The sequence below is a fragment of the Mugil cephalus genome, chromosome 11, assembly GCF_022458985.1.
Source record: "Mugil cephalus isolate CIBA_MC_2020 chromosome 11, CIBA_Mcephalus_1.1, whole genome shotgun sequence".
Lineage (NCBI taxonomy): Eukaryota > Metazoa > Chordata > Actinopteri > Mugiliformes > Mugilidae > Mugil > Mugil cephalus.
In genome coordinates, this window is record NC_061780.1 from 7441916 (window position 1) to 7510260 (window position 68345).

At 40.7% G+C, this 68345-nt stretch overlaps 9 protein-coding genes across 10 annotated transcripts in view; 6 read left to right on the top strand and 3 right to left on the bottom strand.

The window, feature by feature from the left end:
- Positions 1–353: 353 nt before the first annotated feature.
- ptpn6 (protein tyrosine phosphatase non-receptor type 6) lies at positions 354–15222 on the top strand. The gene is made up of 16 exons (XM_047599687.1): positions 354–903; positions 1174–1245; positions 2345–2467; positions 3880–4074; positions 7467–7650; positions 8614–8730; positions 8865–8993; positions 10588–10684; positions 10781–10860; positions 10949–11092; positions 11627–11758; positions 11840–11994; positions 12930–12997; positions 13096–13247; positions 13570–13634; positions 14928–15222. The coding sequence occupies exons 2-16, from the start codon at positions 1238–1240 to the stop codon at positions 15019–15021; spliced, it is 1743 nt and encodes a 580-aa protein (XP_047455643.1). The 5' UTR covers positions 354–903; positions 1174–1237; the 3' UTR covers positions 15022–15222.
- Positions 15223–18042: 2820 nt separating this feature from the next.
- On the top strand, positions 18043–20872 carry rbp5 (retinol binding protein 1a, cellular). 2 transcript variants are annotated; one of them, XM_047598303.1, is made up of 4 exons: positions 18043–18464; positions 18724–18989; positions 19383–19484; positions 20309–20872. In XM_047598303.1, the coding sequence occupies exons 1-4, from the start codon at positions 18389–18391 to the stop codon at positions 20360–20362; spliced, it is 498 nt and encodes a 165-aa protein (XP_047454259.1). In that variant the 5' UTR covers positions 18043–18388; the 3' UTR covers positions 20363–20872. The 2 variants fall into 2 exon arrangements, with proteins under 2 accessions (XP_047454259.1, XP_047454260.1); XM_047598304.1 differs by having other exon boundaries at positions 18054–18464; positions 18805–18989.
- Positions 20646–31182, bottom strand: LOC125016114 (tumor necrosis factor receptor superfamily member 5). Its single transcript, XM_047598302.1, has 8 exons — positions 30882–31182; positions 30625–30750; positions 30001–30147; positions 29833–29926; positions 29355–29431; positions 26669–26779; positions 23879–24007; positions 20646–22252 (listed from the first exon to the last, which is right to left on the bottom strand). Exons 1-8 carry the CDS (start codon positions 30949–30951, stop codon positions 22065–22067), a joined length of 942 nt encoding a protein of 313 aa, XP_047454258.1. The 5' UTR covers positions 30952–31182; the 3' UTR covers positions 20646–22064.
- A 367-nt stretch (positions 31183–31549) lies between these two features.
- LOC125016113 (complement C1s subcomponent-like) lies at positions 31550–37363 on the top strand. Its single transcript, XM_047598301.1, has 11 exons — positions 31550–31711; positions 31937–32135; positions 32219–32399; positions 33243–33368; positions 33617–33810; positions 35369–35519; positions 35619–35734; positions 35828–35909; positions 36012–36137; positions 36234–36308; positions 36388–37363. The coding sequence occupies exons 1-11, from the start codon at positions 31698–31700 to the stop codon at positions 37170–37172; spliced, it is 2049 nt and encodes a 682-aa protein (XP_047454257.1). The 5' UTR covers positions 31550–31697; the 3' UTR covers positions 37173–37363.
- A 3941-nt stretch (positions 37364–41304) lies between these two features.
- Positions 41305–46286, top strand: LOC125015866 (complement C1r-A subcomponent-like). Its single transcript, XM_047597886.1, has 13 exons — positions 41305–41447; positions 41801–42014; positions 42708–42891; positions 42983–43123; positions 43306–43511; positions 43630–43777; positions 43929–44047; positions 44160–44238; positions 44347–44481; positions 44588–44662; positions 44770–44975; positions 45051–45262; positions 45407–46286. The coding sequence occupies exons 1-13, from the start codon at positions 41401–41403 to the stop codon at positions 45771–45773; spliced, it is 2133 nt and encodes a 710-aa protein (XP_047453842.1). The 5' UTR covers positions 41305–41400; the 3' UTR covers positions 45774–46286.
- Positions 46287–48361: 2075 nt separating this feature from the next.
- tapbpl (TAP binding protein like) lies at positions 48362–54602 on the top strand. Its single transcript, XM_047598379.1, has 8 exons — positions 48362–48700; positions 49234–49446; positions 49529–49798; positions 49906–50106; positions 50465–50632; positions 50713–50813; positions 51954–52179; positions 52577–54602. Exons 1-8 carry the CDS (start codon positions 48649–48651, stop codon positions 52639–52641), a joined length of 1296 nt encoding a protein of 431 aa, XP_047454335.1. The 5' UTR covers positions 48362–48648; the 3' UTR covers positions 52642–54602.
- Positions 53857–58703, bottom strand: vamp1b (vesicle associated membrane protein 1b). Its single transcript, XM_047598380.1, has 6 exons — positions 58274–58703; positions 57963–58038; positions 56846–56993; positions 56409–56567; positions 55999–56050; positions 53857–55829 (listed from the first exon to the last, which is right to left on the bottom strand). Coding segments are annotated over exons 2-6 (378 nt in total). The 5' UTR covers positions 57965–58038; positions 58274–58703; the 3' UTR covers positions 53857–55812.
- A 1849-nt stretch (positions 58704–60552) lies between these two features.
- On the bottom strand, positions 60553–62620 carry mrpl51 (mitochondrial ribosomal protein L51). The gene is made up of 4 exons (XM_047598848.1): positions 62444–62620; positions 62141–62243; positions 61165–61272; positions 60553–60908 (listed from the first exon to the last, which is right to left on the bottom strand). The coding sequence occupies exons 2-4, from the start codon at positions 62229–62231 to the stop codon at positions 60712–60714; spliced, it is 396 nt and encodes a 131-aa protein (XP_047454804.1). The 5' UTR covers positions 62232–62243; positions 62444–62620; the 3' UTR covers positions 60553–60711.
- A 3776-nt stretch (positions 62621–66396) lies between these two features.
- Positions 66397–68345, top strand: part of LOC125016179 (lymphocyte activation gene 3 protein-like) — a 2692-nt gene continuing 743 nt past the window's right edge. Inside the window, exons 1-6 of the mRNA XM_047598439.1 lie at positions 66397–66566; positions 66650–66770; positions 66912–67132; positions 67313–67567; positions 67666–67977; positions 68075–68320. Of these exons, the coding sequence (XP_047454395.1) occupies positions 66527–66566; positions 66650–66770; positions 66912–67132; positions 67313–67567; positions 67666–67977; positions 68075–68320 (1195 nt within the window). The 5' untranslated portion in view covers positions 66397–66526. The remainder of the gene's footprint in view (positions 66567–66649; positions 66771–66911; positions 67133–67312; positions 67568–67665; positions 67978–68074; positions 68321–68345) is intronic.

Consider the following 68345-nt stretch of genomic DNA (forward strand, 5'->3'; position numbering starts at 1 on the left):
TATTTAAATACACCCTTTCAAGCTGTTTGTAATAACATTTGCAAGTTAAATGCAGATTGTACATATTTGTTTCGGAGGTTGTAAAAAAAAAAAAAAAAAATTCTTCTCGTGTTTGTGACATTTATGGGACATGCGGTGTGCGTTGCATAGCTCGGCGCTTGTCATGGTTCGGATATTTGCAGTAATGTCGCTGTGCAGCCTAATTATGTGTACTCACGGTTGCAAGTGGTTTGTCGGGTGGCAGCGGCTCACACTCAGACGCGCGCACACACAGATATGCGCGGGGGGGGTCGAACTGCAAAAGAGGAAGTGTTCTTTGACTCTGACCTTTGTGTGGGACATAAACACTCGCACACACCTGGAAGTAAGGAACAGCCAGACAGCAGTGCCGGCAGACAGGTGGGCAGACGGAGAATTAAAGCTTCACAAATACTCGCCGAGAGACAAAGTGTAGCTTTGTTCTCAGAGGCACAGGAAGCCCAAACCAGGCATGTGTTGTGGATGTTTTACTCTGTTATCTAAGGTAGATAGGTGATTCGCTGGGGATTGGAAGCAGTTGTCTTTTTTTTTTTTTTTTTTTGAGTAGTATATAGCACCAGACAGCAGAGAGTTTGAATTGACTGGCCAGCTCTGGAACAGGATGACCTTTTGTTGTGGACATTGTTAAAAAAAACAATATATAAAAAGAAGAAGACAAGAAGAAGAAGAAATAGCACCTATCTCTGGTGGAGGAATTCCGGCCTGTCAGCTATTTTTGTTCCTGCCTTGCTTTCACTGTTTTGTGAAAGGAGACGTAAAAAGGAAGGAAGGGGCAAGCCAGAGAGAGAACGAGGAGGGGAGACAGACATATGCAGTCTGAACATCTCGGCGAGTTTCAGTTGTTTTCGGAGGCTGCTGAGACGAGTAAGTGTTGCACCTGCTTTCATGCCAGGACGGAGAGGGGTTTGGATAGAAGGAGGGAAGTGTGGAAGGAGTGTGGCTGGATTCTAGTTTTGTGAATGCTGTTTTTCGAATGTGTTTGAGAGAAGCGTTATAGAAGTGGCAAGAGAATGAGAGTTACTTGTGCTCAGTTTAAGCGAGTGTAAAGTAAGGAAGTAGCGAGGACGTCTAATTTTTCACAGGCGTAGCGGCACAAAAGAATATACTTATACTTGTGAGTGTGCACATGTGTAGGTACAAGTGACTCCTCAGCGATCGCTCTTCTTCTCCTTGGTCCCAGAAGAAGTGAAGAGGCAACATGGTTCGGTGAGTCAAGCCCCAGCCAGACACCATAACGCTCCGTTAGGCAATTCTGGCCGTGTTCTTTCTGTTCTGTGAGAGGCGTGATGTCAACTTCTCTGTTTCCATTCCTCCTTCTCTGTCTTTCCCCAGCTGTGTTCCTCTAACATGAGCGTTGTGATGTCTTGTTTGCAGCTCAGTGTCTGTGTGCACAAAGAAAATGTGTCATAAATGATGCGTAAGGCCGGGGGCTTTGAGCAAACACCTGTTTATCTCTGCTCGGTTCTTTCCAAGGCTGCTCTCTCTCAACACAACCATTGTATTAAAGCTCATTTGTGGCGTCCCACAGTTAAACATGCACGCTAAGTTTAATCCCTGCGACACATGCAACACGTCTCAGAGTTTATTTCACTTAACCTCATAGTGCAGCTTGTGATGCAACGGTATCTGATTCAGCAACATCAACATATGTCTATTGTGGGCAATACGTTGAAGAAATTAACTTTCTTTCTTTAAGTGAATGGAAAAGTAGCTCACTGCGTGGTTGTAAACTCTTTTAATTAGGGTTTTAAAGTTGCCTTGAACGCGGCATGAATTTGGTCTGTGCTGATAAATTACTGAACTGAGTAACTGAAGTCCACATTGTGTCTGAACAGCCTGTTGAACCAGATCATTCTGCGTTACAGTTGTGTGGATGTGCAGTGTAATGTCAGCGGCGGCATTCTGCGTTAAAATGAGCAAATCTGCGTTCGCTGCTGAACGAGAAAAACTAACACTACAGACTACGCGATCGTATTGTTGAATAACAAACTCCGTGAAACTAAATGATATGATTTGTTCATCCATCACTGATGATGGCAGTTAATTAATGCTCATCACATAACCGGATGCCACAGCTAAGTGTTAAAACTGCTACTCGAAGGTTTTCTGTTGAGACCTAGAAAGAGAAAAAATAGAGCATGCAGCAAAAACCCGGCACGATTATAAAAGCATGTCTTTTCAGCACATAGTCTGGTGCGATCAGCCTCTGAAGGAACAAGCAGTCAGATATCCATTTTTATTATTATTACATCTTCTATTTGTTAACCGCTTATACAATATTTCTAATGAGCGTATTTTACTGCAGGTGGTTCCACAGAGACATCACAGGCCTGCAGGCCGAGGAACTGCTGAAGTCTCGGGGCATGCACGGCAGCTTTTTGGCTCGACCCAGCAAGAAAAACGTGGGAGATTTCTCCCTGTCCGTCAGGTAATGACATCTTCAGAAGCACCCAGACCCTCTTACTTCTCTTTTACTCTGCAGCTCTTGTGAACCTATTTGAGGCTCCCTGCTGAACCTCGAATAGGTCCACGCACGTGTGGAGAGTTCAGCTCAATGAAACCCTGATGTTAAAATGTGCACATTTACAGCAACACTTCTCAGTTCACTTCCTAAATTCCTCTGCAGAATTGAAATGTGTCTTGCAAAGCAGTACGAATAAGTTGAGATGTGCTGCACATGTGAAGGCTTTCAGCGGACAGAAGTAACGTTTTCCACTGCGCTTTGTGGGCAGGACAAACTTAAACGTAGTAGTGCAGAAAAACGTTGACGGGTCTTTTTTTAGTTGCCTCAGTTGCTAGTCACGATATTCACGATGGAAATTAAACCGCCTTTTCAAAGCGATCAAAGGATCCCCGTAAAGTCAGCAGGTGCGACACCGATGAGTGAATTAAACGCAGACAATTGTCACCTATGCGTGACATTATGTCATGTGGCGCGCAATGACGAGAAACATCAGTCAGTCAGGTTGATGGATGAGATGCTTTAACGTTTGTGGCTTCACTTTAAATTGATTTTATGATCGACACACACACACACTGATTGACGTTTTGCTGTCTGGTTCTCTGGCGTGAAAGTAGAAAAATGTCCAAACGTGCGACATCTGCACTGATGCAGTAGCGACTCATGATGTTGCTGAAAGCCGTGGTTTAGTTTCTGCATTTATGTATTGGAAGTCATTTCTGAAGGGAACCGTGTACGCTGGTCTCATGATACTTTTAATATATAATAAGTTGTTGTACGAGGCGAATATTATCTTGCATCTCCTTCTACCACTTTGTTTTTTTAAATTAAAATCAGTCCTGCGGCTCACTCAGAGGGTAAAGTGGGTCAGTCACTATGTGCAAGGTTGATGGTCGACTCCTTGCCTCCTCCTTTTTGCCTGCCAAACTGCCTCTGTGTGTTATATGAAATGAGAGCCATCTAGAGCCATCTAGCCGTGTTTCTTCTCGACTTTGATTTCACTAGAGCTGCATATGAAAAACAGAGAGATTTATAGTTTTCACCATCAGAGAAACTATTAACTGTGCACGTCGTATCACGGATAAGATCAGCAGAGAAGCTCTATGTTCACAAATCAGTGTCACAAACAACATAACATAGGTTACTATGTGAACACTATACAAATAGCGCTGCAAAATCCGCAAAAATCACATGAAGCTCTGGGAAGGTGAAATCTGTGAATGGACAGTTAAGAAGATATCTTTTTCATCTTCTACTCGGTCGATAAATCATCACCTCTTTGAGTTTTTTATATCTCAGATCTGTTCTCAGGAAGGGTTACAGCGAGGCGAAACTTTCGACGGTTGGTTGGTGTGGCCTGATTGTTTTTTCCACCCTAGGGTGGGTGAGCTGGTGACCCACATCCGCATCCAGAACACGGGGGACTACTACGACCTGTACGGCGGGGAGAAGTTTGCCACCCTGTCAGAGCTGGTGGAATATTACACGGCTGAGAATGGCATCCTCCAGGACAAGGATGGCACCATCATCGAGCTCAAACATCCCGTCAACAGCTCCGACCCCACCACAGAGAGGTCTGTGCACTCTTACATCTCCACGCACCAACCCCTCGTAGGTTAACAGTTTCACACTCTCTGGCATCTCAGTGTCATCCCCATCTCCACTTCAGGTTAAGTGTAATAGTGTTTGGTTAGGTGGTTAAGTCAAGAACACTGTTTTGTGACCAGCCTCACTTCCTCTAACGACTATTGATGCAGTGATCTAAGGGTAACAGGGCGTCATTGGTAGGTTTGTTAAATCATATTGTTTTCAGCTTTTCCTCTGGGGGGCTGCTTTTCGGCAGAAGCCTCCTCTAAATAGTTTGGAAGTAATTCAAATCTTTGTTTGTCACGGAGCGAGTTAGCCCACTCTGCTGAGCCGTCATTCCCACACCTGCAGAGCAAACGTCGTAAGAAGTGGGATGCACCAAAGCATTTACTCAAGAACTTTTCTGTGAACGCAGCAGTATTTAATTCACATATTTCCATTCGTGAAATATTTTCCGACATAGCTCTCATCCTCCGACAAATGTGGAAACATCTTTTTTAGTAACGTCATCCTCCTAGACACATCTTAAGACGAAGAAGTAGAATGACCCTTTTAGAATTTACAAATCCACTCTATCTTGCTTATTGAAAAATATGAACAATTTATATTCTCACTGTATGCAAAGGATGTTTCAGGTTTTTCTTGTCTAAGTCGCACGTTGGACGTCGATGGACTCTAAACACCGTGCAGCATCATAGAGTCGTCTGTGTTAAACACGACATTTTCTGCAGAAGAATCTGAAAATAGCGTGTTAGTATAGAAATAATTCTTCACAGCGAGAATCCAAGTGACACCCAGGTTTAGTGGAAATTCAATATTTGAACCTTAGACTGTTATTGTAGGGGATAAGAAGACTTTTTTTTTTACTGTTTTGATATTTTTCTAAATAATCAAGTTACCAAATATGGTTCCTCATCTGATAAAGGGTAAAGCAAAATACTTTGTGGGGCTTTTTGCTTCACATAAAGAGCAAGAAACTAGACGGACATTTTTTTTTCACAAATGAATTCACAAATGTTCTCAATAAATTGTACAAATTTCACCTTCTACAACTTGATAATATTAACTAAAAAAAAGAAATGAAATGGTACAGAATTTTCTTCTAATTAGTCGCATTCAGCAGATTCAGGCTTTCTTCTACTCATTCTTGACTTGACAAGAAATCCTGCTAATGCTAATTTTAGTTTGGATTTACACAGAGATTTACAGGAGATTTTAGCAGTGCTTCATATTTCCATGATGAAAAAAAAAAAGAAGTATCTGATTATTTTTAAGTAGTGCAGGTTGTCCACGAACCAGAGGGTTAGCGGCTTGAGCCCCAGAAATGTGCCACATGTCAAAGTGTCCTTGAGCTGAGCAAGACACTCAACCCTTAATTGCTTTCAGTGCATCTGCCACTGGTGTGTGAATGTGTTTCACCGAATGGGCAGATGCGACTGTAAAAGTCGTAATAGGTAAAAAGCACTATATAAAAGCAAAACCATTTACAATTTAACAGTACTTTAAATCATTGCGTGAAAATATTGCAAATATTTTCATGCATTTTTAAACTTAAAAGACTTAAAAAGTTGAAAGATTTGATAAAAACTCTTGAATTTCTATAATATTAACTTTTTGAAACAGACTTGGAGATTTTCAGACAGAACCGCGTTTTACTTAGTATCTTAGTTTGGGACGATTTAAATGGAAATCAACCTCAAACAGAAATCCTTTAATAATACATAACATTTTTAATCGAGACTGGTTTCAAATAATGAAGTTTTGCGACCGATGGAGCATTGTTCCTGTGTGGTTTCATACCCGTTTATCCTGTTATTTAATTCTTCTAGATGAAAGCCCCTAAAGCGTCTAAATATATTTTCTAGATAACGCTGATATTTTCCGTCTCTGCGTGTACAAACCCCGCACATATCAGCTGCAGCTATCAGATAAAATGCCGTTTCTGATGCTCAGGTTGATATCACGGTTTAATGCTGTTGTGGCCCAGACCGTGCACCTGAAGTGGGTGACACTGCTCTCGGAGTATGTTGCTAATTGTTTTTCCTCCCAACTGGAAACAATGTGCAACTGTAAGCTGCTTAAAGCAGGTTAATGACCAACTCTTTTTATGAGTCAAGGAGGACACTGCTTTGTGCAGTGTGTCTGTGTGTGTGTGTGTGTGTGTGTGTGTGTGACAATGTTCTAGACTCAAGCCGGAGGCCTCCCTGGGCCCCCCCTCGTCCTTCTTTCTCTGTCGGTTGTCTAACTTCCCTTTTGTTGCTGCGGTTGGAAACTTTAAGTTTTGACACTTTTGAAAGCAATGGCCAGACCCTACTTGTCTTCCTCTATTGCACACTCCTATCATGTTCTTGCTCACTCGCTATCTTCCTCATCTAAGTCAAACTCTCTCTCATCTCGGCATAGTGTGACAACACACACCTCAGCAGGTCACCGTGTGCAGTTGTGTTTGTGCCACTTCTCGCACAGGTGCTTTCCTATTCAGAAGAAATAGGGGTTCTAGCTAATGGCTTGTTGTAAACAGGTGTCGTAACTTTCGGATTCTTAAAATTAAAATAAAAAATGAATAAACAAAAAGTAAACACACAATTTAAGCGCATATGCATGGTTAGAACTGACATATGAACTAAGCTGTCTTTTTTAGCTTCGGCAAAACTGCACAAACACCGGTTTTCGCTGTGAATATGTTAGTTAAAAGCATGCACAGTGATTTTAAAAGGAAATCAGAGACCTGAATAATTAAAAGCATGCGCAAAATTCAGCAAAGCAAGCAGACAAATGGTGGTGGAGGGTGGCGGGGGGGGGGGGGGTGGCATTAGTGGATGTAACACATTGAAGGGGGAGGGGTGGGGCAGAAGCTATAAATACACGGCTGTCTTCAGCCACGAAATCTGTCATCAGAAATTTTCCGACCGCAACGCAGGAAGTTTAGAAGTAGAAATCGAGAACTGTGCCTAAAATTAAGTCACAACCCAACCTGGCTCAGCGTGCATTCAGACGCATGCACTCAAACACAGAGTACAGTGGTTGACATAAATAAATATGACCTGCTTGTAGCAACCTGCGCATAAGCTTTTTGCCGTTTTTAACTCTTAATCTTACGTTTCTGTCACAGCCTTCTATTTCTGTTCACTGTATGAACAAGAGTCCACCCAACCACATCAGTGTGTTTCTGACAGCCGCACAATTTTGCATAGACTAGTGGCTGTCCTTCACACTGCGGGCGTCCTAACGATTACAGCGTGCAGACTAGCCATATTTAAATAAGTCTTTCTGCATTTAAACGTCTATAATCGGAAGGAGAAGGAGAATATTTGTTGGCTGCATTTAAAAACGGTATATTGAGCGCATAATGACCCATCAGTGTACGCTTGCCTCTTAGGTGGTACCACGGTCACCTGTCGGGGCCGAATGCAGAGAAGCTGCTCAGTGGAAGAGATGAATCAGGGACCTTCCTGGTTAGAGAGTCGCTGTCCAAACCCGGAGACTTTGTCCTCTCCGTTCTGACAGATGAGATGGGCAAAAATGGAGGAAAGAGGGTCTCCCACATCAAGATAATGTGCCAGGTGGGTTCCTACCGTCATGCGTGTGGCGTGCAAGATGATGTGTGCATGAAACAAGGGGCTGGATATACAGAAGCAGAAGGACCTGAAGCAAAATTCATATCACATAAAAATATCAGGGGGCATTTCCACAGTTGTGCAGCGCACTTTAAAATAATTCTCATTTCCCTCTCTTGTGCAATAAAAGACTGTTGAGCACATTTCTACTTTCACATGTTCACAGATGTTCCTGAGAACAAAGAACAGTTTTGTGCCTCTACAAAAATAAAAACGTTCAAACCTTCAGTGTGAACCACCGCCAACAGTATACACAGGAACAGGTCACAGGTTCAGCTCATTTTCTCAAACTGAGCCAGCGTTAGTCACTACCAGGGGCCTTTGCATTTTATTTTTAGTTGTGGTTGACCAAATGCCAATTGGCCCTTATTTAAATCGAAGACATTATATTTATACAATGCTGGTGAACTGAAGGTTCAAGTGAGACTGCTGCAAGAGTTGTGAAGTAATCAATGTGGTTGAGGTCACGTGCGTTTCTCTTTAATCTTGTAAGTATTTTACTGCCGAAGGTATCAGAGGAGGACGAGGAGTATTAATAATGGCCAGTAAATTACGTCATTAACCTGATTGCATGTTTCCTGTAAACATGAATTGAGATGATGTCATTACTATTCTTCATTTGATTTTATAGTTATTATTAATTCTCTTGACTATCTGCTAGTCACAAGCTCTATAACTATCATTGTCTTAAATATCACTATTATCATAATCATCTGTGTAACAATGCAACTAATACACACACGCATACACACACGCATACATGACCGTAAATATTGCTACATATATTGAGTTTTCTTGTGTTGTTCTCTTTATGCAAGAATTTGTCATCTCATTCCAAATGTTACTTTTCTCAGTTTATTTTTACTGCACGCGACATGACAGCCTCTCTGCGTGTATGTGTGTGTTCAGAATGACAGGTATACCGTGGGAGGCTCAGACATGTTCGACACACTGACAGACCTGGTGGAATTCTACAAGCGTAAGGGCATCGAGGAGATATCCGGAAACTGGGTTTTTCTCAAACAGGTGAACTTGCCACACAGACGCTTAAAGTGGATTACATTTTGAACCTCATCAAGGTTTAATTCATCAAAGCGACCGTCTGCAAGCAACAGAAACTCAACTTTGTGAATTATGTTCATCTCTCCGTCTCTGTGTAGCCATATTACTCCACCCGAGTGAACGCGGCGGACATCGACAGCAGAGTGAAACTGTTGGACCAGACCACAGGGAAGCAGCAGGAGAGTGAGGGGGAGAAGAGCAAGGCGGGCTTCTGGGAAGAATTTGATGTAAGATTTAACCCTCTGTTCTAGCTTTAGTGTGGGAACCGCAGGGTCGTCCTGAAGTGGGTGAAACAAATGAAACGGCAGTTTTCACATTTTACTTCCTTAATGTAAAGCGTTAGTTGGTGTAGAGGTGATAGGCTATACTACCATCTTGTGGTGGATGAACGGTCCGTGTTTGTTTTGGTCATTGGATTTTCCGTTCAGAAAAGAATGTTTAAAAAAAAAATTGAGCAGTTATTTTAATTTTAAAATAAGAAAAAAAATCAAAGTTGAGGCATTTTTCTTCATCGGGGTCGAGAGTAGCGATTTTTTTTAAAGAGGTCGATTTTCATTTTCTGTTTCTAAAAAAAAAATTAAATCGTTAGAAGACAAAAAAAAAAGGCGCCCGTTTTTCCATATTATGCGACCGGAAGCTGCAGCTTTCAAAGTAAGAGCACGTATGAGGGCTGGACTGTGTTTATGGCCAGAGCGCCCAAATATATGACTTCTACCTGTGGTTTCCCTGGCCTAGCCCTAGCCTGGGCTAAAATGTCTTTGGAACCTTACTCTGACGTGATTTTTGACACGGCAAAACAAGACTCGCTATCTGCAGAAATCTCAGGCATTTCTCTCATGCATCGCAGGCATATCAGAGTAATGTTAGCTAGTAGCCAACTGTTCCCTGATTACACGTAGTTATTTTTAGTTTTTACCTGAAATATACGGCTTAGTTTTTATGCGGCCATGTCCTCTTCACTGACACTCTTTCACTGTTTCGAAAAACAACGTACTGATCCATTTTCTGTTACACACCGCAATCGCTCTTTCTTTGAAAACATTAACTTCCGGCCAAACAACATTTAAGAAAAAAAAAAAAAAAAAAACGGGCGCTATTTGTTTCTTTCTTCTAACGGTTTTATTTTTTGAAAATGAAACTGGACTGGTTTCTAAAGTTTTGTTTATGCATTAAAAAATACCTTGAATTTAAATTAAAAATTTTGAATTATAAAATTAAATTAAAATAACTTTTTTTTTTATTGGTGTTGTTTAATGTCCATTTCTGTACGGAAAATCCATTGACCAAAACATACACGGACCACGAACACACTAAACACATACATATTACACAATAACGTTGTTGCTTATATTTTAAATTGCATTTACACTCTGTATGCATATTGAAATGTAGTAAATAGAAATTAATAATTGAATTTAAGTTTATTGTAGGCGTTATGAACAAACATGCTAAAATTTAAGAACAATTAAAAAATGACCACCAGTTTACCAGAGAGCAATGCTACCGCTCCAGTTTGTTCATGTATTCCCAACTAATGTTGCAGTTATGATGAAAAAGATGTAAGAAATGTAAGAAGCTCCACACAAGGCATTTTTAAGTTTTTGTTTTTTAAATTTCAAAAGATTATTTAAATTGTTGACTAATTGGTTAAATAACTAATTGCTTAATACCTAGTGGTCACCTTTCTTAAAGCTTCTTGTTACTGGCATTATGAGGATTTAACAAGTATTTGTTGTGTGTGCCATTGAAACTGTACACTATTCGTATTAGTTCAGGACTGGATCACAGCCCAGCATCATGCTCTCGTCTCTCTCCCGTTAGACTCTCCAAAAATGGGAGGCCAAGGTGAAAAAGAGCAGAGAAGAAGGCCAGAGACCAGAAAATAAGAGCAAAAACAGATACAAGAACATCCTTCCTTGTAAGTTTTTTTTCTTCTTCTTCTCTTCAACATTATTTTTCTCTCCACAAGCTGCTTCTTTTAATCAAATGTTCTCCACTTGTTTTGTCACACAAGTCAATGACACCAGGGTCATCCTGCAGGACACTGATCCGAATGTCGTGGGCTCCGATTACATCAACGCCAACTATGTGAAAGTGAGTCTCTGACCTTGCAGCGACACACACAAGAGGAAACCAAAGGATTGTGTTTTATATTGTTTTTGCTTTGTATCTGTGTTTCCAGAACACCCTGAGGGAAGCAGATGACAAAATTTACATCGCCACTCAGGGATGCCTAGCAACAACTGTCAATGATTTCTGGCAGATGGTATGGCAGGAGAAGACGAGTGTGATCGTCATGACGACGAGGGAGGTGGAGAAAGGGCGGGTCAGTACCAAAAACCAACGATGAAAAAGAAAGCCCGTTGAGAAGAATATATCTGATGATTAATTATCATCTCTCTAAAGGAGAATGAGCTCGGTCTTTGTGTCATTTAAAACTGCAAATGTTGGCGTATAAAACTAGCAGGGTACTGTAGTGGGCCTCACATCAAATATAATAAGTATATATAGGTCAAAGCCTCTGACACTGACCTTTTACTTCTGTTCCAATGACGAACAGAGAAATAATTTGCTGTTAGCTTTAATTCATTTAGGCATTTTGTACAACCTAGCAGAATGCCTCAAACATTTACAGCTGATTGAATTACCTAAAAAAAATTCTTTCACTCAACTCTTGAACTTGTAACTTTGTGCAGTTAATTTAATTTCCATTCAAACAGGTTACATTGAACACAATAAGATTAAATGAGAACTATGAATTTAAAAAGTAGGTAAGAAACGTTGCAACGAAACAAACAAAAAGGAAACAGGCATTTTTTTTTTGAACCTGAAGTTTGAATACTTCTTTGTGTTTGAACAGAATAAATGTGTGCCATACTGGCCGGAACTTCACACCTCTAAGGAAGTGGGACCTTATGTGGTGACCTGTGAGTCGGAGAGGGAAGCTACTGATTATAAAGTGAGAGTTCTGGAGATTGCTCCTCTGGACAAGGTAACCTGCAACCCCTACATACATCTCCAACTCTTCAGAGGAATATCCTGACATACTGACTTTTTCCCCCCTTCTTCTCAGCCAAAACTTTCTCGTCCTGTTTGGCACTACCAGTACCTCAGCTGGCCCGACCACGGCGTCCCTCAGGAGCCTGGCGGTGTCCTCAGCTTCCTCACTCAAGTGAACGCTAAACAGGAGGAATATCCCAACTCCGGACCCATGATCATTCACTGCAGGTACTCGACAACTGGGAGCCCAGATACCTCACAGCAGGGGGTCAGATTCTGCTGACAAACTTTTCTCTAACCAAGTGATTTGCTCTATTTATTACCTTGTCATCAACATATCATAGTTTATTTGTCACGAAGCACATGTTCCACAATCCTACAATGATCATCCTTGCCAGTTAAAGATTAACATCAAGCTTATTTTCTGGATTAAGATTAGTGGTAACTTAATAAAAGGGTTTTTCTTGTTTATCCTATTGGAATTTCCCCAATGTGATATAAGGAATACTGAGGGCCCTTGTGCTTTTACTGGTTGTTGGTGAGACGATTACATGATCCTTGTGTAATCATTTTGGTATGCAGGCACGTTCACAAAGCCTCACAGCAGCAACAGGATTTCTCATACTAACACGGTGCGTTCAGCTCACTTTGGACTGAACTGGATCAGTGTTTTGCTATTCATCCCCTTGTATGTGTTGCTGGAGGTGATGATCCCTTCTTAAAAAAAAGCCTTTAGAAGACTTAAGCTTAGAAAAAATAAAAGTTTAGAAAAAATACTTTGTTGTGCAGACATATGTTTTCTTACCCCCCCACATTTTATATGATTTAAATTTATGGTTAAGTCCCAACCCTGGGCGAAGAAAGGACAGGAAAATTAAAAAAGGACGAACCTTACGTCTTACGAGGACGTCTTTCATTTAGTTTTTTTTTTTTTTCGCATATAATCCAGTCAGGCCTTGAATTTTCCTCTAGCAATGTGTCACTAACTTTAATGTGTCAGCACTTACTTTATTGATCACCATTCATTTTTGGTTCTCACATTTATTTTTTTTAGCGTCACCAGCGTTTTCTTTTCATAGCTGATGACGGCTAATTGATAACTGCATCTCATCGCGATTGATTTAGAGATGTTTTAATTCAGTTTCTTGTGTGAATCTGTGCAGTGCTGGAATCGGTCGTACAGGCACCATCGTGGTGATTGACATGATCATCGAGACCATTAACACTCTAGGTAAGAAAATTCAAGACTAAATCGCTCAAAATGCTCACTTTAGTTGCTTTTTTGTCACATTTTCATGTTTCTTGTGTCACTTCCTGTTTTTCCCTTAGGTCTGGACTGTGATATTGACATCCCTAAGTACATCCAGATGGTGCGAGAGCAGCGCTCTGGGATGGTGCAGACTGAGGCCCAGTATAAATTCATCTACCTTGCTGTGTCTCAGTACATTCAGACCACCAAGGCCAAAGACAGCGCCTCCATGGTGAGAAACAGGGACAGAAAATCCAGGAAAGCAACTACATAAGAGGAGCCTGTTATGTAGTTGTTTGCTCTTGTGACTGATATAAAGACTAATAAACTAAAACGGAGATGTGTGTCAACGGGTCTTTGAGTTTTTTACTGCTGACTTGAACACCAGATCAAACTAACTGAGAGTCGGCAGAATGTCTGGATTGTGACCCTTGAACACTGACCCAGAGACAAAAAAAGCAATCGACCACTCAGGCTAATTCATGTGATCTGTTTTTGTTTGACTAATTCTGCACTCGTCATCTGTTAAATGTCTGTGTTTGTCTCTTCCTCAGGAAGCGGACACGGAGTATGGAAATCTACAACTCAAACACCAGCCAGCGAGCAGGAAGGTGTCAAAGTGAGTGTTTGTGAATTAGATAACCTTAATAAATTCACATGGCTCCTCTACACCTCTCACTGCCAACCACAACAGCATAGCTGGAATAACAGGCGGGCCTCAGACAGTTTACAGACTGGTGGAGCTGTGGGTAGAGGAGGGGCCCACTGTACTATGAGTTCAACTTTTTTACAATACAAAATAATAATTACCTTAAACACAAATTTTACTCTTGCTTTTAGCTGTAATATTTATTACAAAAAATATGTTTTATATTTTTAAAAAAGTGACTACCTCTTGATATTTTTGTTTTACCATATACATTGTTAATGTTGAAGATATCAACTGTTTTTGCCTTTATTTAAATGAAAGGACTGGTGTTAAGAGTGAGGTTTCAGATTATTAGACTATTTTCCGTCGAAGCATCTAGAGAAGCAACGGTGGCCGTTCTCACTAATAGATGCTTTTTAATCAAAATGATCAAAAATGAAACATCACAACCAGGATTGCCAGGATATTTTTCATCCCATCCATTTTTCTTCTTCGTCAAAACCTGACGTTTACCACAACCACTTCAACAGTCGATATTTTACTCAGAGATTTGGACCGGTAAATCCAATTTAAAAATGCGCAGTTCTGTCTAATTTAACACCAACAGGTTTTCTTTATAAACTTTCAACACTCAGACCCAGCCAACGTTGACTCAATTAACGTCATTTGAAGGCATCTCTTTGATCTCTCAGACACGCTGGTTAAGTTCCCTTTAAAGCTGGATTTCATTGATTGAGTGCTGGTCCTAATAAGTTCAGAAGACTTGAAAGAGACAGATTTAAAAATCATCAAAATCAAAGTGGTAGAGACAGAGAGACTGTTAGTTCAACTCCCAAAATACTAGATCCTACATTTCCCATAATTCAGCTTGATAACTTTTAACAAAAGGCACCCCCATTAAAGAATTAAAGTTAACGTTTAATAGATGACTGAAGTAAAGACTATTTTTGATATGCAAGTAAAATCAGGAAAATGTGTCTGTACAGTGAAGCGCTCATGTATAAATCATACAATGTTCTAATTAACTAATTAGTCAAACAATCACAGGGACTCTTAACACTGTAAACTCTGACCCAGTTGGAGCTCTGGGTAGTTGGCCGGCAGCTTTGAGTGATGGATCCATGAGTGGCTGGTCTGTTTAATCTGTTCTCACGCAGCAGCTCCGTTCATTAACCTCTCCAGTCACTTCTTACAGATCTGTGTCTAATCAGCTGGTATGTGCAAATTGAATCTCTAATCAGCCTTCTCTTTGTCTCTTTCCAGAAACGAGGATGTTTACGAGAATCTGTCAAAAGGAAAGAAAGACGCAAAAAAGTCGAAGTCAGACAAGAAAAGCGGCTCAGTGAGAAAAAGATAAAGGAGGCCGGCAGATCTTTTTTTTTTTTAATCAAAGTATGTCGTGTTATATTTATGCAGGCACTCTTTTCTTGAGGAAATCTTTGAATGCAGGCCTAATGTGAAGAAATCAAATGAAAGTTCAAAGACAAAAACAAGAAACATCTCATTTGCCAGGTGAATGCTTACTGATGTGTTAAAAATAAAGGCAACGTGTACACTTCCTGTGTGTGTTCATACATTTGTTATATGAATGAACCTCAGAATGTTTGTGGCATGATCCACTGATAGAGCGGCTTCGCTTTTAGATCAAACGATTTTATCTCTTAATAATAGGCGAAGCCTGTAGGTGATTGTGTTTTAGATGCAGAACAATAAGCCTCTCAACAGAAGAAGACAAACATTAAGTGGGTTTATAATTTAGTGTCTTAATAAAGGGGGGTATCTTGTAAGCTTTATTCAGGAAGTTTAGACAACACGAACAGACGTCAGAACTTCATCGAACATTTAAACACCTTGAAGTTATGAGGTTCAGTTTGTAGTTTGAGTGATTTATAGATATAGAGCTATGATGTTCTATAGTGAAATCATATGATGATATTAAAGGAGCATAAACATTTTACTCAAATTTAGTTTTAACATGTACAATTAGAGTGCCTTCATGCAGGAAGACGGAAAAATTTTATTGTTTCAGACAATTGACCAAATTCACATATTCTACGACTTATTAAAGAACTGCAACAAGGTGTTGCCTGTTTATATATTTATGTTACAGTTTAAATGCATTTGAATACTTTTCTTTCCATATTGTACCTGTAACCAATTTAAGTACACAGAGAGCAACGTGTAACCAGAATCAGATTCCATATACAGCGCACAGACAACAAAAGCTGATTCTCATTCTGATCAACATGGTTTCATGCTTCACAGAGATTAATAATATGTTGTCATCTCCAGTTAAAAAGCAATGCAACAACTCCGTTTTCATTGCGGCTCCTCTCCTTTTCTGCCTCTGATGATGCTTTTTCCTTTGCCCTGCCTTTTCTAATCTGGTGTCCCTTTGTGGCGTGGTGTCTTTCTTCATCACAAATATAGAAGTAGACAGAAAAATAAAATAATAGTATGGTACCACACCGTGGACAGGTTGACAGACACAGTGACAGAGTCACACAACCATCCACACTCACATCTAGGGTCAGTTTAAATCAAAAGTACTAAAATGCATGTAACTCAAAAAAGAAAGCCCTTTCCATAGTGCCAGTAACATTTCACAGAACAGCAATATGTGGAACTTCATGATTCCACAATAACAATTAGCATTATGAGACAGAAATACAGTTTCCACAGTGTTTGGACCTTAAGTTAGAAAGCCCCTCTTTTTCTTGGTGTCTTAAACACACACAGAGACACATTTGCAGATTACAGATTTAGAAACAAGTATGATATATATAACTTTAGGATGTGGATCCTTTATAAAAATCCAAATATGGTAAAAGTTACTAAATCTCCTCTAATACCCACACTCCTATGCACTACTATGTACATTTTTCCTTTATCTGCCAGTACACTACCCCAGTACCTTACTTTTTTTTTTAAAATTGAAATTCAAGTAGTTCAAGTGAAATGGCTTGGAACCGTACAAAGGTATAAACCTCTGGTGAACTACAAGAGGTTAAATAAAATGAAAGGTTACCCAAAACAGAAAAATACTGCATACTGCACATTTCCAAATTATACAGAAAGGCCTTTTTTTGGTTTAAAAGTTGGTGCTACCATTTCCTACACATGTCCCAACTTTTCCTGAATACTTCCAACGGCCAGAAATGACCACAAAAGGGTTGATTAACAATGGAAAACAGACAGGCCATCATAACACAACATGTAGACCATTCCTACAGAGAAATTGTGAAGAAAGTCAAGGTGTCAGTGAGTACAGTTTCTTTCACCATCAAAAGGCCCTCAGAAACTGGGGGAAAGCGCGACAGGAAGAGGTCTGGTAGACCTAAAGCCACAACAAAACAAGAGGACAAGTTTGATGTGTGGCTTACAGGACATCAGCTTCAAGGCCAGTTTAATAGTGGTCGTAGTAGTTAAGTCTCAGTTTTAACTGTGAAGAGGAGACTTTGAGTAGCAGGTCTGCTAAATCAAGTTGCAGCTAGAAAGCCAAAAAAATAAAAGAACCACTGCCAATGGACCACTGAAGACGAATGGAAGAAAGTGTTATGGAAATCCTCGGTTCATCACAGAGAATTATTATATTCCTCAGGTGTGACGTCAACTGTCAAACGTGGAGGACGAAGCTTGGTCGGAGCTGCTTTGCTAGATCCAGGGTCGGTGACTTGAACAGAGTGACCGGCACCCTGGACCGCTACTACAGCATTCTGCTGCACCAGGGAGTACCCCCCGATACACACCTAGCTGGTCAAGACTCCAACCTACAGCAAGATAATGACCCAAAACTTAAGTCCAAGCTACACCAGAACTACCTAAGAAAAAAAAAACACGAAAACAAAAACAACAAAAACAACAAAAAAAAAAAGAGTACAAGTACCACACATTTTTGTAAACTTCTGCAACATAACTGGGAGAACTTTCTGAAAATATTTGCTCTCCACTTTAGAAAGAATTGTGTTCGCATGTTACATCTGTTTATAATATATTTGGTTTTCATCTACAAATTGCTGAAATTTTCTTCTACTTTCAATTGAATGTTTTACCTTTATATTAACACCAAGTTTTGACTGTATCAGTTCTTTACGAGTTTTTTTTGCTAATTAAAGCTACTAAATGCCATAAATCTACATCAGACGATAGTTTAGGACTCCAACTTGTTGCAGGAATGGATCAAAGCAAGATCAGAGATTTCTGCATATCTGGATGTATACTAGGATACAGAGTGTGTCTTCTACCTCAACCTAATACCCCTACCCTTCTCTGGACCTGGCCAACCTCTATTATGTGAACACCACTCTGAATCCTTTGTCAGCCCACCCACTGGATCCGAAGCGCCGCCTCTCCCCGCAACTGATCCATCTGGAAAAAAAAGCATTAGTGGAGATGAATGAACCTCCCCCTGCATGTGGCTCTGCAGATAATCTCGGAGTGACTCACTGCTGCCCGAAAACGATTGCATTAATCGAATGACCAGCGTAGCGGAGCTGCACATCTCAACCGCGGAGCAGTAACCCAGCTTAAAACTAGGCGCAACAACAAAAAAAAAGGGAGTCAACTATCTCAGTTTACGCGCAGCCACGTCCAATCCAGACATTATTCAAAGAAGTTGCGCAAGAGAAAGTGATACCAAACAAGGCGGCGACTGATCTGCGGAGTCTCACGGGTGAAGAAGCAAGAACAAAGTTTTAGCTGGATCAAAAGGAAAAAAAAAAAAGATGTCTAAACCCAATTACTCTGGCACGTATCATATGATGGACGCGGACAACATGGACGCCTACCTTGCAGCTTTAGGTACGAGGGCTTTTTCTTGTTCATGCATCAAATACTCTCTTTATGTCAGATTCGTGCATTTAAACCCTTCTCCATAACATGCATGTGCGTTGCTTTTCATTTGAATCAATACTGCTTTGTGATCATTGCTTTGCTGCTGTTAATCTTGAATGACCGTTTCCCTGATGTGGACCATCTTCATTTGCAGCAGCACATAGTGGCATGAAATCACCACCTTGTCCTTTGCGTGACCCCAGACCCACTCCCTTTCTCTTCCCAGCACTCTGCGCCCCAGACAAAGCTCTGCCTCACCAAAGCCTTCGCTTGTGGCTCCTGAAATTTCCTCCCTGTCTTTTCTCAGATATCAATTTTGCCTTGAGGAAGATTGTGTGTCTGTTGAAGCCCACAAAAGAGATCACCCACGACCCGGCAACGGGAGCCATGAAAATCCGCACACTCACCACCTTCAAGAACTTCAACATGGATTTCACTATTGGAAAGGAGTTCACCGAAGACCTGGGGCCAGTGGATGGTCGTACCTGTCAGGTGTGCGCGTTTCTTTCTTACCCTGAATCTGCACATTGACTGGTTTGAACAAGTAGAAAGGCTTGATGTTACAGCGAAAACATCCCTTATTGTGCGGGGTCGCTTTGTGTGTTCGGTTCACCTACTGCTGTGATGGTTTTGTGTTGTAACCACCGCCTGCTGTTTAAATCCCAGCTGGAACTACGAGGGATGAATGTGGTTATAAAAAAGCAATTTATTTCAGAAGTTACAATAAGCACCATCTTCCTGTGTCCAAAATCCTGTGGCTGAATATAGCCAAAAAAAAAGAAAAAGAAAAAAGAAAGAAACACAAAGCCTGTTGTGCCTGTGTGATTGATTGCTACTTTGCATACCAATTGCACATACTAACACAGCATCTCTGTGCTTGTGCAGACCACAGTGAGCTGGGAAGGAGACAAGCTGGTTTGTGTACAGCGGGGCGAGAAAGAGGGACGAGGCTGGACGCACTGGCTGGAGGGTGACAAGCTGCATTTGGTGAGGATGTATGGACGCAGAGGGAGAGCGAGAGAGAAGAGGGTTAGGAAGAGGGCAAAGCGGAGGAAGCGAGGGAGGGGGAGACGGAACAAGGAAGATTGAAAGGAAAATGATTCAGAAATTGATATGCGAAATGAGGGAGAACATGCAAATAAAACGCAGCGTGCAAGTTACTCATTGCCTCACTCTGTTGCTGCCGTTGGGAGAGGCTTTTTTATTAGCAATGTGAATTTTTTATTGGCTTTTTATATGGCTTTTATTTGCAAAAGTTTTGCTTGGCGTGAATCGAGTTGAACGAATAAAAAAAAAAAGGAAGGAAGGAAGCAGAAAAGAGGCAGAAGAGTGTTCTTTGTAAAGCGCAACAGAAACTCAAGAGGCGTTCCTGTTCCAAAGGCGTAGAAGCTTATAGATTATCTGTCGGTGCCGATTAACATTTCAAACAATGAGTGTTATTCAGTAAAAGCACTCATGGCATTTCTAATGCCCCTGTTGCACAAAACAACGTCGCGTTGATGTTAATTTCAGGGGGAGAATTGGGAAAGAAATGTCAGCGAGGGTCAGGGCTTAGAAGGTGGATTGTAGAGCTTACACAATGCTGGAGAAGGGAACAAGTGAGGGACTAATCAAGACTGAGTGGCGGGGAGCTAGGAGAGGAAGGAGGAATGAGCTCTAAAAGAGAGCAGATAAGTAAAGGGTGAAAAAGAGGTCAAAGGATATGAGGCCAGGTTTATGTGTCACTCGTTTAGCTCCTCTTTTCATGTGTTGTCTGATTAATTCGCACTGGTCATTTTCAACCTTTCTCCTTCGCTCTCTCCTCTCTGCAGGAGATGAGAGTTCAAGGCGTCATCGCCAAGCAAGTCTTCAAAAAGGCGGACTGAAGTCACCCACTGACTCTCTCAGTGTGTGTTCCCTGTGGCTGTGCTGTGCGCGACAAAAGACAAAAGCTCTCCTTTAACAAAGTTTAGCTCATGCCCCGTGAAATTTCCCCCGTCTCCTCTCAGATATTAACGTTGCTCCGAGGAAGACTTGTATCTGTAGAATCCCACTAAAGGAATCCCTCGTGACCCGACAGTGGGAGCTAGTGAAGGATTTTAACATGGATTTCTCTACTGGAAAAGAGTTTACTTCAGAATTGTGTCAATAACCTCATAGAAAAGTAGATGTCACAATAATACAGCCACATCTGTAGCAGTTTTATTACAATCAATATCATTTTGAAGGATCAGAATAAGGCTCAATGTTTGTGAAAATACTGTCATACTGTGTCCGGCCTGGTGGCAATAACAGAAGAACAGAAGATTGCAAAAGAGCAAAATGGCTTTGTAAACATTCCCAACTTCCTCATATTGCACTGTCTTCACAATGTTATAAACAGTTCCCACATCTGACATGTTTCCCTCTGTCTGTGTCTTCAATGCATCACAACATAGGAAGTTTCAGATGGAAATATCCCAAAACACTTTCATAAATACTGAAAACCATTCATAAAAAAAATGCATTACAGTTCACTCTAAATGTGGTCTAAATGTACATATCTGAACCTAAATAGCTGACTGAAGGTGAGACAATATAAGTTAAAGTAAACATAATTTAAAAGTACATTTACAAAAAAAAGACAGTTTACATTAAAGCAAGCACCACAAAATCCAACACCTATTTATTTCGTCTATTAAGTGCTTTCTGATTTCACTAGCTTGTCCCTGCTTAAGTCCTTTTTTTCTGCTTCACTTGGGTTCAGCCACAACATTAAAACCACGAACTGCAGAAGTGATTAACCTTTATGATCTGATTACGATGGAACGGTCCACTGACTCCTCTATCCTGGTACTTACACATAAGGCATGCCCATGTGCTTATGGTTGGATCACTTTTCACAAGCAATGACCGATGCAGACACAACACAGGACCGGTCGTCTAGTCATACTAGTCTGAACCTTGTGAAAGTCTCTCACGTTTTTCCTACTTCTAACACGTCAACTTTGAGGTACAAAATGTTCAGCTGCTGCCAAATATATCCCACCGTCTGACAGGTGCCTTCGTAATGAGATAGCCAGTGTTATTCACTTCACCAGGGGTCAAAGCCAGGTGGTCATTATGTTATGGCTGAGTGATGCGGGTTTTCTGTTGCAAATGTTTATGCATTCACAGTACATATACAGCAGCAGTGGGGTGGCAGAAAGATAGCAAAGAAACATGTAATCCAGTATGTCAATGTGCCTCCCTCCACTAGACCACGCGTGGAGGTGTCTGCTGCAGAGGAATAAGTATAACATATTTTACTATTTACGATTTCCTGACAGTAAGAAAATACAGACAGCACTGAACTGTTGCTACAGAGCAGACAGTGCTGAGTTTACTTGTGAAGCTCCTTTATTTAGACTGATTCACATCAAGAGTAATTACTCAAGTAAAGAGCTGCTGTTCTCATGAAAGTCCTGAAGGTGGCAGCAAACCATCACCTCAACTCACCTGAAAATCTTTTTCTTTTTTTTTTTTTAAAAAAAAAGTAATAAATAGCTCCAGTCCGAGGGTCACAAAAATAGCTGCAGTGTCTCCAGTCCGGAGAGGGACAAGCAATCTTTAATCAGTTGTCCCCCACCACTCGTCCTCCTGTGGCTCTGAGTGGGACCGGATGAAGTTGCCAGTGCAGTATCCCGAGTTTCCATTGATGTGACTGGATTCAACAAAGGAAACTGAAGCCTTCAGTAGAGGTTTGGGAAGCCTGCTGATCAGGCTGTGATTTATGTCAGATATGACTGGAGTGTCATCTGAGAAGGAGAAACAAAAATCAGTGTGAGCCATAAGACAGTCAAAACGGGCTTAGAGTGTTTCTGTTGCTGGAAGATTATCAGACTTGTGCTGAAAGAGCAAAATACACTTTTCATCCTGATATAGATGGAAAGCAAAAATCAAGAAAGAAAATTGTGCTCGGCCTCTGAAGTCTCTGAACTTTAAGTGAAAAATTCACTTCCGGTTTTAATAATAAGGGCGGACAATACATTTAACCTCAGTCCAAAATTCTAATTTTGGTTTTAAATTTTAGATATTTAACATTTTCATACTTTCATCCCTCAAATTGGATCTGATCCAACTGTGTTTTCATCAATCTAAGGAGACGTGGGTGTTGTTCAGTTTCCCACTTTGTGGGAATTTGTCACAGTCTTATCTTCACAACACATGACCACAAACCAAAGGAACTTTCTGAGGAAAAAGAGTTGGGCTGGAAAAAGTTACAACAAATCCACAGTCAGACAGACTGGAGATTTAAGACGACTGTCACCCTCCAACAATGAGGTCCCAAAGGAACCCAGGGTAACAACTAAGGCCTCTCTCACATTGACTAATGTTAATGTTGTTAATGTTAACAACCAGTGTCCATCACATAGTGGCAACAACAAAGCTACTGAACATGTCTGTCCATCGTTTTCTAAACATCGCGTGGACAAGCTGGAAGACTACGGGGGAATTGTTTTGTGGACAGATAAAACCGAAGTCGAACTGTTTGGTTTAAATGAGAGACATTTAAATGGAGATGAAACAACACTGCACTCCAGCATCAGAACCTCGTACCGTCTAAGAAACCTGTGTGTGGGGTTGGGGGGGGGTAATGTTCTCGTGGGCCTGTTCATATGTATCTGGGCCAGGATGGTTAACCATGATTGATGGACCAATCAGTTCAGAATTACACCAACAAATTCTTCAAGAAAATGTCAGGACATTTAACTAAATCGTTGGAGAAACTGAGTCATGCAGGAAGCCCAAACACGTGGTATCAAAGTCCTGACCTCAGTCGAATAGAAATAACGTGGAAGGACCTGAGTTCTCTTCCTTTTGTGCCTCACAGATATGTACAAAGGATTCATTTTCTTGAATAAACAAATGCTAAAGCGTAACATTTCTCTTTCATTTCTTTGATTGGGATCTCTTTGTCTACTGTGAAAATCTGACGAGGTTTGGAGTCACTAAAGCAAAAAGTATTCAACCCTAAACGCACCTAATATTCTGACCAAATATTAATATGTGCATTTTCCTCCGTTAGTTTAGTTCAACATTTCATGCTAACCTTTGCAAACTGGCACCCAGCAGTAAATGCTACACAGTAATGTCAAATTGTCCGCAGTTTTGCAGTTATTTGGTCATAAATCAAAGCACTGAAAAAAAAAAAAAAAAACATTTGCGGTCTTCACAGTCAGTACATAATATTTAAATCAGGACTAAATTGGTGGACAGACAGACTGACATTGCCATCACTTGAAGGCTAAGCTAAAAAGTAATGTTGTCCATAGACACCATTGCATTTCTGTGTTTACATTTACTGGAATGAATTATCTTTTGTCGTCACTAATTTAGGACAATTTTTGAACAGTTGCAGAAAGTGTGAAAGTTTTCATCACCTTGGTCAAAAAGAGTTAATTTGAGGTCATTGATGGTGCAGGTCTCTTGGCAGTGTGAGGACTGCTCGGAGGGGCAGACGGGTGGCGCTGGGACCATCTCCACCAAGTTGACAGGAATGCTGGAGCTCACTGTCACACAGAGAAGAGACCACAAACACAGTTAGAGAAAAGATGTCAATTTGACCCCAAATGAACTAGATCCTGTGTGAAAACGCACGTACAGCTGCACTAATTGGCCCATAGGTGGAAATAAAGTCTTTGAAGACCAAATACTCAGCTCTGTGGCGCCAGTAATCATTTTGCTTTGCATGTTTTATCTGCTACTGCAGCCTTTAATCTGTCTCCTTTCAGAACGTGTTCAGATGTGTGTCGTGCTTAATGTGATATGTAAATGCTACTATTATTGTATTTTAGTAGGTCTACGCTGATACTGAACAAACTCTGTCCCATTTGGTTTGACTCCCATCTTTACTGCACTTTATGTTAATGCTCATTGCCACAGACTCCCAGTTACCACAGACACACATAAAGCTAAATAATAGCTTTTTTTTTATTTAATTTTTTGTGAAAAAGCCTTCACAGTTGAACCTGAAATGTTCGACTCACAGTCGTCAGCAGGCTTTGTGTCTGTTTGTATTTGGAATATAACTGAACTGGACTGAGGTTTAATGGCATTCAAAGATACGTTCATGATAGCTGAGTGAAGAAATGTGACCCAATACGTATCTGTTCATCAACACAACCACCATGTTTGTGCAATTTGGGTTCCTGTTTTTTCTTGACACTTCCCTATTATTTTCATGTTGCCAGAGGCTGATTTTTATCGACCTGCAGACAAATCCCCCGAGGTTCTATTCAAGTCCTCCCCCGATCATTGCTAAAAACAAGCCCGTATCCTTCTGACAAACGGCCTCCATCAATAGCTCTCTCACTTGCATGATAAACGAATGTACGTACTGTATGAGCCATGTTTTCTTGGAAAGGTACATTTCCGTTAATGAATTTGTAAAATTTTAATGTTCCGCAGCTCATTGTGACTTAATACTGAAGAAAAGCTCATGATTATCTGTTGCATCAAACTCTCGCCTCCTGTTTCAGTGAAAGGTGGTTGTAAAAAAAATGTGTTCCCTTTTCAGTCAGTCACATCTGACTCACAGCAGTAGATGACAGCGGAATCAAGTATTTTGGGCCAGAAGAGTAACCATATAAGGTTGTCACTGCATAAAATACACTCAGTTCTAAGCAAGTGGTAAAAATGAACTTTCCTGGTTTAGCGACCAAAGACCTCTATTTGTTTTGCGTCAGTTGGTTTGGTGAATCACACATGTCCTGAATCATTTTTGACCAGCTTCCTTTTAGCAAGAAATTAGGGATCCACAGCAGATGTTTGGCCGGAGTGACACATCTTTTCCAGGGGCATTTTACGGCATCAAAATAATGGAGTTGGACCAAAACACAGGATCAGTTGTTCCTTTAAGCCCAGACTCATTCACTTTCAAGGTTACACATGAGCAGGATATTAAGCCATGATTGGCTTCTGTATAGTCAGCAAAGTTTGCTCAGTTGAGCAAATCTCTGAGAGGCAGGGAGCACCACAGCCTCTCTTCAGCAGGTCAACGTGAAAGCAGCTCTCACGCGTCAAATTCTTCACGCATGTGATTCTGTCCAGTGACGCTCAAACATCCGAGTGTAGCAACAATAACCACAATGAGTCTTTCAGAAATAAAAAAATCACATTTGGAAAAAAACCCAGTAGTGACCTTTTTTTTTTTTTTTTTCTTCCAGGAATGCAAACATTCCAGTGAGCGAGTTTCATGGCAGCAAAATGACTGGAGTAAATTCTAGAGCGACTCAAAACCTCAGCAGATACAACCGAAACTAGCAGCACTACTGTGAGAAGGGAAACATGTATTTCAGTCATTTCTGGTGAATTAACCTACTGGAGATATCCTGATATATATGAATGTGCGGATAACTACACATTGTAGGGTCAGGAAGACTGTCTTCTGTGCCCAAATGAACCTTATCAGTTGTTTTGAACCCAAATGAGTGAAAAACCCTTGTAATGCCACTTGAGATATGACACACACATCAGATTGTGTTCTAAAAGGTATGCATTTGTCACTCTTTGTACTTAATCTGCTAATTTCAGTATTAGCACGCTGCTTCTCTGGAAATACAGTAGTTGTCTGTGAAATACACAGTCAGCCAAAACACGAACATTTTGTGACTGTGCTGCAGACGTAGGGCCTGTTTCTCAGTATGAGTTAGCTGCCTGTGAAGCGTGCGTCACATTATACAAAATAAGTGTGTCAAGCTGAAGATGTACAGGATGTGGTTTCCCCATTCAGTCATCGTCCTCGGAGCCTCATCTAGCATCACATTCAACAGCTGTGCATTTCAGCAGGTTACAAAACTCATAAGAAAAGAAAATACTGCGTTTGTGCAAGAGCTCCTTACATTCAACAATAGTGAACTCCAAGTTTCACTGAATTATGTTTTACATAATGGCATGAGACATGCAAATGTGACTTTTTGTTATTAATACACTGCAAGGAAACAGTGGGAGGGTTGTGTTTGAGAGAGATAAGTGGTGACCTTCAACTGTATGACTTCAAAGCAAATCAGTCTCATAGTTGCGGTTAACGACAAGAGTAGTTACTGCTTGCGGCATGCTTGCACATTTCTTTATCGCCTATTCAGGGAGACTTTTTTTTTTCAAGAATGAGAAGAAAAATGTGAGAAAAACAATGTTAAAACACACCTACATATGTGACGTGTGGTACACACCTGCTTTGTATGATTTGCGTTTGACCCTCCAGAGGAGGAGGACAACAAACACGATGAGTAAGGTGAACACGAGTCCTGACCACAGGCCTGCAGGTAACATCCAGTGACAATCTGAGAGACAAAGAGACAGAAAGAGCTTATAGAGGGACCTAATTACAAGAAATGTTTTTTTTTTTTTTTTTAATTAATTAGACTGAATACTAGAAATGGATAATATTTAAATAAGTAATAAATTATCATCATGGTAACTTGACCCCAATTGGTGACATTTATTGGCAGCACAGGGATTAAATAAGTGTTTTATGTTGTACTATAATTTAGCTGTAAGATTTTATTATACACTTTATTATTATACATTTTAAGCATTTATGTACTCACACAACAACACAGGCATACACATTAAACAATAACCTTAAAAAACCTTATAACCTTAAAAAAACAACTTGTGATTAGTGATATATTCATTAACTGTAAAAGCAATCACTCCCCCCACAGTGAAACACTCACGTCCCACCCGCCTACAGAACTCTCACACACGCACCCTTCCCCTAGCAGCCATATACAGCACACACACACACACACACACACACACACACACACACACACACACACACACACACACACACACACATTCACCCCTGCTGACAGTCAAACAGACCATCAGGACAATCACACACTCTCAACATTTCATAGACTGGAACCTGCACTAAGCTGCTCTTTATTCTCACTTACAATGTTCACATTTTCTTGTACATATGTTTTACTTTTTTTTTTGTTCTTAAAGGTGGTATTTCTATTACATAAGGGTTATTCAAATGTCTGCGTACGTACGTGTGCCTTAAAGCAGGGGTCTCTGCAATATTTCATCATGTCCTCATAATGATAATGAAGACTCTTGAATCTTGCTAAAACACAGGGTATTCTTGTATACGATTACAACTATGTTATCACGTTTTCCAGTGTTCATTTACTAAGGTATAGCTGCCTGTAGGTGTGACGGTGAACTTCACCCCAAAAAGGTGGATTAACATAAAGTGCCATTGTTGCAAATTTTTCCTTTTATGTAATGACTTTCGTTCCATATAAAGTGATAAATGGGTATGTTTCCTGCATGTTTGATCTGTTTTATTCAGGGGTAGGCCTACATAGTCTTGTCACTTTATGTTTTACTACTTATCTGACTGGATTGAGCTGAAAAAATTGTCTCGGAGACTGATATGACAGAAATGGAAACATTAAGAACATGAGTGTAGAATGCGAAAACACACAAGATGGAAAAAAATGTCAGTCTTCTAAATGTAATGAAACCGCAACAGATACATTTACAACATAGTGAAAATGAACCCTCATCAGACCCCCCCGCCCCAACAATACCCTCCGCAGTAGGTAATTAAACATTAAACGCACCTCTTTTGTACCTAGTGATTCGAGTTACTGCCAGATTTTGTTTTATCATTTGCGTAGAAAAATAATCTATGGTGCCTGTGAGTAAATAGATGTAGAGTGTACCAACTCTGACTTTGTTTAGCGGCTTAAACCTCACTACATAAGTAGCTTTGTGCCGTAAGCAGTGGCTTTGGAGTCAGTCGAAAAAAAGCCCTGACCCTCAATCCTTTTGGCCTTGCTAGTCGCGTAACACTAAGGATGTATAATCAGCCCACCACTTTGGTTCAGACTAAACTTTTTCAGCATTTTCTGCCTGGATTGGAAAGAAATTGTCCTCATGTAATGTTTAGTGACCTGAAATTTGTGGTTTTGATGCTCTTGTCCACTTCTGCGTGAATGACATGACAAATATAGACAATAAATATAGTCCAGTAATCACTGGTTACTGAGTAAATGCCCTCAAATGGACAGAAAGCTAATGTAAAGTATTGTAGAGCTAATTAGCACATCTCCACATGGTTAGCATTGTTCTAGTTTATAACCAGTGTGTTAGCATAGTTACTAACATCTACTAAAGGTAACTAACTAAAGTAGAGCTTAATACAGCCTCTTATTTGACTGTAGACTGTAGGCCACTCTGGACAACTCCTCATCAGCACAGTGAAACAGTCCTCTGTGCCTGTCAAAGTTCTCCAGAGAACTGCTTCCTGTCATTGCTGCAAAATCCCTCAAATCCCCCTAAAGCCACAACTATATCTAGCAGCTTGAGGAAGTATAAAAAGCTGGGACGCTGGTTTTCAATGTTGAAGCCAACTGTCAGTCGCGCCAACATGTTCACATTTAGTGTTCTGTTCGGCCTCCAGTCACTCCAAGGAATTCAAAACCACCACACCATTAAACGCTGTGTTACTGATTATAGTGAATGGAAGCTCTCCATTAAGCTCAGTTTCCCCATTGTTACTTTGAAAATCTAGATAATGGCAGCTTTAACCTTTATTCTCTAAAGGTGAATTTAGCCTCCTCAGCAAGTCACAACATAATCGCCCCCATCTCCTGTCAGAGACACGCCAACTGCAGCATTACGCTCTTTCCTCGGAATAAATTCCCATCTGTACAACCTCTGCTTCCCTTCATAGTAACTAGTCATAAGACAGATAGGGACATTAGGTCAGCAGGAACTCAGCGAGTCACTTTCAGTAAGAACATCCGCTGCATAAACTGCATAATCTTGCTTTTGTTTAGAAGATGAAATTTGATTATAATGTCATGACCCAAGAAAAAAATTACACAGTAGACCTACTGAATTTGAAGTTCCCACAGATGGTATCAGTCATTGAGGTGCCCTCAGTTTTCACATGTCTCCCATAAAGGTCGCATCTAAAGAAACAACATCATAAAACAAAAGAGTGTCATTTAGTAAAAAAAAATGCTGTAATACTAAAATGCTAAAATGCTGTAGAAAGAAAAGAAAACTCAGACGAACCAACCGATCAAACTGTTACCACACTATTCCTTCAGTGTGGAAGAAATATAGTTACAGTATTGTAGGTGTGTTGTGGGATATTTCGAGTTCGTAAACTGAACCGAAACCAAAAGAGTCATTTCTACTTGGTGCTGGTGGCTGACTAATTTAGTCACGGTTTACCAATTTACATAGCGTACGCGAGCCTTCACATTTAATAATAATAATAATAATAATAATAATAATAATAATAATAATAATAATAATAATAATAATAATAACAGTAATAACAGTAACAGTGGTCATATGGTCTTGCCTGGTATGTGCTGTGCAGGGTGAGTGGAAATCTGTGACGTTGCTGAAGGTTCCATTTCCACATTCAGTACAGACTGTATTAGTTGTGCGAGTGGCTGCAAGAAGGAACAGAGTTAGATGTGAATTCCTGCTGGAGAACATAATAATTCACTTTTAAAATAACCCTTACCTTGAGATTTGACCCCGGAGCCAGGAGGGCAACCACTCACTGGGAAGCAGTGTTCACACTCTTCATTAACACAGTAGAAACCTGTCTCACACTTACACACTGTGTTCTGTGTAGCTGTGCAGTTTTTCACTGTCACCAGGTTGTTACCTGAAAGAGTGAATGGGAGATTTATTTCGTCTTTTGGCATACGTTTATATTTCCCGTGAGCGTGTAAGAGTACATGCGGGAGTGTTCGCACACGCAGCTCGAACTGCCCCCATTTGTCTTGAGAGTAAATGACGAGATAAGAGTTTCCCCTTTCTATTTAGCCACTGTAATATATTTAAATCGGCTGTATCTTGAAAACGTAAATTCCGCGCTGCCTTAAAAATGTGTGCCAACAGGGACTGTACATGAACTAAGCTCGCTGGACTTTTACAGCAGGGGGTTAAAAATGGAAACGAGGAAGGTAGTAAAGGAGTGGATTTGTTCACACAAAGACACAACAGCAACACATCTCTTGTTACTTTACAAGCACACAGCAGAAGGAACTTTGGTTCTTGTTTCTTGAGACAGAAAGATTGTAAAGTGAAGGAAGTGTACATACACTCAGGTGTGCATGTGCACAGTATAAGACTGACTTACTGGAATGACACGGTCTGCAGGTATGGCAATTCGACAAGTAATTGATCGTGTCTATGTAGGTCCCAGGCTGGCATGTGGCACACTCTGTGCCCCTATTGCCATTGCAATCAGTTTTTAGGTATGTCCCTGATGAAAATAGAGACAAGAAAGAAGTGTTTGATGTTATGTAACACAGTATACAGTGTGTGAGGAACGGTGCAGAGTCCTGTGAAGAGAAAATAAGCGTTAGCAGTACAAAGTTTGTGATGTTGACTGACCTGCAGGACAGCGATCACAGCATCTGCCGTTTTTGAGGTACTGGTTACTGGTGCAGTTCATCTCAGCCATCTGTAGCCCATACGATTATAGTCCTCCGCCTTTGTGTAAACTATCAGAGTTTAAGTCGTCTCTGTGTGTGACGTTCTTCTGTCTCCACTCTCTATCTGACGTCTGAGCTGGCTGTGACTAAAGATTTGTTTCCCCTCCTCACGCTGAATTACCTACTGCTCATGTCTTTTCTGATCCTACACAGTGGAAAACCCCAGTGACCCTCATTTGCTGTTTTCCCCTTTGTCTCTCTATCGCTGTTTCTGTCTCTCCTCGCTTCCTTCCTGTCCTACCCCTCTCACTGCGAGGTAAGCTGTGCATGTGTTTCCGCAGCTACAGGACCAAAGGCTGATTCTGGCAAGCCAACAACACAAAAATAAGTACACAATGAGACGTTTCCTTTCCTTCCTTTCTCCACAGCGCCCCTTTCCTTTTACTCCATCTCTATTGTTGCCACATGTTTGTGCCAAGGAATGCTGCCAGGCTGGGGACATTTTGCATTCGCAGTAGTTGAGTCTGCTCTGAAAAGTTTGCGGCTCACTTCGTCTTCCTGCCACCCCACTAACCCACAGTCGGTCCCTTGTTACTGCAAACACACAGAAAAACAATCTGCAAATAGATTTGTTACTGCTTACGGGTGCAAAACTCTGAGAGAGAAGTGAAGGGGGGCAGCAGGAAGAGGGTGAGCTGGAAAGTGAATTAATAAGAAAAAGGGGAAGAGGAGATGTTGGGGTAGTTTATTTGAGAAGAGATTTGATCGGATCACAATGCTGAGATTAAGGTGAGTCTGGAGTTTTGTATTTCTGTGCAATAAATCAGATGATTCCTCAAAACCATTAGTGCATTTGAAAGGGATTGGTGCAAGATGTTAATCTGGTCATTGCATTGTGGCTTTAGTATTTTTATCTCATCAGGTTTTCTTCCGCAATTCAGCCAGTGTTAATTCTAAGTTTCTTTACTCCGTGTTTTATCCTTTGATTTTCTTATTTTACTCACTTCCCCTCAGTCTCCTGCTTCTCCTGTTCTCCCACTCGACTTATTCGATGCTGCTGGGATGGGTGGAGTCTCCAGGGTATCCCAGTGGATACTTGCCTCATGCCAGTCTAAACTGGAGCAGGTGTGCCCCCAAAGGTCACACCCTCTCCATCAGGCTCATCCACCTGGACCTGGAGGACAGCCAGGACTGTGAAAATGATGCAGTGAAGGTGCCATGATGAATACTTAAAAAAAGTTATTGTTACCGCCTGATATCATCGCTCCCATTACACCCTGCGCCTTTTGTCTCCAGGTCCTTTCAAACGGAAACGTGATTTCTGTTCTGTGCGGACAAAAGGAATTTGAGGAGCTTCAGTCCACTGTAAATCCCTCGCTGCTTTCCGCTCCGGGTGGCTGCCTCACCCTTCTGTTCCACTCTGACTTCTCAAACACCAAGAGGCACACTGGCTTCAGAGGCTTCTACACCGTCCAAGGTGAGAAGTAGTGAGGAAAAACTATGTGAAACACTGACTTGTACTGGCCATTTAATTTAGCCTCCATCTATATGTAGACGGGCTCAGTTTGTTACATGCACATAATTCTCTAAGGAAAGTTCGTTTTGGAAAAGAAATCCAAATGGGTGCAGTTTATAGAATGTATTGATTTAATTTAAGCTTTTAATGTGATTTGTGATGTGATTTGTGATGTGATAAGGTCCGGGTTTGAGTCCAGCTCGGGTCTTCTGGGTGGAGTTTGCATGTTCTCCCTGTGTCTGTGCGGGTTTTTTTCTGGGTATTCCAGTTTCCTCCCACCGCTAAAGAAATGCTCGTTAGGCTGACTGGTGATCCTAAATTGACCTATGGTGTGAATGTGAGTGTGGATGGCCGTTTGCCTATGTGTTGGTGAGGGTGTACCTCACTTCTTGCACCTTGACAGCTGGGTTAGACTCCGGCAACCGCTGCGACCCCAGTGAGGATAAGCGGTAGTAGAAGATGAGATGAGATTTGCAGTAAACACTTAAATGTAATGTAAAAATGAGAAAATGAGCTAAATACATAACTAAAGCACACGCCTCTGTCGAGTTTCAAGTATCAAGACTTTCAGGTTCACTTTAAAGGTGCTGACAGTGCTCTAATGACTAACAGCTTCAAGCAGTGTAATCACACTCCACTGAAATCTGTCTGCCACTCTCAGCAAGTCAGGTAGGAACAGATGCTGGAGTTAGTTCTATTTTCTTTAAATGCAAAGTAGCAAAACAGACGGAAGATTTTATAATATGATATTGACACGTCATCGAGTGAAACGAGTCTCCCTTTCTAATTCCTTTCCTCCCTCAGACTTTGACGAGTGTGAGGATGACCCAAACAACGAATGCACCCACTTCTGTCACAACTTCATCGGAGGCTTCCACTGCTCCTGTCGCCACGGTTACCACCTGGCCGAGGACAATCACACTTGCACTGGTAAAGATAATCTCATTGGCACAAAGCGCTGAATGAGGAGTTAACAGGTTAAGCAAGACAAATCACGGGAGAAGCCATCAAACTGAAACATGAAGTGAGAATGGGAAAATAGAGGAAGCAGAAGTGATAAAATGGGTGGAGAAAAAGAGACAAAGGAGAGGCTGATTGTGAAATATTTAATATATAAAAATAATTCTGTTGGTTAAATTGATGACTGGGATAACAGTGAACTCTGATCTTCATCACAGTGAGTTGCAGTAAGGACCTGTCAGGACTGAACCAAGGTGACATATCCACTCCCTCCTGGTCTGGTTCGTATGCAGAGAACGCAAACTGTCAGTACACCCTGTCTGTGGAGAACTACCTCCAGCTAGAGCTGCACTTCAATGACGTATTTGATGTGGAACAAAGCTCTGATGGCCAGTGTGTAGATGCGCTGACGGTAAGCGTTGAGTCACAATATGTATTATGTGATAATTAACCTCCCAGAAAAGAAACAGGAACTTCAGGCAAAAATGTCGAAAGCGAGGACTTGAACGCCCTATTTTGGGTGTTTAATGACTCTCAGTGTTACGTATTTGGGTGTTTTTTTTTCCTTTGTATTTTCTCCCTGTAAAAAGTACTGACCCTTCCCCGTGATCATTTTAGTTTCAGTGCCTTAAAACAGTAAATTCAAGTATATTTAATCAGTTTCTAAAGTAATATCTATTCTGCAGTTTTGCCAAGACATTGGTAACATTAACAAACATTATTGTTTTAAGCTATTTCACAGCAGCTTTAATTTTATGCTTGGCTCTTGCTGAAAAATAAATCTTGAACCAAGCTGCAGTAAGATTCACACAGAATGAATCCGGCTTTTCTCCAGGATTTCTCTGTTTTTCTTTTTTTGTTGTTGTTTTTGTTTTTTCCTGAGAACTTTAAATCGTCAAACTGTCGTGCTTTTTCGCTCAGAAGCGCTGTGTCTCCAAGCTCCGCCTAAGAAACTCCTACAGATTTGTCATAGTTCATCAGTTGTGGCTCTGTGCAGATTTACAGTCGTGTCGCACGTCACTCTGTTTCTTGGTCAGACAGCCTACACACAACCCGGAGGTGTGTTCTGGCTGGCTTCCTGTCCTGTTCAAAAACAAATTCAGATTCTCCCACTAAGCAAAAATCAGGATGTGGTGTGTTGTTGCTCAATGACGTGGTAGAACAGTGCTGCCTCGAATTCTGAATAAAGGTGCAGGGGAATGTTGCACTTCCTCTTCCATGTTTCATGATGCAGATGCCATGACTCCACCCTGTCTGTGCTGTAGAGAGTAAAAAATCACTAGTCCATTCCTTGTGTATCTAGCTTTCAGGGTGTCTTGTTCTTAGTGGTCTCCTCCAGAAGGATTCACTTTGTAAAGTTTGCTCAGTTTGACCATGAAGGTCTGATTCACACAGTCTCCTCCTGTTATATGGTGACTTCTGTGGCTTCTATGTCTCCTTTCACTCATCTACTTTAATCACTAGCACTGTTGTTTTTAAGCCTTTCTTCAGTAGTTTGGATTTGTTCTTAGTGCTTTTTTGTTTCTTAGTTTCGCAATCAAAAGCAGTTCTCTCCCTCTCATTGGTCTCCCCAGTCGTTCTTTGATTACGAAAGCCTGATTCACACAGTCTCCTCCCCAACATTTCTTGATGTGTGTCTGCTACTTGATTTCTGGGAAGCACTGACGGGGCTTCTCTTCTGAGACCATGTTACTTGTTTTTTTCTGAAGCTGGTAACTCTAATTCATTCATCAGCTGCAGCAGAGGGAACTCTTAGTCTCCCTTTTATTGGAATTATTTTCTTTTCTTGATATATATCACTTCTCGTCTTCAGCTTTTTTCTACACTATAAAAACTGGATTAATAAAAAACAACCCATGAATGAGAACATGCGCCGAAGCTTCAGCCCAGTAACATGCAGGTTTCATCGGATGACAGGAATCAACCATTTGGTGCTGACGCTACCTATTAATGTGTCGTTTTGTTTGCAGATTGAGACCCCGTCTGGGACTCTGGGACCATTCTGTGGCAACAGACCTCCTCCATCCCCTCTCCTCACTCACTCAAATAAAATAAAAATCCGCTTCACATCTGACGGCTTTGGCACAAACACAGGCTTCACTCTCCACTTCACGACCAGAGGTACAAATGCCTCCTATCTGACCCACAACAGGAAAAGTATATTTGTCGAGAAGCTTGTAACAAATGATCATCGCTGTTCTTCTCCTATGTTAACTGCAGACCAGGTCTGTCCAGCAGTGGTGACCTCAAACTCTAGAGTGACTCCTCAAAAACCAGAATATGACCGGGGTCAAACGGTGACAGTAACTTGTGACGCTGGCTATGTTCTGAATACTGTGAGTGCACAGACAAGCAAAACCACAGCATAACACTTGATGTAACAGTTGAATCAACTATAAGGTTAATTAAGTTCTCCTTTTACAAAATAGCAAGGCACTCAGGACCTGTCATCAGAGTATGAGGCTACATGCCAGAGCACAGGCAGATGGACTCCCACTTACACCTGTGACAGTGAGTCTGATGGCAACCAATTTCTGTTTTTCCACTTTGTGTTTCTTGCTTTTGCGTACACTTTCACAATGTTTTTTTTTTTTTTTTTGTCCATGTATACAGTTGTGGATTGCGGTATTCCTGTCTTCCCTAATGATGGCATCCTACAGTGGGTGGGATCAAACACTCAGTATATGGACAAAATTCAGTTTAACTGCAATTCAAAGTACTACGCTCTGGAGGGAGATGGTGATGATGAGACACTTGGACATTTTTTTCATTTATTTCTTGGTTTCACAGATCTGTTATTGTTTTACCAATGTGCTTTCTTCTTCACTCTTTCAGACACGTACACTTGCAGTGCCAGTGGAGAATGGGTATCAGCTGGTGGAAGCACTGAGATGCCAAAATGCATCGCAGGTAAATGCTTTTCTTCTACTTTTTCACAGTATTCACCAGTCATTTAGAGATCTGACCATTTTTTTTCTGTGTATTTCAGTTTGTGGAAAGCCTGAAACATTCAGTGGAGCTATAGGCAGAATTTGGGGAGGTGTGGCTGCTAAACCTGGAGAAATACCTTGGCAACTTTTTATTGAAAATCCCAGAGGAGCAGCGTCCTTGATAAATGAACGCTGGGCTGTTACAGCAGCTCATGTTGTGGATGGGGTTTCAGAAACCTCTTTGCAGCTCTTAGGTGGACTGATAGATGTAAATACTGAGAGGTCAAATGCTGTTAACATAGAAAGTGAGAAGATCATAATTCATCCTGGCTACAGGAAGGGGATTCAGTCTGCTCAAACCAATTATGACAATGATATTGCTCTGATAAAATTTACTTCCAGAGTGAACTTTAGCCCAAACCTCCTTCCCATCTGTCTCCCAGAGGTAAACCAAGGTGTTTCGGAAGATGAACAAGGTACAGTGTCAGGCTGGGGGTTCACAGAAGACAGGAGAGTGTCATCATCTTTAAAATATGCTCATATTGCAGCCTACTCCCTCAGAGAATGTCAGAGAACGCCAGTGTTGCCATCTCGACGAATAGCTGCGACTTTTACAAATAACATGTTCTGTGCTGGAGCTCAAGGGACGGATAGTTGCAGAGGAGACAGTGGGGGTCCTTTTGTTTCACCTGTGTTGTCTGGGAGCAGAGGGCCTTATTATCTGACTGGCATTGTGTCCTGGGGATCCCCCTGTCGACAAGAGCGCAACAAGGGTTATTACACCAAGGTTGGGAATTATGTGGAGTGGATTAAGGAGACAATGGAGATGGAAGACAAATCTTAGAAAGAGAAAGAATGACAAAGAAAACACTTTGCTATTAACTCCAATAATTAAATCTGATTGAAGCCTACAAAGTAATAATGCTCATGAAAATAAACAGCTTGTAATCAAATGCACCAACATTAATAACTCAGTGACAAAAACAAGTCATGTCCACACATTTCATCTTTGTATTAAAGAAAATGTTTGCAAATAATTTGCAGATGTGTTTTTATTGTTTCACCATCAGAGTGTAGAGACACCTACATATACTCCTGTATAGTCTTTAACTTGGCTGTTCTATGCCAGGTGATAACAGACTGCATTGAGATGTATGACATTTGTTGTGTTTTGACACCCACACGCATTTTATAGTCATAGTTGCAATTAACATCGCCATCAAAAGTGTTTCCACTATTCTTATCTGTCACATTAAAACAAGTATGTTACAATACTGCTAATATAATCATCAAAATGAGTTGCAATGAAGTGTAAAGACACAAAAATGTTCTCAGATTAAAGCAATCATCTTGGCAAGTCATACTATCATATAACTTGCTCACCATTTTAAGCTATTAAATTGTCTTAATCAGGAGCATTGCTTGGCCTGCAGCTTTACAGGATCACAGGCCCCACCCAGCGGGTGGTATAAAAAAAATGAATGGCCTCTATACACTGCGATTTTAGCAGTCAAACTATTAACCTAATAGTTGATTCAAAGTCTAGTTTAATGTATGCAAATTGTAGCCTACAACGATCGTTCTACTGAATCGCATGATAATATTCTTTCTTTCTTCTTATTTTTTTGTGACAGTTTCACACAGAACTGTTGATGGCTATAGGGGTAACGTTATGTACATGCTCCTCCGACAGTAAAGGGAACATTTACACTTTTCCAGACAAGAGACATAAACTAGGCCTATTCGTCTGTTTCGAGTGTTAATTCATTAATTTGAATATCAAACCTGTATGTCTTCTGTTCTAAGTATTTAAAAACCCGATCCCAGCCGACAGAGCAACGTAGGCTACGGTGGGTCAGTGAGTTAATGCCCTGTGGATAGCTGAGCTCTCTCTCCCCAAAATGATTCCCATTAACATCTGGCTCAGTGCAAAAAACGCTAAACCTACCTCTCTCCCTCTCATTCACATTTCTCCTTCTCCCTGCTTCTTTGTCTCGATTGTTTTTAAAGAGCTGTCTGATGTCCATGACACCAGCCAGGCTGTCCGCTGACAGCAGGGCTGTGCTGGAAGATTGAACCAATGATAACTTGAACTTAATTCTGCTCAATATTAATTTTATCCCATTGTAAAAAGCAGTAAATTATATATTTTGATAAGCTGCTACTGGTAATCAGAAGTATAACAATATTCTGTAATTTTTTTATTTAAATTTATGAATTTTGATGTAGGTCAAAGAGGAAAATAAAACACAATTGATCTGTAGTTTTTGGATATAACGCACTGGAATGTTGGGAAATTTGTCCTCTTTGGAAAGCCTTGGCGGACCAAGGAGGGACTTTGTAGCTACATGAATTCTTTTCTGTATCTCAACAAATCTCAATAAAAGATAACAAGAAGCTGCCTCAATCATGCTTTTTGAAGAATTACCGAAGGCAGATTCTAACAGTGCCACGACGTAGATAACACGTGTATTTTCAAAATAAAAGCAACACAGTTGTATTGCATGCACAGCATAAATACTTTCTTTTGTGTCTGTCCATGTTGTAAAACAGTAATTAATGTGCAAAAATATCATGGCGTGCATGTTGGCTTTGGCTGCTTAGGAAGTAAGAAATGATCTTATACGACGGACTAAATTTGATGGTGTTCGTGATTTTTCTGATTTTTTTGTGTCAAAGACCTCTCCAAGATATTTAAACTCTTCTACTACATCAAGCCTTTCTCCATTGATCACTACAGATGGTTGATCGCCCTCTGCTGACTGACGAGAGAAGAACATGCAAACAGTCATTTTAGTGTTGTGGTGTAAACGAGATTGATTAAGTCAGTGCGATACATCAGAATCAGAATCAGAATTACTTTATTGATCCCAGGGGGAAATTAATTTTCGTTACAGCAGCTCCAACCCAAAGTGTAACAGCGTTTAGAACAAAGAGCAATCGGAATAAGTAATAAGTACAGGTTTTAGTATTGCTGACAATTTGGCAGCAGCTTCTTGTTTTGTTTTTGCATGGACATGTAGTACTGTATCATCAGCGTAAATGAGTACAGTTGGTCATGGTGGGAGCATAAAAATGATTGTTACTGTTCAAAGAGACAAACGCCATCAGAATGTAAGTGATGAATTATTATGCAACCTTTTATCTCTTTAACAAACGTGGTTCTGAAGTTGTTTTTTTCAGGTTGCAGCATTTGGAGAACTGCCACTTAGTGGTGTTAATTAATAAGAAGAAAATAAAATGAAATTAAGTTTGTTTATTGTGCATTCTTGTTTATTGTAGTGTTGGAAAACACATATTTTAGAGAATACACTAATATACTAATACTCCCCGAGACTGTGAGGATTATTTTAAAAAGTTGACTCTGACTGATGGGACTTACATTCACTCACTGGATGGACGATTTGACCAAAGGAGGACAGAGAGGGGACAAAGCCTGATCAGCCTTTATCAAGTGAAGCCTCTCTATCTACAAAGATATTACGAGAAGAAAGTGGAACAACTGATGTTGCGTTAGCATTAGCATGTATCAAGAATGAATGTTAGAAGAACGAAGAACGTTATTTCAGTCACAATTCAGCCTGACCCATAACTTTATCCAGCCTGAAAATGATAAGTATTAGACATTAATTTTACCGGATATCAAATGCGCGCTGCAAACAGAGAGTTGTTGATGATCGTCTCACTCAAATCTTTTCTTTTATTTACGCGATAAATTTTCAAGTTAGTGTTTTTGCTTTTTCGGTTTTGGCCCCTCAACAAAATACAGCGAGACAACATTGTCCCAGTGGACAGTGACAATATTTGCCTCAAGCTTCCCTCCAGCTAACACACACAAGATGTGAAAGACCATTAAGGTATTGTCAGGACACATACAAATGCTGTGAGAATAGTTGTAAATTGGTGGTAATGTAGGTTCAGTTAAAAAACTTAGCAGTGGATCAAAATGTGAACTTACTTGTACCATGGCAGCATACTTAGAGTTTATTTGTCCCCAACACCTCATAATTCTGGGGAAATATTATTATGGGCACATAAAGATAAGAGGGGCCCTCAGCTCAGTCCACAGCAGAAATATTCTTACTTTGATGTTGCTTTGAAGGCAAAATTAATTAATGCTGTGAAGGCAACATTAATTAATGTAGCATTAATTTACATACAGTGTTTTCACTGGTCTAATTCATCAAGAGGTCAGTCTTTTGTTTACTGTTCAGTGTTTTACCAGTGGTTCCTTCTTCCTCTAGGTGTCTGAAGATGTAAATGTAAATGAAATGTAAATACCTCCCTCGAGTGGTAGAATAAAGATTGTCAGTCAATGATCCCCAAACTGAAATGGGCAGTATGAAAACAATATCAAACTGGTTATTTCTATTTCTAAGTTATTTTCAAAGGTTAATTATCTGTTTTGAGACTTAGATTAACTTAGACTTAGACTCTTTGACTTAGATTGTGTACATCCACTTGAAGAGAAAAAAAACATCCACAGGACTCCGATGTAAAAAGAATAAATAAGCTATATTTATTCCATAGTTTTGTGTTATCTCCTAGTGTTCCAAAAATTCAGTTATCCTAATCAGTGAACTGTCCTATAAGAAAATCATGTTCACTCATGTTCGGTTCGCTATTTGAGCAAAGCAAACGTTGTGCTGAATTTAACAAATTGCTATTAATTAACTTATTTATCTAAGTTATTTACTTAGTTTCTTATTTAAGTTATTCATCTTAATCTATACAAATGGTTAACAAAATACAAGCTGCACATTTTACCAAACAAACCTCTTATTTTACTCCCATAATCTGAAAATAACAATGTTATGTGTTTACTTGCCATTTGGTGTGTATACTTCCAAGATCATCCTATTTCTCTGCTTTAGAGGAATTATTTGAGAAATTATTTCCCTGTTTCGCTGAAATTCAAAGTCAAATGTTGGCCTGATATTGCCAAGACAAACAAGGCATATTCCTGGCATTAACGTAGTGAGTTGCTAAACATTGGAAGCGACAGACTTTGTGACATTAATGTTTCACTTGAATGTGAGACATTTGCTCCGAATCAGCGGATCTGTTCAGTCATGGATATATCTTATCCAACGATGGGACTGACCTCTTGTATCATCTGGTAGGTTGAGCTGACATTTTTAGTTTTTGCTCTTCTGAAATTATTTTAGCATAAATTTCTAACTTGAATCCAAAAATCCCAGCATGTGCCTGCGAGTATTGGTGTTTCTTATTATGCAGTTTCACTGTATGTATGATATGTGCAATGGTCCAGATCAGTAGTGTTGTATTTTATATTTTTGACTTAATGTTTCTCTCAATATGCCGTTAGAAAGTCTCTTCAATATTATGTTGTTTCTACAGTCGTGTTGTGTCACTGTGTTTGTTCTTCTCTGTTTGCATCAACTTTGGACTAGACACTCAGGTGAACTCAGAATGATAAACAGATCGAACTTCTTTCATGCACTTTTCCAGGTTTCTCTATGCGTCAGTGTGTGGGAGCTGGCCGCTGTCCGACTCAGAGCCAGTAATGTACGGGGAAGTCCAGTCCCCACAATATCCACAGCCTTATCCTCCAAACCTGCAGGAGCAGTGGGACCTCAGTGTTCCTGAGGGTTACCAGATTCAGCTGACATTCACACACCTGGACATCGAAGCTTCTGCAGGCTGCTATTACGACTCACTCACAGTCAGAGCCATATTTAACCCCTGTATTACTCTGAACAGCGGAATAGTAGTGCTTGAATCTGAAGCTACTAGTTCATAGTTCAGAAGCCACTTTATCACCACCTGATTCAAGCTTGAATATTGACCACTGCATCTTAGCACCAGAAAACTCAGCCAATCATAACCATGTAGATATGTTGTCATGTTTTTGTAAGAATGAACATCATTATTTAGAAGTTGATGATAACTGCAGTCTTTCTGGCCTACAGTAGAGGATTTTCTTGGAGGTGTCAGTTTTCTACTGGTGTCAATCAGCAGGTAGTTAGGTTGCTGTTATGACAGCCTTTTACAACCTTTCACCAGACGATTCAGAATCACTGAATAGGATCAGCTCAGTCTGTGGTGACTGTCTGTGGTGCAGCACATATGGGAATTGAAAAGTCTAAGATGAGCATTTTTTTTTAAACAGACTGTATGATAGAAAGATGTAGCTTTGTGAGTTTATTTAAAATATTCGTTGTAGTGTTTTACTAATGAGGGCCTGAGGACCTGGTCAGGCCTGGACTCAAATTTAACACCTAAAAGACTTTGAATGTAGTTTTGGTTTGAGGTGTTGTGCAATAGATTCCATAAGGGACATTAATAATTCTCTTTTTCACTGTTACCTCAAAAAATTATTTTGCATTTGAGATTTTCACTGCAATTCTTCTTCCAGGTTCTCTACAATGATAAGCTCCTGGGAAAGTTCTGTGGCAATAAGGACTCTGCTGATGGGCATCACCCTGGAAACCAGCCCATCTTGTCACCTGGCAACAAACTCACCCTCATATTCCAATCAGATGAAAACAACCCGGAGCGCCACCAGAACGTGGGCTTTTCCGTTCATTACCAGGCAATAGGTAGCTCTTACGCCTCCTTTGTCAGCATTTTTTCACTTACCACTTCCACTGCTGCACAATCTACCACCAATTTAATGATTCCTATCATTAGACATGGATGAATGTTCTGCACCACAATCTGGAGTTGGCTCAGGTCCACTCTGCTCTCAGATCTGCCTCAACACGCTTGGCTCATATCTCTGCTCCTGCCACCACGGCTATGAACTTCGCTCAGACCAGCGCACCTGTGTTTGTGAGTCATGATCCTATCCATGTCTCCAATGAATGTGTGCTGCTGTGAATGTGTTATCACCTTGAAGCATGCTGATATTTAAATTGCTCTCCACTGCCTTGCTTCAGGCTGTGGTAGAGGTGAGTCTTTATTGGAAGGTAAATCTTTTCTTTATTCTTTTTTCCCCTTCTCACCATGCTCAGTATCCTGTGGTGGTGGCATATTTGATGAACCAGAGGGACATCTGTTCAGTCCAGGTTACCCAAATGCCCCGCCTCATGCTGTGTCCTGTCAGTACATTATATCTGTAGAATCTGGCTTGACTGTTTCTCTTAACTTCACTGACAACTTCCACATTGAGAGTGTAGACACTCAGGACGGTCCAAACTGTTTCCATCACTGGTTGCAGGTAATGACAAGCAGCTTCAATTTCACCTGGTTTTACTGAAATAATGGGGAAAAATAGACAGAGCTCTGTGGTGCACACCACAAGTTAAATGACCTGTGTTGTACTGCTTTATAAAAAGGTCACCGTCGCTGACAGAGAGCCTGTGAAGCTGTGTGGTGGAAAGAGCCCAGGACTCATAGCCACAAACTCAAACACTGTCAAGCTGGACTACCACCTTGATGATCAAGGGCTGAGCAAGGGATGGAGCCTGGACTACAGCACTCAGAGTAAGTGAGGGAGGAGAAAATAAGAATTGAAGTAAACTAGTGCCACAGTCAAGACTGTTTGACACACAATGAGAAATATTGTCCAACTTATCCGTCTGAAACACAAGGTTGGTTATAAAGTATATGCATATTGGTACATGTTTGTTTCCAGGAGTGAAGTGTCCACTTCCTGATAACGTGGCTAAAGGCAAGGTCACCCCTAAATTAGATGAATATTTCTTCAGAGATTACATCTCTGTACGCTGTGACCAAGGATACAAGCTGATGATGGTTAGATTAAACTTTTTTCCCATTACAATGAACAAGACTTACCATCAACAAAGGGCAATGGTCATTGTGTACTGGGTTAACATATTGTTTGTGCCTTTTTTTTGTTTGTCAGGAGGGTCAGGAGATTGAGAGTTTCTCTGCCATGTGCCTAAGCAACGGACAGTGGCACCTCCCTCTGCCTGAATGCCACAGTATGTAACCTTTGAGCTAAGACAAGACAAGCATTGCAAACAAATGAAGCCTTTCTGATCCTGTTTCACTGAGAAATATTGGTATGTCATTGTTTTATTCTTCTGCAGTAATTGATTGTGGAAAACCTGAAGCTTTGCTGAATGGAGGGGTGACCTTCCTGTCTGGATTTAAGAATCAGTATCGCTCTGTTGTTCAGTATCACTGTAATGAACCGTTTTATTCTCTCCTTGGTGGTGCAAATGGTAAGGCATACAGACAGTTTACTTCTCTTGTTAAGTTAAACCACTACTGTGTACCAAGGACTCTCTGTTAAACTAAATTTATTTTTTTTGGTTGTTGTTTCTTCAGTTAGCTTCACCTGTGAAGCAGACAGAAAGTGGAGATCCATCAATAACGTTATTACCAGTCCAACATGCATACCAGGTATTACACTTCATCCAGCAAATCCTAACAAAGGTCTAAATCAGATTTTCTTTTGTTCAACACCAAGTCTGTGCTCTTGAAAGTTGATATGTCTTTATCTCATCCAGTTTGTGGGCGGCCAACAAAACACATCTCTGCCTATCAGAGGATCATTGGAGGCAATGAGGCTCCAGAAGATACTATTCCATGGCAAGTGCTATTGAATGAAGGAGGACAGAGGGGAGGAGGCTTTGTGATCGCAGACCGCTGGATTATGACAGCAGCTCACGTAGTAAAACACCCAGGAGGTCACGAAGGAAATGAAAATTTAAAGGTAAGTAGTGAACTGTAGGTGTTTTCTTCATGCCTGTGCATCCAAGTTAGTTTCTCTCATGTTGTTGGTTTACAGATTTATATGGGACTTACTGATGTCACAACGCTAAATTCTCCGTTGAGAGTTTCCTCAATCCATGTTCATCCTGATTATAACAACCTACAAGGTACAGACTACAACAACGACATTGCCTTGATCAAACTACAAGACTCAATCACATTCAGCTCATCTGTGATGCCAGTGTGTTTGCCAGCAGAGGGAGCAGCGTACGACACTGGCACGCTAGGGTAAAGAAAAAGCTTCTTCATCTCCACCTTTTTTTGTTTGTTTGTTGCTGAGGCAACTTGTTAATCTGCATTGAACACTCTGCCAATTTTTTGAATTCAATTTGTTTTTAATTCACTGTAAATGTCTCTTATGTATTTTCATAGGACGGTATCAGGTTTTGGTGTCACAAAAGTGGGTAGCACACAGAAGATAACGAATAAACTGCAGTATGTGCGCCTCCCAGTGGTGGACCAGGAGATTTGCAGAAATTCAATCAATTCGGCGAAGATATCAAGGGACGGGGTGCCAGATCTGACAAGCAACATGTTCTGTGCTGGAATCCCTGACGGTACGAAGGACTCTTGCCAGGGTGACAGTGGAGGCCCCTTCACCTTCAGTGAAAACGGACGATTCTGGGTTGCTGGGATTGTCAGCTGGGGCATTGAATGTGGGCTGTCTGAAACATATGGAGTCTATACCAAAGTCAGTAACTACCTGGACTGGATCAACAAGATCATGCAGGAGAATTGAAATTTACAGTAAATGAGTACATCTGAAGATGCTGAAATAACAATAAAATTCTGTAGCTAATGCATAGCTAATTTTGCTTTAAGTGGTCTCGTCATTTTTGCCTGAATCTTTAAGGTTGTGTCTCAAAAAAGAAACTTAATTTCAAAGCTTGAAGAAAAATTGTATGAATATCAAATTGACTGAAAGTCATTGTATCCACTTTGATACAAAACTTTTTTTCTTGGTTGTTTAATTAATTGTTTTTGCCATTAAATCACTTGTGTTTGTACTTAGAACGTAGTACTTTAAAGTAGAAAGTAGTACTTTCTAAATACTTAGAATGTCTGGTTCTCCTTCCATTTGTCATTTTTGTATCATCATTATGATTCTACTCATACTTTTCCTCCATTTTGTAGTCAGGTTACTTAGTGTAACACTTTTCTTCTAAAGGTCATGTTTTCCTGTATTTTTGCCAAGGCTAACAAACAACAAATGCATTGCAAAATAATAATAAAAATCACACCCTCCACCGTGTTACTAGTCTACTGGAGAATAAGATGTTTCTTCTACAAAATCACATATAGCTTCTTCTATATCATCTGGTAAACTTGATCCAGGGGTTTTACCTTCAGGTTGCATGTTTCATAATGTTTTTCTTTTTCATTAATTTCTATTTTGATTCAATGTTTGCAGAGTCTACTACAAATGGAGAGCTTCTTATTACATGATGTAGTGCCATGTATGGAAATTATTATTTAGACAGGTATTTTATAAGATTGACAAAGCAATTAATATCTTTATACAGAATTACCATACAAAAACAAAGCAATATTCTGTGGCAACAGAATTTGATTAAAAGTGAGGTCTGTGTGCATTAACGTTGGACTAGTACCACTTAGCACTTAGCGTCTTCTAATTAGTCTGAGGATTTCTGTGTTTTCCAGTGACTACATGCTGGCAGCTGACAAACTCTGTGCTTGTAATGTGTGGGGAGGTCCACCCCTGTTAGCCTTAGCATCCCAACATGTTCAGGCAAAGGGACTTCTGGGACACCAAAGACTTCTGGATCCAACTGTCTCTAACTCATCTACATATTAAAATCTGTAGACTACTTGGGTTACAGTCAGAGCCCTAAATCAAAATGTATACAATAATCCAATTATGATGTAATTTCAACCTTTGAAATGGAATCACAATTGTTGACCATTCTATGCCGTCAAAGTGTATGTTGGATCAAAACATGATGCCTCAGTGTTTTATGGGATCAGGCAAGCATGGGGGCCAGTCTGTTCATTCATTCTCGTCACATGAGGACAATTGTGCAGGATCTAAAAATGGGACCAAGGATTTCATACCTAATGGCAGTCAGGGCGCCGTTGTCTAGCCTGTAGAGGTCTGTGCGTTCCTACATGGATACCCCGACCCCAAACCAAGCCTCACTGACCAACCACTAAACCAGTCATGCTGAACGATGCTACAGGCATCAACCTTCCCCATGGCTTCTCCAGAGGGTGAACCTGCTCCCATCTGTGAAAAGCACAGGGTGCCAGTGGTGGACGTGCCAATTCCAGTATTCAGTGGAAAACCAAGCTCCACAGTGTTGGGCAGTGAGCAGCCACTCCCACGAAGTCTTGTCTGTTAGAGGCATTCATGCTCGTGGCCAGCTGGAGTAATTCCCTTTCTCTTGGAATTTCTTGCAAGTTTTTGAAACTGTTGGGAGACACAGCAAACCTTCTGACAATGGCATATATTGATGTGCCATCCTGGAGGAGTTGGACTTCCTGTGCAACCTCTGTAGGGTCCAGGTATCTCCTCATGCTAGCATTAGCCACACTGACCCTAGTCAAATGCAAAACCCTCCAAGAGGGAAAACATACCAGCAAACTCAACCTGTAGAACCATTTCTGTTTTGGGGATCATCTCATCGTGGTCCATCGGGTGCACCTGTTGTTAATATCATCAGTACCAACCACATATGGATAAACCTATCGTTACGTCACTCATTGGATAAGCTTTACTCCACCCACACGTGGATGTTTAGACCCGCCCACTCAACTCTCCGCTACCTGTTAGCTCAGGTAACAACCGTTCATCACTCAAAGCTGGAACGCCCCTAATTATGCAGAATTTTAAACCTTAATAAAAAATAATGAGTTCCCCCACCGTACAGTTATCATGAATAGTGAAATAAACTATTGGGACCACAACCATTTTTTGTACCAGACTGTAAACATGTTTAATATTGCTATAAAATTGGGCTTTTTAACATGAGAGTCTATGGGGATTTGCTCCATTTTGGAGGCAGCCTCAAGCGGTCACTCGATGAAATGCAGTTTTTTACACTTCCGCACTGGGCTTCATTGTTCAGACCCACCCAGAGGTTGCCGCTCGGTACCAACGCAGCTGAAACTGATAATCAACCCACTCTACTACTTAACTGACCAGGTTAATATTCCAGAACTGTAACTGACTTGATGATATCCACTCATTTAAAAAATCCTTTACTTTTGAGCTGTGTGTATTTCCATAGTGACCAGTGACGCGTTCCCTGCTCTTCTGCCATTGGACAGTACCTTCTTGATCGTTCGCTTTCATTTTCTCTCCTCCGTTGCGCATGCTCGAGATTTATAAACAGCGACACGGTCCTGCACCACATTGGGAGTTTAGTTGTAGATTACATTAGATTTGACGTCGTAAAATTGGAAAAGACTGAACGTAATCGATGGGGCGAAGAAAGGCTGTTGAATATACTCTAGACTTAAAACAAGACACAGACACAATGACGTGTTGATAGCTGCTGAAATCAAAAGTGAAAGTTCCGTGGTGCTTTCTTCGCCATTATTTTATTTCATATTTTTCTCCTCTACGTATTCATTTAGCTAAAGACTTCTGCTCCATGATGATTATTGAAGTAATTTTACTCGGATGCATCATGAAGTGCGTTTGCGGTAAGAACACCGATCAATAAAGTGATCTAGAGACTGGCATATTCTCCTACAAGTATTCTGTTCAGAAACATTTCACATTGTTTAGGTTGGAACACATTATTTTAAGGCTTCCGTGCATTGCTACAGCATAATATATCCTGTGAATAATATAAAAGTTGGTAAAATAGAAATTAAAATAATAATTTTGTACAGTTTATTATAACAAATCACAATCTAATTTTCCTACAATGTTCAGTCTACAAATCAATGAATATTCACATGACTTTAAATGGAGCAGTGTCACCAAGAACTTCTATAAATCTGCAACCTGTACAATTGACTAAACCAACTTCTACCTAATTTTCTGCAAATTTAGAACCAAATTTCATTGCCCTTTTTACACTTAAAATGTATTAAGAAGCAAGATTTTTCACTGATTGCAGTTTGCACACATAACTTTAAAAATGTTCAACATTAAAATTGTGTGGCCTTATAAGTTCACAATTATGTATTTGAGATGCTAATAACATTTTATTTTGTCTCTTGCTCCTCAGCTGATGGGGTTGCAGATGTGGTACTTTCCTGCTCTCTGGTGGAGGAAGGATCCGGTCTTGGTGGAATGGGAGGCGGTGCTCTCTTCACTCGCACTCCAGCCACTCTTGTCTTAAAAGATGTTGCAGTGGGCCCTGACGAATCACTTGAAACACTCACTCCGTTCGTCCCGCCATCAGTCCCTGATCCAGACCTCATTCTGTTTGAGACCAAAGGTTTTCTTTGCCTGCTCCACACATGCCGTTATTGTAATTTATTCATACATTGTGCTGAACTCTTCTCATTCCTCTGTGACAGTGTCATCACCTGAGATCCCCAACGCAGATGTGTTGCTCCATGCAGACTGCAATGATCAGGAGGTTATGTGTGAAATCAGTCGGTACTCTCCTCGGGGATTCCAGGAAAGTTTAGATCCAGCCTATTTTATGGTGACCCTTGGTGTGGACGGAGTTGAGTTCAGCACTGCACTGATTCTGCAGACTTTGACAGTGGAGAAGGACCAGTCGACCATTATTCAAACCAAACTGGGTCTGCCCCTTAGCCAGTCGGGGACTCTACCTCTTGAAGGTGAAATTAAGATATCCAGTCTTACAGGAATCATTTGTGGGTTTATTTATTTTTTTACATACGCAATAACATTCTCCTTTCTCTGTTGTCTTTTCTTTGTGTCTCAGTGATATTCCTGGTGTTTACGCCCATAAAATCAGTATCTGCCCCTCTGAGAGGCGATGTTCTCCTCAACTGTGGCTTCAAGCAGCAGGATATACCATTAGCGCAAGAAATGGGCATTGAATGGCGACTGCAGCACAGGGGAAAAGGCCGGAGAGTTTTTGAAATGAAGACGAAGCTTGATGAGACAGAGGAGAGAACAGTTGGTGAGTGCTGTATAGGTGGATTGTAGCCGTGGAGTTAAAGCCATGTATCCAGGCACTGGGGATCCCTTCTAGTGGCTTTTGAAAGTGACAGGTGTTGAGGATGACTCATTAGTGCACGTTCACTTCAGTGGCATCATAAACCGATCAGCCGCAACATTAAAACCCCTGACAGAGGAAGTAAACAACATTTGCCATTTTGTGACAATGCAGCGGTTCTGATGTGTGTAGATTTAGATGTTTGCCATTGCTAAGACTTGCACTTCATCACAAAATAACTATCATACTGCAAGTCACAAGCATATTATGAGAAATATTCTATGTATTACATTACATGTATTCTCTTATTATCTTCCTTCAGTTAACGGTGAGAGGATGGGCTCAAGCGTAGATGCTGCCCAGGCTGTTGCCGAGGGAAACGCCTCGTTGACGCTGACTAAGCTGAAGGTGGTGGATGAGGGGACCTACATCTGTACAGTTAATGTTGGTCCTTTCCACGCGCAGCAGGTCGTGCAACTCCGTATTACTCGTAAGTTTCACCATTTTCTAATTTGTTTTAAGCGTCTTCCTCTATCCTGTGGATTCTCCATTTGTCCCTCCTCTTTCCAGAGCCACCGGATGTTTCACTCTCACAAGAGAAGCTGGTTTCGAAGAAGTCCCCCCAAACATTAAGCTGTCACTGCAGTAAATATTACCCCCTAGACGCTCAGGTAACCATCACAGTCCTCCATGTTATCTTTTTACTGATAGTCCTGTTGTACTTAGAGAAATAAGATAAAGACATTTAAACAACAATAACCAGCAGATAGAGCTAAAGTATCTGATGGGGCATTTATGTGGTTACATTGTGATTTAATTAGAATACGCATTTACATTTCTTCTCTAGTTTTTCACTATTAGGAAAACCATAAATAACTGTCCAGGTCTTATGCTGAGTTGGTAATGAAACATGCTTCACAGAAATAGCTACAGCATTTTGTCTCTTCAAGAACAAATTCACATCCTCCGGGTTATACTACTGGTCCACCCAAAAAAATCACAAGTCAGATTAGTAGCTCTGCTTTGTGAGTTGTGACTTCCATTTTAAAATAATACTAGTATTTTAAGTTTTAATGTTGACGTTACTTGGCTATAATCAATACATTTCAGTGTTAAAACAATGTAGGCATGTGGATCGACTTTCAGTCAATAATAATAAAGTGAGCTCCAGCTCAGAGTTTACTGTCCAGTGAGCAGCTAGTAAACAAAGCATTCAACATCTAAAGAGCTACATAGCTTCTTAAGGAGTTGGTAGAGACTAAACACTGAACTAAGAGAGTGAATGTTGATTCTACATATTGATCAGGTGACCAGAAAGTAATAATTGATGGATAATGTTACATATTTGTTTGTATGTGGAAAGGAACACGTTCACTGTAACAACTCACTGTTTCTGCTGCTCATCAGTGGCCAAACAGGCAGCTATTGTAGGTCTAATGCACTGCCTTGTGTTGTACCCACTTACTTGTCTGACACGCTGGCAAATTTTGTTTGTCTGTCTGTTTTTCAGAGAGTAAACTTTTAGGTCAGATAGCTTTATCGTTTTATGTTCTGAGATCTTGAAATTGTCCTTCTGAAATTAAGAGAATGAATTCATTTATTTTGTTGTAGTTTTATTTTAAAATAATTAAGTTTTATTTATCTTGGTTGTATTACATTTTACTCACTTTTATTTCCTACATTGATTCATCTCAAACGTGAAGCACTTTAATTTCTAAACTTGTGTGAAAGGTGCTATAAAAACAGAAATAAAAGGTTGACTGACTGATTCACGGGCAGGATTTGATTCCCTGTTCTCTTCTGTCTTTCAGATGGAGTGGTTTTCCCTCTCTCCTACAGACACGGAGCCTAAACTCTTTGAAAATCAGGGCTCGCTATCCAGCCATCGGCAGCACGGTGACGGGACGTTCACCCTGTCGTCTCATCTCTCCGTGCCCCCCAATGTCTCCCCAGGAACCAAAATCATATGCCAGGTGTCCCACCCAGCCTTGGACGGTCCTTACTCTATCAGCCTGGTGGTAGAAGATCCTGAACCAGGTATGTATGATGACATGCTGTTTGATGTTCAACGGTTTAATTGGAAAATTTTGACCTTTTGATGTCTTTCTGATGTCTGTTTAAATATAAGCCTAAGACTAATCAGCTGTTTAGGTTAGCTTAGCTTAAATATTTGAAGCATGGGACTCTGGTCAAACTTAAAAATCACCTCAAATTAGCACATTAAGTTTAATAATATTCTGTGCAGTCTGACACACAGGCCTGGGTCAAATCACAAATTAAATTTAAATTTAAATTTAAATTTAAAGCTATTTGTATCAATGCAGAGGTGCTAATTTGCATTACATACTGAGAACTCTATACTGTGTTTTGTGTATGTTTGCCTGCAGTGTCTCCAAATGCCTATAAATCCTTTATTGTCTTTTTCGCTCTACAGATTCCTACTGGTTGGTCCTGGGGTTCCTGATCATCACTATACTTTTCTTCTACCAGGTCATGTAATAGCTTAGTTTTAGATCATCCCGACTTGAATCTGTGCCCAGAAAGTTTCTTTCGTGTCATTTAAATTCTTTAAGTTATTTTTGATCACGTCACTGGTTATTTTAACTTTCCTCCTTTGTGGGAAATGCTCTGTAGATGTTCTTCAGGATAAAACTGGATAATTTATTTGCATGACACATTTGGTTTTGGGTTATCTTTGTTGTTTATATGTGACATTGCACTATGCAAGTTTGGAGCTAAATTCCAGGTATAAAACTCATCCATTACAATCCAAACCGTGCATGTCAGCCAGAAAACTGTTTTTTGCAAATAGGCCAATGAAACTAAGAAAAACATGACCTGGGACATGGACATTTAGTTCATGTGCTGCCTTATAAATTGTTTACTCATCATTTAATTTTCTAAAATATTAGAAACTGTACGAAACCTTACAAGAAACACTGGAATAGACCTGAAATGCATAGTTCCACATAAAAGAGACAACAATAGAAACTGGTATTTTTGTGAAAAGCAGTTCTTATGAAGTTCTGAAAGTTCCCAGAGGCATCAAATATGTCAGGCTCAATCTATGAACCCCTGTAATATTTTGTTTAGATGATGTAGTGATGCAGACTGGGATTGAATGTCTGACTCAGTGTCACCTTAACTTTGTGACGTGTCAAACACAGCCAGCGCAGAGTGTGGCAATAGATTATTTTCTCAATGTAACGAGTACTTAAAGAAACGGGAGACGAACGGAAAGTTAGGATTTTTAAAAGACAGTTAAAAAAATTAAAAGTTGGTAGTGTTTGTTGAAACTATTCGGTCTCTTTCCAAAAAGTTTACATCGTTATATTTGAGGAAAGGGCAATGAATCCAAAACTCAGAAGCCAACATCAAAACAGCTGGACGAAGAGCAGCAGGAGGGGGCGCTTTCTTTAAGTATGTGTGATTCCTTTTTTTTGTTTGTTTTTGTTGTTGTTCTGTTGTAATGCAACATGTTGTCCCTCTATGTTTGTGTAATATTAATGTGGCATCTCTTTGGATTTTACCCTTTGCAATGAAGGATTCGTTACTCAGCAACACTGTTTAAGAAATATGACATCTTCAAATTTTCTTGAAAGGTTGTCACAATTTGTATATTGTTGTGAGCAGACTGCCATCATGTGGTGCAGATGGTGGGAAAAAAAGAACAATAGATCCAGTCTGCTGAAATAATAATAACTCAGCAAATAGTTCACTTCATTATTTCTTTATTGGCATCAGCAAAAGTGGTAAACATGCATCTGTTTGCGCAAATCCATTTGCATCTTTTACTTTTTCAGGTTGTAAATCATAAAACATCTTGTGTGGTTAATTACCTAATAATATTGTTTGTACAATAGCATCAGATAATTTGGGCTAACTGCTACAATAATGCATAAAAGCACTTTGCACATAAGGTTGTTCATATTGTTTGTTTTTTTTTAAATTTTTTTCTAACTCGCAAAGTCAGTCCAGAGAACGTCATGAACATCAATGAACCTCAGTCAATTCCGACAGACCCCAAGAATTGTGTACTACGGTTCTAGTCGTACAATATTACATGTGCTCTAACAGTTCACTAGAGTAGCAGTTACTTGCAGTCCCTATTTTTCTCTCCAAACGAGTAGTTTCATCAGATTTGGCAAACTCTTGAGCATTGTTGCATTGCATAAGCAGTAATTATCAGATCAGAAAGACATTATACACAGGTCCTTTAAACCACTAACAAAACAAAATGTACAATCGGCAGTAAGATTCAGAAATGGCAGATACACAGGTCACACAAATAGGCAAAACTATGAACACCGTTTGCCATGCAGGTTAGAAACAAACACCTCATTCTGGCCGTTAACATACTGCAAGTGACACATGAGTCTGTTGTAGATGTGAGTCAGCGGGGGACGGGCGGCCAGGTGGCTCAGGGTTTCCACATCCTGTCTTCTCTTCTGTTTTTTTTTCCTGTTTTTTTCTGTTCTCTGTAAATCAGATAAACTCAAACAACAATTAAACACTCGGACAGCACCCTCAAAATAAGTCTTTAAAATGTGATGCTACACATTCATCTGTCTATGGCTGTGACTCTGTCCAAACCAGAGCTAGGAGATCTTCCTCAGTGTCGTAGAAGTCAGTTCATGTGTACAGTAGATTGTCTGTTACTGGCTGCTCGCGTGACTTTCCTGCTGGGCATATTTTAACGCCATTAAGCGTATTATCACCACTGTGCCACCCCCGTGGTACAAAAACCCAAGGTACAAATGTATTGTATAGTTGATTCATCAGTAGTTACTTATCAGGTCTGACTTAAGTTTCACCTACTTATGCAGGAAAATATATGTTGAAGTACTCCTACTACCTTTCCCTGAATCACTTCCTCCTTTCCTAAACTCTCTCACAGTCTCTTTCCCTTTTTTGCATTTTTCTCTTCTCGTCATCACTGAGCGTTGCAGAAATAAGAGACTAAGTGAGAGAAAGTCGGACAGGAAAGGGAAAAAATACTAATAAAACCTATCAGGTAAACTTGGAAAAAGCTATTAGCTACAAGGCCTTGGATCACAATTACACACAACAAAAATGACCATACTCTTAATCTACCATGACCATGTGTTAGTAAGTAGCAATGATGGAAGCAGTAGTGACGGGAGGAGTGTGTTATGTAGGCATGTAAGTAACAATTTACAAATGTAGGATTCTCAGAAAAGGTAATATGAACGAGCTTTGGCGTATCTGGGGTAGAAAGACTGCAGCTCTCGTTTAACGTCCCTGCACACTTACGTCGTCTGTACATTTCCCCCCGTATAGCTATGTTTGGTGACTAACCCCCACGTGTTCTCATGTCACAAGGATTTTCTCTCTCCCTCCTTCGCTCCCTTTCTTCCTCTGCTGCATCCTTCAATAATACATGAGGTGCGGAGACAGGAGAGAGTGTGGGAGACTTCATGAAAAAAAAGAAAAGGAGGGAGGGAGGGAAAGGTCGGACAAAGAGAGCAGAGACACCTATAAACACTACTGTCATGTATAAGTGCAGGATGGTTTGATGGAAGACTGTGTGAAGAGAGGGAGGAGAGGACTGACATCGGAGGAGGAGTGGATCTTGGGTTTCTTTTTTTTACCCCCCTCCTCTCTCATATCATCCTCAAGTCCATGTCCATCTGTATCGATGGGTTGCGCTCAGTAGAAGAAGTACACTGCAACATAAAAGAATTAAAAATGAATGTGCAGGTCTTGTCTCATGCCCGCCATCATGATGCAGCAAAATCAGTCTGAATTAATACTGTAAATGCAAATTAGGAACGGGGCCAAAACTGATATGAGTCACCAGTTAAATAAATCAAGATAAACGCGTTTTCTACTTACAGAATATTATTCCAACCACAATGACTCCAATAATACCCATCATGATCATCATCTGAAAGAGAATCCAAACACATGAGCACATCAGTAATTCTGTGTGTAGTTCAGTGTCCACAAACAAAACAGAAAATCTGGACGGAACAACAGCACTGTTACAAGCGAGGTTCTTTGTGTTTGTTGATTTTTAGTTGCATAATCTTGTTAGCGTTTCTAAGTCTGCAGTGAAAACTCCACAGTAACAGACGTCTCTCTCCCATTTACCCCGAAGCATCACTGGAGCCCTCCACAGCAGCTCATTAACAGATGGCTGTGTACTCTCCGTGCGCTACTTTCATGCTACATCTCTCGGACTGCATTAAGAGTTTCCTTCATTGTTAGCAGCGTGTGTAATGGACCCGCACTAATGTGCCCACCTTGCAGTTCTTCCACCAGTACTTGTTTTTTAGCTTGGCTGCACAGCTCTCAAACTGGGAGGCTCCGGCTTGGAGAGCGTCCGCTCTGTCATCCAGCTCTGAAAGCTTCTGGTCCCTTTCCAAAACCTTGTCCACATTCACCCGCATGATGTCTACCACCTAGACCACAGTGGAGAGGATGAGAAAGCATTTGGCAGTGGTGGGGGGACGTGACACAGAGAAAGGCGTGAGCGATTAAAGGAGAACTTAAGTGTATGAGTATTCTTGATTTATATGCATGTGACTCCTGCCAAAAAAAACAAAAAAGCATCTTAATCATTAGTTTGGTTGAGGAAAAAAAACAATGCTCATACAATATAGTCCAAATTTTGTTGATGCTGTGTTGGTAACATTAAACGCACGCCCTGAATCATTTAGTCAGGCCTAGCTCAGCTCACCTCCTCGACTTGGGCCTGTGTCTGTTGTAGCCTACGGTTGCTGCTGGTATTGGGTGGGCCCGGGGGTGCGCCAGCTGGTGCTCCATCTGCGCCAGGGGCGCCGGGAGCACCGGGAGCTCCTGCTGGTGGGGCAGCATCTGGGGCAGACCTGGAGGAGCGCAAAGAGGTGAGTTGTGTTGGAGAAATGAAGATATCTGATGGGTAGCGTCATGTTGAAAAGGGGGGTTGGGGAATGCTCCTCGGGTCAACAAGTAAATGTTAAGACGGTATGCTACGGACACAGGCTGGAACCGGTGCAGAGCAAAAAGAGGAAAAGCTGTATGATGTGCCTTAGGAAAGCAGAGAAGTAGGGTGAAAGACCAGGCTTTTAACGGAGAACAAAAAAGAGGAAACCAAGAAGGGGTGATGAATGGCTGCAACCAGAGGAAGAAAATATAGGCCACAGATGGGGAGTAGTGGGATGTCCTGTCCAGGAAGACACTCGCTGATTAATGGGGGAGAAGAATTTAATAAGAAAGAAAAAGCAGAGGAGGAGGAGGTTCTGGTCATGGATACCAGAGTTTAGTGAGAGCAGAAAAGGATAAAGGGTTAATCCAGCAGGGGGGGATGAGGATGGGGTTACACAGGAGATTTAAAACTGAGCAAACAAGCTCTGCAGTGGAGCGCCGTTGAGGTGGATGGTGGACAGTTTGATGTTAATAACAGTCACTGATGGGGGGGTTCATTTTTTTTTTAAAAAAAAAAAAACAATTTCTCAGGAGATTCTAGCGAAAATAAAATAACCCTAAAGATAACTCTTAATAATCTATCCAGTTTACTCAGCCCAAGGCTTCAGAGTGACAGCAGTCAACATCAATGCATAATTTAGTGCGGCTGTGTGCGGAAATTTCACTTGCGTCAGCAAAACCCATCAAGCTGAATGAAATCAGCGCGTTTTCAGAGTCCCACCGCAAAAACACAAAGCCAGAAACAGAAAAATAACTGAATTAAACGTGCAGCTGCCTTGTACCGTATCTTAGGCTCTTGTACGTTGTTGTTGCGGGGGGGAAAGCGCAGTTAAAAAAAAAAAAAAAATAAATAAAAAATAAAAAATAAAAAAAGACGCATTAATACTCACATCTTCTATGCAGCTGTGAAGTGACTCACGGAGAGCGGAGGAGGGGTGACCGGCCGAGAGGGAGGAGAAGGAGGGTCTGAAGTACAACGCGAAAGAAGAAAATATCACAGTAAAAAAAAAAAGAAGAAGAGATGAAAAATTACAGAAACTTGTCCCAGCGAGAGTCCGAACGGTTTTAATTAACAAACAGATTTAAGTGCTGCGCTAACAGTAACGACAGGCGCAGGGTCTTGGTGCAGTGGCTCTTCTAGCGATGCATTTATAGCTACTATAGGTCGTCAGCAAAAGTACCGCAATACAGAGCCGCGTACACAGGTCGGGTGATAATTCACTGCGTGGCTGGAGTGGGGAAGCAGGAGGCGAAGGAGGGCAACGGGAGCTCAAACTTCCCAAGGATAATCCGTTTAAGAGAAATCCACGGATGTCGCGATCCCTGCAGGACTCCAGCTCCTCCAAGTGATGCTGAGTCCTCAGAGGTGCTCCTGGATGACGAGACGCAGCACTGATTGGCTGGCTGCTGAGCTGCCTCCTCTGAAAGCTACTAGCAAATGCGTGCAATTTCAAAATTAAGGGGAAAAAAGTGCAGTCGTGGGAAATCTGTTGTCTGTCTTTAATTTCTGTCACCCCCCACCTCTCTCCCTCTCTCTCTCTCTGCTCGTCTTGTAGAGAGTGCGGTAGTAAAGTCTTCTGGCACCAACTGCAATAATGCGTCTCTTCTCCTGCTTTCTCCACTTGGACTCGTAACGACAGTGCGGCACCCCTCCCCTCCCCTACCCCCTCCTCTCCTCCTCTTTCTCCCATCACACTTTGCAGTACTGCAGCCCTGTGTCGGATGGGGCGGCGGGACGATACTGCGGTACAGTGAATGCCTACAGTGTTGACTCGACTGTTTCCTCCATGGCCTGAGATTTTCACAATTCTCTCCTCCTCCCACTTTTCTTTTTCTGTATCACATTTCTCTTAAGTATAGCTTCATCCCCGTTCCTACAGAGTCCTGCGTTTGATATAATTGATTTGTTTCCATTTTGACACAACTCTATGCAGGTCAGCCACTGGAAATAGGAAAAAAAAAACTCTCAGGACAAAAGGGCCAAAGGACAGATAAAGAGAAGTACACCGAAATATGTTGCTCTTAAGCTGTGGGGGAGAAAGAAAATCACAGGCACACGTAAGAACAGCCCCATGTTCAGTCTTGCTCGTTTGGGCAGGTTAATATGGCTTAAGACACATTTAGTGCCATTTTCTGTCTAGCAATGTTTTAAGTGGAGGTATTTTCTTCACGTGACCACTTGTCTTGGAGTTCATCTATTGTGGAGTATTTTCAGTATACTGCACGGCTTTAAAAAACGACAAACTGTAGCCATCAGTGAGACCAATAGCCTATGTCTCATTTTTTATTTATTTATTTATTTTTTCACGGGGCAACAAACAATTGCGTGGTTAGCCTGTCTTGACCAGTGACTGTATATACGAGGCCTTGACCACCGACTGAAGAAAAGTGGACGCCATGACAACTCTTCAACAGTGAAGCTAAAGCACGTGGAGCTCCGCCTGGTGGCTGGCTGCAGTATATAGGTCACAATAAGTCCCACCCCTTCCCTGTTTGTGGGTGGGACTTGGGCCAAAGGGAAACACTGAAGTACACGTCAAATATTTATTTATTCATTCACCCAAAGATGGTTTCTGTCATTCTAGGTAGTTAAGATAATGCTGGTTATGCTCGACATGTCATTTTTGTAAGCTTTGTTTTAGTTATTTGACGCTATAAAAACAGGACGTGACATCATGATAGACAGTTGGCATTGATTCTCCTCTTTTTGGGATTTGCTAAGTTAGAATTTTGTAAGTGAATACATGTATGTTATATATAAACTAGCTAGCTAAAACAACATTTCAACAGAAGCTCCTGGGTGAATCTGTAGTTAGCATTTACAAAGTCTGAATGCACAGTTCTTGTGGAAGTGTGGTTATCGACCACACGGCTCCGCTCTTGGTGCACCTCTGGTTGCAACGGACTCTGCTGCATGAACAGTGATGTTTACACGAAATTCCTCTTAATTTATGTCATGCACCTACAGAGTTGTCATATGACCCATTGGTGTCCAGATACACAAAGGCAGGTGTTAAGATATGAACTTGACCGTTTTTCAGTAACTTTAACCCAGTAGACACCTTCAAGATGAAGTAAGAGACAAGACTCGTAACTGAACATCAGTGATGGAACTCACTTATGCCCTCGTGGCTGAGTCAGATCAAATCTCTGCAGCAAAGGTCCAACATTTAATTTAAAATCTTTCCAAAATGCCAGAGTTTGTTATAGCATCATACTGGAGTCCAAGTTGATTTTAGACTAAACTCAAGCATTAATGCATTAAACATATTCATTACTTTAATGGATGCTCTTACCCTGGGCTCTGTCTGTAACCTTTGAACACTCCTTCAGTCTAGACTGACTCTAAGAGTAAATCCTGAAGCAAAACTGTGACAGATTATTTCCCAGGGGCAATAGAGCAAGACCGAAGAGCTCATGGCTATAATGAAACTACAGGAGTTTATTTTGATTAAGAGAATACAAAATGCACATTTCCAGTTCATTTCTGACATGTAGTTTATTAGTATGCCCAGAAAAAAATACTGAAATAAATCTGAGAGACACAAATATTCTCTTTGAATGGATACAATAATATAAAAAATGTCAACCTAAAGCACGGTGAAATCACACCACCACCCTCATACTGTTTGCTCAGTGTTAACGATGTTTTCCGGTGCGGTTGAAGCGTCTGTACAGGAAGCGGATCCTCTTCTCCAAGTTGTGTTTGTCCAGAGTCATCATTCTGTCTCCCACCATCTTCTTCTTTCTGATTAGGCGCTGTAGCTCATTACCTCTGAAAGCCTTCAGCCAGCAGGGCGCCACAATTAGGTCTTTGGGATGAGCTTTAAAGTCCCCTGCAGGCACAAAGTGAAGAGAGGTCAGTTTATTCAAAGTTTACAAAGAAAAAGAGAAGGAGTGAAAGGCACAGCTGCTGAGGAATTGGGATAAAGGTCAAAATTCATCAGAGCAAAACTGGAACCAGGATTTACGACTTAAGACTTTGGTTCTTCTTCTGTAATTAAAAAATAAACTGTAAACTGAAGATGCAAAAACACGTTTGAGACCACAGTTACATTTTACCTGCTTACAGTTTTACCACAGTGCACTTACCCAAGATGCCTATGTTATCATAAACTCCGTAAGCGCTCCTCTTCTCATTCCACCTGTCCACCGTCTTTTCCTTAGGAATGGGATGCATCTTTGCCTTACAGCACGTACCTGAAGACAACACATTACTTAAAATCAGTGCTAAATGTCTGAGTGTATTTTTCTCCAATATTTCATTCAAGGCTGGTATAATGAGTACGCAAATATATTCATTCAATTTTAAGCTTCTAAAATGTGGACATCTACAAGTTATTTGGGACCAATGCTTAGATTGAACTAACAATATGAAAACATTAACATTGGTTTCAGAAAACTGTAATAAAAAAAAGAAAAATAAGATGGTGATCAAATAACTATTAGTTAAAATTCCTTTTAATGCTGTAGTTTTTTGTTTTGTTCTTGCAAGCATGTCTGTCCAACTCAATATTAATATTAAACCATGCCATACAGACAGTTGCAGTTTCCTTTGACGTTTGAATAATGGCAAAATTACAACAAATAAGGGAAATAAAGATTGAAAAAAGTTGAGGTCAGCCTAATGCATGCATGCCGTGAATTTATCTTTTGTTCTTCTACAAGCTTAAACTTAAACAATCTCATTTTATAGTGTCACCTTGCATGACAACAAAGATTTAAAAAAAAAAAAAAAAAAAAAAAAAATTAAGCACATTAACACAATTTTAAGTGTTGCCTTTTGTTTGACTCGTTTTTGGTGATACTGAATGTTACATATTTCACATAAGTAATTTCAATAAAGAAAATAGTTGTGGAATCATGATTCCTCGAGTTAATGTAGACAAAAAACTGTGACTTTAATTGCATTTTTTGAGCATATCGCAAATCCCTAAACACCATCAAAGTAAATAGATATACCATGCAATCTACGTGTATGAGGTAAAACTGTTGCCGCAGTACAGACATTAAAAGCGAAGCGGTTTAGGAAATACGGACTCTTGATGAGACCAGCTGCATTACTCACCTGTAGAGATGGTCCTGGCTGTGTGCAGCAGAGTCCCAGCAGATTGACAGAAGAACGCGCCAGCCCTCAACAAACCTCCCAGTACAGACATGGCTGTAGTTTTCTGCGACAGATAATTAACAGACTATTCAGATAAAATATAAACAATACCCTCCGTAACACTGGTTATTTACTGGTGAAGTAGTAAACCTGATAGGTAGCTGAGTTTTGCTACTAGCAACGAAACGGTAGCTTCAAAGGTCTATACGTTGACCCTTAGCTTTTAGCTAGCGCATAATGACACAGTCATTATAATCACATTACCTTTTTGGACGCGTGTCGACAGTCGTATTCAAATGCAATAATTCGCTATCACTGTAACAAATCGTGGATTTCGAAGATAAAACGCTAAAATATGCGTTTTATTGACGCTTCAACATGCTCTTCACGGCCGCATCCATCTTACTATGTGTCCCACAATGCAACGCGGTGTTTTCTCGGTAGAGCAGAGTAAAGGGGACAAAAAGGCTTTTACGGTCTTCACTACTCTTCACAATAATTTTCCTCCAATAGGGGGAGACAGAGGCACCACAGCCTAACCTCTATGTATACACCGATCAGCTACAACAATAAAATTACTGTCAGGAGCAGTAAATAGCATTAACCATCTTGTGGCAATACAGTGTCCTGCTGGGAAACTTTTGGACCTAGCATTTGTGTGGATATCACTACGTACTGCATGTAGCCGACCTTGATCATAAGAGGCACCCAACCCTGCAGCCATCTCTAGCAGGATGCGGCCTGACACAGACACACACACAAAAACAGTTTAGGAACAACTAAAAAACAAAAAACAAACAAACAAACAAAAAACAACTACAACAACAACAAAAAAAAAAAGAAAAAAGAAAAGAAAAAATATGAAGAACAGCACAAGGTGTTGACACGGCCTCCAACTTCACTAGATCCCAAACTGATCAGGTTTCTGTGGGATGATCCACGGAGGCCTCTCCCCTTAACACACAGGACCTAACCCCCTCAGAAGGCCCATGTCCATTCTCTGATGAGTCACAGCTGTTTTTTGGAGGCACAAGGGAGACCTACACAATATTAAGAAGGTGGCCATAATGTTATGCCTGATCGGCGTAGCTCAGTGGTACAGTAAAATAAATAAAAATCTGATCGTACTGATTGGCTCTAACTTGACAGACCTGCTGCTGAACCTGCAGCTTCAATATAAACATGAAAACATACAGACACTGAAGCTCTGTTCTTCACTGGCTGTCTCTCACACGCACACGCTGATGTTGACACTTTCATTCTTACTGTTGTAAAGCGTTGGGCGGAATATTTCATCATTTACCAAGAAGCAAGTGCAGCACAGCGGATCTTTGTCTACATTTCGTTATTGCTAAGACCTCCACCAGAGTATGGAAATTTAACCCAAACAAAACATTATTAAACATTAGATTCCATTCACATTTTGCATAACAACCCTGCATCAGTCTGTGCAGACTACTTACTGTAAGTGTGCAGTGTGTTCACCTTTAATTGAGCTTTTGACTGTATTTTATATATGTGCATATGTGCAAAGCTAGTTAAGAAAAAAAGAAGCACAAAATACATTTTCAGAGTTGGTATTTCTAATCAGATAGCATGCACATAATATGGAAAGAACCATTTGTCACGCTTGCAATTTTTGAATGACAGATGCAGACGGTATTTTCGTGTAGCCCTCAGCTTCAACGCTGATCAAAATGCTGACATAAGAGATTTTTTGAAAAGTTTCTCAGCCGAGCAGCATTTTTTTTCTTTATCTGCGCTCTGCTTCCTTTTCCAGTAAAACTAAGCGGAACGTTACATATCGTCACCTACATAGATGTAGAGCAGCATGATATAATCCTACCAGATATTAAAACCAGAACCCACAGCAGGGTTTACAATAATTCAGAAAGAGGTTATTCATTATTGAAGGTCAATGCTAAATTCTGAAATAAGTGTTCTCTGACACAAGCAGAGATAATACAGTGACAGCTTGACACAGGAACAAACTACTCATCTTCTCTACGAAGAAAAGAGAAGAAATCAGATTTGACTATTTTCCAAGCTCATGCCTATTAACATAATCATCTGCATCCTTTCAAGCTCAAAGCTCAAAGAACAATTGTTTCCATGTGAGGGGCATTTTCCTCCTCAGGGCTTTCACCTCATATTCAGATACAGTGGCGGTGATTTAACATCAGCTGTAGGAAAGACCACCTCACAGTGAGTGACGCACACATGCTCTCAACCACTGGGGGCTTCTCGCACATGTTTTGTACAGTGGTTTTTTGTTTTGTTTTTTTTTGTACTGAAGCCACAAGTTCACTAGTGTAAATTTGAAGGTTGACAGTGTTTGATGTGACAAAGAAGACCTGGGTGGAGGAGATGAAAAGCTTTTATCTCACAGAATCACTCATCCAGCAGTCACATGGTGAGGAAAATGTCTCCACATGATGAAGAAAAACAGCTCTGAGGTTTCACCCACACATTTTCAGGTATATCTCTACATGACTTCTAGTTATCTACAGTCTCTGTTGAACAATGGTATCAGCAGACAGACAGACAGTCAATAGATAGATAGATAGATAGATAGATAGATAGATAGATAGATAGATAGATAGATAGATAGATAGATAGATAGATAGATAGATAGATAGATAGATAGATAGATAGATAGATATCACACTTTTTATTAGCTGCCAAACATGCCAACATTTAATTACAGTTCTTAACTGGTGAAGGCCGTCAGTGACATGACATGACAAACACTGAGACAAAGTAACACGATCATTCAAAGCCTCGACTATGGACATTGTCTATTTAACTGTGGCACCTCTTAAGAAACTGAGTCGCCGATAAGTCAGTAAGTCATCCTCATCCTCCCCATAACCTCCTCATTAATCAGCATCGATAGCTCTTGATTCCAATGTTGCATCTTTGGCAGAGCAAGCTATAAAACTGACAATATAATTATAACATGTGTGCTTTAATTTAAAGCATACAGTATGCAGAAACAAAACTTATTTGACAAAAAAGAAAGAAAGAAAGAAAGAAAGAAAGAAAGAAAGAAAGAAAGAAAGAAAGAAAGAAAGAAAGAAAGAATAAAATCCTTCCATGGTAAACATTTGATGTTCTAAACAAACATTATTCTGGCAGTGTAGGCATGTTTCTACTGTAGTGGCGTAAGAACTGACGAAAGGAAAGCAAAGAATCGAGAATGGAGGGGATGATTCACTTTCATGAACATCCATCAGTGCAACGATATCTAACCTCATTCACAAACTGGGGTTGACAATGATTAGAGAGAGTTGCGTTAACCAGTGGCTGTAAACACAACTGACTGGCAGTGACGGAGTAGTGACAGGGTGGTTTGGTGTTGCAGTTTTGCCATATCGGTTTCATAGCAGCAACTTGAACTTCCGTGAATTCTGCCGAGGTTATTTGTAAACAAGAAGCATTAAATAATTACAGTTATTATGATGTACATGTCATTTCATCTGGTACATTAGTGAAAGCAAATAATGTAACAACCCTGCACTGAATCTATGAAGGTTATGGTATACAGCATTCATTTAAAATAACTAAGAGGGCTGTTGATTCACTTAATTTTCACTTGAGGCTATGGTTTGTATTACTGTTAATTATATTGTGAGGTACCAACATGTTTCTATTATCTTGACAACCATGTTTTAGTCAGTAGACTAGACTAAATGACAGAAGGACTTGTGTGTTTTATTCATTGCAGTTAATCTACTAACCCTAACCCTAACCCTAAAACTATTTCTGACACTACTTCACCATAAAGTGAACATTATTACAGTCATTACAGGAGATTTAATGAAGGAATGTTATATTTTAATGCATTTGTTTTCACTGGTGCACCTGATTAACTGGCAGAGTAATTTACTGTTAGTCTTATGCTAAAACATGTCTAAACAGAGGGTGTATTTAGAGGTACAAATACAGAAAGAAAAAAAAAAACAGTATTTGACGTAGACAAAGAAGGAAACTGGTTGAAGTAGAGAGAATCCGTGGGAGGAAGTGGGACTCCCTGTTTACATCTCTGTCTTAAAGTTTCCAGGCTGACAAAGACGGACCGCATCTGAGGCCTTGCAGCTGAAGTCACATCAGAGGAGGAACTACCAAACACGCCACCTCCCCTCGGCACCCACGTTCTCATATACATATGTACCTGATTCACCACGTTCACAAGAACTCTTCAGTTAAGCAGTCAGTCAAAGAGACAGACAGACGCATAGACTTCAGGAGGCGGCAGAAAGGGAAAAGCTAGTGAAACTTGACGGCACATTTTAACAGCAGCGCAGAGAACAAACTGAGGTTTTCATCAGAAACAAAGGCATCAAAATGCTGTTCCTCTTTGGAGTTATTACTTTCATCATGACAGGTAATGTTGTAGCATGTACGAGTGCAATAAAATGTTTTTTTTGTTTTTCTTTCTGACATTAATTTAAGTTGCTTCCTCTGTAGGGGCTCGTTGTGAGAAACCTGAGGTTCTCGTTGAAGTTGGCTCACAGGCTATACTACCCTGTAAAAGCAGTGATATCTCCAGAGTTTCTCCTGCCATCGTCTGGACTAAAGGTGACACAAGGTAAGAAGGCAGTTTGTTTGACTTCTCCAGGTCACTTTCCATTTGTGCTTCACGTCTTAATAAATGATAATTAATTAATAAATAAACTCCAAACTAAACATGTTCATGACACTGGATGGTTTTGGCACCCTCTGTCAACAGCACTGTTTGGAGAAAGACGAGGAGTGGTCTGCAGTCCTGGGGGTCGAAATGGTCCAATAAAGGGAACCTACGTGTGCGCTGCCCCCACTCCCAGTTTGAAAGAGGCGATTACAGCCTGGAAATCAACAACGTGAGCGAGGAGGATGCAGGACTTTACACTTGCAAGGTGGAACATAGAGGCCAAGTCACTGTAACCGATGTCATGCTCAGAATTATTAAAGGTAAAAAAAAAAATCCTGCTTTACTCGTATGTAATTTTCTTACAAAGCAAATAATAACACATACACATGAACTGTGGGTCTGATTTTATTACAAAGCTGCTGTGTATATCTGTATGAAAGCTGACCTCTGATACTGTGAATCAGTGTCATTAACATCATCCTGGTCCGTGTCCTTTACAGTGTCCATCTCTCCACCGTTTCCCGTCTGGGGAAACAACATCTTGGTCACTTGTAATATTTTGCCTCGGCCCAGAGATGCTTCTGTGCAGTGGATGCTGAACAACAGCCCATTTGTGCCTCGGAGTGCAATGGCCACAGACAAGGCTGAAAGCGTTGTGACAGAGAAGGCGACCATGAAACTGTCGGGAAACTGGACCTGTGTCATAGGCTACGAGGGCAAAGAGGGGCGAGCTTCTGCCACTCTGTCTGTGGGAGGTGAGAAGCCGAGAGAGAAAACGGAATCGAAATAAGAAACTAAGCTGTCGGATAAAATTTTTATCGGCCTTAACATTTTTCTTTGTGTCCCTTCACAGGAATTGTCCAACCACCCAAAGAAAATACCAAGCTGTATGCAGCTGTGGGGTCGGCTGTCACTCTCCCCTGCGTCTTCTCTAGCGGTTTAATCCCTTTGAGTGCGACTTGGGAAAAAGTGAAGGCTGACTCTTTTTCGAAATCTGCTCTGGACCATCTTCCTCCATCTTTTTCTCAAAACCCAGCTCAGTCCTCCTCAGACAAGTCTGCCAGGCTGAACGATGTTGGATTTGAGGATGAGGGCGAGTACAGATGTTCAGGGACCGTGGAAGGACAGCGACTGACTCAGAATATGCATCTCGTCGTTGCCAAAAGTAATTTAACAGAATTTCAGTTTGAGCATGCGAAATGTAAAAACATTTCATTTCCATTTTGCCGTAAAATATTTATTTCTCGTTTTTGTCCTTTCAGTCGTCCAGTCACAGAAAAAAAACTCTGTGGCGCTGACCTGCGAACTGAGCGATGCCAGCGAGGTTACTGAGTACGAGTGGGTTCATGTGATCTATGACCTCAACAACACACAGTCAATTAGCGATGTCCGGAAGGGGAAGACCCTCAGTATCAAGGGGTCAGAGGAGAACTTCGGCGAGTGGACATGTCGTTTCTCTGGGAAAGAAGGCATTCTGGGGAATGTAACGCACCACCTCCAACTGATGAGTAAGTTCTCTTGTTTGAGATTCAT

Coding starts and splice junctions, on each gene's coding strand:
- LOC125015866 (XM_047597886.1), top strand. CDS start 41,401: ATGGATATATCTTATCCAACGATGGGACTGACCTCTTGTATCATCTG. Junction 44,048..44,159: donor AAGGATACAAGCTGATGATG/GTTAGATTAAAC, acceptor TTTGTTTGTCAG/GAGGGTCAGGAGATTGAGAG. Junction 44,663..44,769: donor CAGTCCAACATGCATACCAG/GTATTACACTTC, acceptor TATCTCATCCAG/TTTGTGGGCGGCCAACAAAA.
- mrpl51 (XM_047598848.1), bottom strand. CDS start 62,231: ATGTCTGTACTGGGAGGTTTGTTGAGGGCTGGCGCGTTCTTCTGTCAA. Junction 61,273..62,140: donor AGCCAGGACCATCTCTACAG/GTGAGTAATGCA, acceptor TGTTGTCTTCAG/GTACGTGCTGTAAGGCAAAG. Junction 60,909..61,164: donor TGATAACATAGGCATCTTGG/GTAAGTGCACTG, acceptor TTGTGCCTGCAG/GGGACTTTAAAGCTCATCCC.
- vamp1b (XM_047598380.1), bottom strand. Junction 56,568..56,845: donor CACAGGCCCAAGTCGAGGAG/GTGAGCTGAGCT, acceptor ACTGTGGTCTAG/GTGGTAGACATCATGCGGGT. Junction 56,051..56,408: donor ACTGGTGGAAGAACTGCAAG/GTGGGCACATTA, acceptor ATTCTCTTTCAG/ATGATGATCATGATGGGTAT.
- LOC125016113 (XM_047598301.1), top strand. Junction 33,811..35,368: donor AGTGTGTAGATGCGCTGACG/GTAAGCGTTGAG, acceptor TTTTGTTTGCAG/ATTGAGACCCCGTCTGGGAC. Junction 36,138..36,233: donor CTACGCTCTGGAGGGAGATG/GTGATGATGAGA, acceptor TCACTCTTTCAG/ACACGTACACTTGCAGTGCC.
- rbp5 (XM_047598303.1), top strand. CDS start 18,389: ATGTCTAAACCCAATTACTCTGGCACGTATCATATGATGGACGCGGAC. Junction 18,990..19,382: donor TGGATGGTCGTACCTGTCAG/GTGTGCGCGTTT, acceptor GTGCTTGTGCAG/ACCACAGTGAGCTGGGAAGG. Junction 19,485..20,308: donor AGGGTGACAAGCTGCATTTG/GTGAGGATGTAT, acceptor TCCTCTCTGCAG/GAGATGAGAGTTCAAGGCGT.
- LOC125016114 (XM_047598302.1), bottom strand. CDS start 30,951: ATGGCTGAGATGAACTGCACCAGTAACCAGTACCTCAAAAACGGCAGA. Junction 30,148..30,624: donor CTGCAGACCGTGTCATTCCA/GTAAGTCAGTCT, acceptor TCACTCTTTCAG/GTAACAACCTGGTGACAGTG. Junction 22,253..23,878: donor ATTAACTCTTTTTGACCAAG/GTGATGAAAACT, acceptor TCTCCTTCTCAG/ATGACACTCCAGTCATATCT.
- tapbpl (XM_047598379.1), top strand. CDS start 48,649: ATGATGATTATTGAAGTAATTTTACTCGGATGCATCATGAAGTGCGTT. Junction 48,701..49,233: donor CATCATGAAGTGCGTTTGCG/GTAAGAACACCG, acceptor CTTGCTCCTCAG/CTGATGGGGTTGCAGATGTG. Junction 50,633..50,712: donor CGTGCAACTCCGTATTACTC/GTAAGTTTCACC, acceptor TCCTCTTTCCAG/AGCCACCGGATGTTTCACTC.
- ptpn6 (XM_047599687.1), top strand. Junction 4,075..7,466: donor TCCGACCCCACCACAGAGAG/GTCTGTGCACTC, acceptor CTTGCCTCTTAG/GTGGTACCACGGTCACCTGT. Junction 11,995..12,929: donor CCCATGATCATTCACTGCAG/GTACTCGACAAC, acceptor GAATCTGTGCAG/TGCTGGAATCGGTCGTACAG.